The sequence below is a fragment of the Larimichthys crocea genome, chromosome XVII (assembly GCF_000972845.2).
Source record: "Larimichthys crocea isolate SSNF chromosome XVII, L_crocea_2.0, whole genome shotgun sequence".
NCBI classification, from domain to species: domain Eukaryota; kingdom Metazoa; phylum Chordata; class Actinopteri; family Sciaenidae; genus Larimichthys; species Larimichthys crocea.
This window is the reverse complement of record NC_040027.1, coordinates 8754557-8826645: the sequence shown is the minus strand read 5'-3', so window position 1 is coordinate 8826645 and position 72089 is coordinate 8754557. Positions and strand designations below refer to the sequence as shown.

At 41.4% G+C, this 72089-nt stretch overlaps 1 protein-coding gene across 3 annotated transcripts; it reads left to right on the top strand.

Annotated features, from left to right (window-relative positions):
- Window positions 1–17317: 17317 nt before the first annotated feature.
- LOC109140338 (BMP/retinoic acid-inducible neural-specific protein 3) lies at window positions 17318–62639 on the top strand. 3 transcript variants are annotated; one of them, XM_019266912.2, is made up of 8 exons: window positions 17318–18030; window positions 18328–18635; window positions 35187–35377; window positions 36931–37115; window positions 50943–51048; window positions 51474–51710; window positions 55340–55562; window positions 60738–62639. In XM_019266912.2, the coding sequence occupies exons 2-8, from the start codon at window positions 18382–18384 to the stop codon at window positions 61852–61854; spliced, it is 2313 nt and encodes a 770-aa protein (XP_019122457.1). In that variant the 5' UTR covers window positions 17318–18030; window positions 18328–18381; the 3' UTR covers window positions 61855–62639. The 3 variants fall into 3 exon arrangements, with proteins under 3 accessions (XP_019122457.1, XP_019122456.1, XP_019122458.1); XM_019266911.2 differs by having other exon boundaries at window positions 18325–18635; XM_019266913.2 differs by lacking the exons at window positions 17318–18030; window positions 18328–18635 and adding an exon at window positions 26953–27167 and having other exon boundaries at window positions 60738–62635.
- Window positions 62640–72089: the final 9450 nt, after the last annotated feature.

Sequence of the window (72089 nt, the reverse complement as noted above, 5' to 3'; positions counted from 1 at the left end):
AAGCCTCGGCCAGCAGACCATCACGAGATGGTCCTTTTAACCTCACCGTTGCTGAAGAGGCAACACCATGCTCATCAACGGCTACATAATTCATGTGGATTTTTTTCTGAAAGATAATCGTACGTGTGACTGGAAAAGAGCACAGAGGCAGAGTCGCTGTTGACCAGCGCAGAATGTGCCTCCGGCGTGAACAGCCACACTGTGGCAGACTTCGAATTCTTGTGTTTTGTTCTTGTGTAATTATTCTCACTGCCAGAGGGGCAGACTCAAATTATGCACTGCAGGTCTGAAGCAACAGTATTGGTTTTGATTTACATGTGTGTACACAGGTAAGGGGGGAAACAGCCCAAGGTGAGATCTGAATATAAAAGTCAACCAATGAGAACATCTGCACTGAATAGTGCAAGTAGCACAAAGATTACATACATAAATGTCAAATAATAATGATCCCAGTGTAGATCCCTGAGGTATGCCCTTTCATACAAGGACAAAGGGAGAGCGAGGGCAAACTGGACACATTGAGAGGGAGTTGGCAAACTACTTTACAGCTTGCATTGACAAGTTGCCATATTGCAGAAGTATTGGCAACTTGTTTAATTGTATCAAACACCGAGGACCTTTAAGCTTAGCTTGTACGCTTAAAAGTAGTCGACGCCTTTAGATATAAATCTGGAAGTAATACCGTTGACATCGTTTTCAGGCTAAACAACATAGCTACACACAAGTTACATGACCGCAATTAACTACAGTGGGTCCCTCCGGGGTAGAGATTTATGAGCAGGTGCATGTTTTTGTGTGTGTTTTTGTACGCGCGTATGTGTGTGATCTTGAAAGCGCTGCACTGGTGCAAAGCAGTGCGGTGTGTGTGATGCCATTATTTTCACGGAGGAGCTTCATTTGTTGCTCCTTCTCAAGTAATTAATTTATTCATGCCAGTTAAAAATAAAACCAGGAGAGGACCCTTGTGAGAATATTAAGGCGCAGGAAGGAGGTAAGAAGGGTGTCAAAACATCTGCTGGTCTCAGTGCCGAGCAGAAACCATGAACAATCTAAAAAAAAAAGTAAATGTTGCTTTACGGGCTCTCAGTGGGAATGTTACACTTTGTACTGTTTATCAGTCTATTTGGCAGCACAATGGCCAACACATTTTTTTCTTCTTCAGACATTTCCATGAAAGCCAAAGTGGAAAAAACATATTCATAATACAGTAATGAAAGAGAGATACGTGCCGTTTCTTCACACCCGGCCTCAGAGGACTTTTAGTAAATAAAGCTTAATGCATGGAAGGTGAGTGTGGTTAAAGACAAAATGTTCAAAGTGCAAGTTTTTTCAGCATTTTTTAACACGACTAATCACCCAGTGTAAGGTTACGGCCGGCGAGTGCTCTGTGGGTAATGATGCAGCGTAAAATTAAAAGGTGTGGAAAATATGACCTTCAGTCACGAGGTAAACAACCACCAATGACAACGAAAAACGAGAAGAAGAAAAAAAATCTATTTTTCTTTTCCTCTTAAAACGCCCTTTGCACTTACGATGCATCAACACGATACCATTTGCAATGATGAATACTTTAAATTAACCTTAAAATTGGATTCTATTGCCCCAAAATCACTTTAGGTGCATTCACACTTCACTACATCACAGCGTGAGTGTGTGTGTGTGTGGCCCGAGCCCAGCAAATGCCAAAAACATTTTTCTCACATGGAGCGGCTGTGGCTCAGGCGGTAAAGCAGGTCATCCAAATAGTTCAATACTCCAGCTCCAACCGTCTGTGCACCGACGTGTCTTTGGGCAAAACGCTTTCCACACTTCTTATGAGTTTCCTTTCCTTTTTTTTTATGTCTTTGTTCTGTGAGTTTTGACAGCTCCGGGTCCCTGCAGTCCCCCAACGGCCCCTCCGCCCCCGTGTCAGTCATTTTCCAACAACACCCTCAGATCACAACATTCCATTTATTCGGTAAGTGTTTGTGATCACATGTAATTTGGTTTTCTCCCCACTGTCCCAGTGTTGATGGCAGCTGATGAGGTCTTAGAGAGCCAAGCCTTTTATTCTCCCGAGAGCATGTCCCAAAACAGCATCTGGCCATGCCTCACAGCCAAACACACACACACACACACACACAGTCTGTCATACAAACAGCCACACACACGCTGAATATACTATATTTAACCTGTTCAGTCTCTATCACTGCTGCATTATCTCTAACCATTTGTCCATCTGTAGTCGTTCCATTAAATCTCACTGCAGTCTGTTGTCTGCTCTTTAAAGTCTCACTTCTGTGTAATTTCAGTACTGCGGAGACATATGGTCTCTGATAAAATGATGATATTATGTCGTTCCATATGAGAAGCACAATCAAAATCAGTGCCTAACTATCACTCGAGGAGGATTTTCTCTTTGTGTGCAACACACGATGTGAGAACGCCTGAATACATACAGTAAATCTATAAATGATGAACATTTTATGAGACGAGTTGTGAGCAGGACACAAAAAGATGCGATGATGCTTTTGCAATATTTACACTGCTTTAAGATGTAGAAGCTCGAGAACAAAATTCAATAATGCTCATGTCTCCATTCTGTAAAGATTCTGATACATTCCCAACCTCAGCCACTGTATTATCTCACACATAGCCTGCAGCAAATGACTGAGCAATGCCCACAATTTGTGGTAATAAAGGTAATAGTCTCAGGAATTTTAAATTCATTACTTCATTTATCTGGGGTGACTCAAATGTGGAATTAAAGTGAGAAAAGAGGAGAAGAGACGGTTAAATTTGCTGTAATAGAGATAAGTTATTAGTTCATCTAAAAAAAATTGTAAATCCTCTCACAAAAATGAAGTTTGCATGTCATTAAAACAGAATGAATTAGCTGGAGCAGCTTCTCTTTCTGCAAAAAAAACACTGGCGACCTATAACGAGGTCATTTCAGATCCAATGTGAGCAAACAATGACCATAAAATTCCTGCAAGTATTCAAAAGTCCAATATTTACCTCATTATCTCTGAGATTTTCTCCACTCACAATGCTATCATTGCCCTGCTGCAGGTGGAAAAAAAAATGCTGCTGCTGTCTCCATGCCTTCTTTATACTGCAAGCGCAGTCTGCCAAATAATAGCACAATATGTATTTTTGGTAACATGTAATAAAACCCTGAGACAAACGTTCCCTCTTTGGCATTTATTTTGGTGGCTACCAAGTGGGGCAAAACTTGATGCTGCTAAATTAAAAGGGAAAAGTAACAACCAAGAAAAAGATTTCAATTCTAAATAATTTAGTGCTTCTTATTTATTTGCATTATGGTACTTATAGGAATAGTAAAACCTTGACATGTGATCACATGGACTGCTGCTCGTCATGACACACCGAGCACATGTGGAGCAATATTAACAGTTACCTGGAGTTGTGCTTTTGAAGAATATAAGTCACGCTCTTTTTAGCTCTGTCTCCACCAACTCCTGAGGAAAAATATCTGGGTCTTTTAGCTGCCATATTCTCCACCAGCTAGTTTTGGCTGTTTGTGCAATTTGGTGCCAGGCGGCCTTTTTTCACTTTCAGCAACTGCCTGCTGCAGCTGGAAATGAGGACAATGAAAGCTGTAAGACTGAACTGAAACATCACAGGATGTGGGCTTTGGAAACAAAACAACACGCTGAAAGAGGCTACACGGGTTGGTGATGTCCTCCTGCAGGTCCTTTGTAATGACTGACCCCGCAGCAATCATAGAAGGTTATTTGTTAATCACAATTCTGACAGTTTATTATTCGCTGAAATCATTTGAAATACTCCAATTCCTCCAAATTCTCTGCTTGAGTGAGTTCAAATTAAATCTCTTTGAGTTTTTGAACAGACAAAACAAGGCGAGTCAGGAGGTTATGATTAGCATTTTCACTATTTTTCAAACCAAAACATTACAAGATGCGGGGCAGTAAAACCGAAAGCGTACGCTGAAAGAGGCGGCGATGCTTTGCAGGGCACGGACAGACTCACGGTGATTATTTCCTGTGTGTTAATCATAATGAGTCACCGCTAAATGTGTTAATTGCAGCGTTTAAAGGATTGGTTAATTACATTTATTGACAACACTTTATTATTCATTTAACTCAATTAACAAGCAAAACACTCTTCACCGTCTCTAGCTGCTTCAGGCAAATCTCTTTTTTTGGGATTGACAAAAGAAGCACCATGGGAGATTATGATTGGCATTTTCACTATTTTCTGATAAACTGCATCAATAATTGGCAGATGAATGTCAAAATAAGTGTTAGTTGCAGCTCTAGTTCAGTGGCTAAAAGTTTTACAATATGGATCAAGCATGGATGGTGTGAAGCAGAACGAGAAGTGAAACCGTCGGGAATAAATGATGAAGTAAATATTTCACTTTCAGCACCCGCAGCACGATCGTTGGGCTTTCTTTGTTTATGCTGTAGGAACTTTTGCATTTGAAACCTTCTGATATTAAAGCGGAAACAGACAACAGACCTCCAGCTTTTCCAAAATGGTATTGTTGTTGTTGTAGACCGGATCGCTTTCCTCAGAGCCTGGCGCCGTGAAGAAGTGATCAACACCACTTTGGAAATAAGAAAAGAAAGCATGTTCATTCAAGAAGTAAATTGAAATTGTCACAATATTTATATCGAATTTGGGCAAAAGAGGCAAAAGCTACTGCAATGATGTTCATTGCATAGTAATGACATGGTTTGAGTAATGTTGTTGCTTTGCACAGACAAGTAACTACAGCAGGGGTTGCTGTTCGGGTGGAGTAAGTGGAGTTCATTCATTTAGTTTAAATATATATCTCTTAAATCCAGCCTTAAAATTTCATCCTCGTTGGCTGACGATGCATAATGAGAGGAACACATTTAAACACAGATGCTGTCATTATTCTTTAAATCAGGGCCTATAATAACTTTTATTTACTTTACTTCTAACCAACTTTCACTTCAACTTATTAACCTATTTATATACTGGGTTATTATATTGAATAACTATATGTTTTTATGATCATTATTATTGGTTAATAAATGGCAAGAGCTGCGTCTTTGGACATGTCCAGTCATCCATCCAATTGGAGTGCAAATGCCTCTGTCTTTGTAGTTTCTCACATTCAACATTACTTTGGTGAAAATTGTCAATTATTATGACAAAAAAGTGGCGGACCCCCTGCAGTACCTCTGCAGACCCCCTAGGGGCCGTGTACCCCTGGTTGAAATGATTATTATTATTATTACCCCCTGCTTTAAATGATTATTATGGTAATAGTTAAAGCAAATAAGTCTTCTGTTTCCACTCGTACTACCAAGAGAGTCTGCTAAAAAAGAGCTGTCATTCTTATGGTGCACGTCGTCTCGACTGGCACAGGAGTGCAAAGAGACGGATCGTCCTAAGTCATTTATTTGCATACACTGACAGCAGTTACACTCACAATGGGTGAGCAACAGCAATCCAGTCAGGCTTGTGTACAATACGTGTGGACCGGAGCAGAGCTCCTGGGTATTTCAGCTGGACACTGCACAAGACTGGAGGCTGTTGGCCGAGGTCATTTATCAGCAGCCAGCCGCCACAGGCAGAGGCTGGGCACTTTCTATCCCTGACCTATGTTCTCTATAAACCCAGACAATGTCCTACTAACACTGAGCGTTTTTTTTTCTGGAAAAGTCTCTCTATCACTGGTGAATTGTTTGCTTTGCTTTCCCCGGAGGGAATGAATCGTCCTTGCATCCCCCTCCTCCCCCTCCTCCTCTGTGAATGCAGACCAGCATCAGGGGGGAATAACTCTGAAAAAGGTAAAAAAACAGAAGAGGGAGGGAAACATAATGCTAACAAGGTTTATACAATGGCTAGTGCCAGCGAAGCAATCTGCTTCGTCAGATAAGCTTTCTTACCATGTTTTATGAGACCCTTAACTACATTCAGCACGGCTGGACAAAAATGAAACTGGTTGCTAAGCTTAAAAAAAAGTGAATTATTGTATTAGAGGGATAGGTCTGTCTTTTTTTACGTTTATTTACTTTTATACAACACATTAATGGGACAATGCAGCCGATAAACGATAAACGGTAACAAATCAGCGTTCAATCAAGCGAACGTGGACGGGGAATCAGTGAAGTCGTTTGTGGTTAACTTGATTTTTCAGCGTTTCAGGACTGACTGTGATCACTTCTCTGTCTTTCTTTACCTTCACACCCAGAACACCTGTTAGAGGTGGAGGAGCCGCGTCTCGCTTTAAAGATCAAACACAACGCTTCGACACAGCAGCATTAAGAATCCGACAGATTGCATAAGAAAGCCTGATGAGTCAGTGCTGCATCTGACGACAGGATAAAGATTCTGTTGAGAACGTACCTCGGACTTTTCTACATCCCCGTCGAGTGGCATCAGTTCTCAGACGCACACTTTGACTCTGAATGAAGTTTTATGTAAGACGTGTTTGCTGACTCATTCTGTCGAGGTGCTGCCGTCTGATATTTATTTAGTTCAGTTCCCATGTTCTGCACAGAACTCTGTATTCTCAGCACCTTACACCGTCTCTATGCACATTGTTAGAGCGAGGCAACATCATTTCACCAATTTGGATGATTGTGCCGATACCTGCCTCACTGTTATATTCCGAATCACTGACAAGAAATCAAGAATGGAGTATAATTGCTATAAGCACAACATCTTGAAAGCCAGACGTGCTGGAGTTTGCCATCTGCTTGTTAGCCCACTGTTTTCCCCCTCAATAAAAATGAAATAATGTTACTCTTTACTATGCAACGCAGTATATATTTCAATCTCTGGAGTTAATGGTTTTTCAACTGGAGTGGCCACATTTGCAAACAACAATTTTGCTCCTGCAAATGAACTCAACTCCCTGATGAGGTGAAAAAGTCTAGCAGCCTTTAACAGTGGGGAGGAATGATTTCACGCGAGCTCCTTCTCAAAATCACACACACGGGCATGCACGTGCACGCGTAAACACACACTCTGTCGCTGGATTCTTGACTGAATATATGAATGTCAGAATCATTTAATAAGAGAGGCAACAACAGGGAGAGGCTGAGAATCTGGGGAGGCTGTATGAGGAGACGTATGAGCAGCTTCTCCCTCTGTGGACAGACTGACACATGATTCTCCCTCTCTCTCCATCTCTTCAAATATATTCTATTTGCATGAATAGGTGATGGTAATTCTATGGTAAGCGTATGTCACAACACAGCATATGAATAAACTGACAAATGTGAAGAACATACATGAGCTATTAGATTTTATTACATTCAGAACTTGATTGTCATTGCAAAGTGTGCACGGACAGTACTGATATATAGCCGTAATATATAGTTAAATAAGTATATGGTAAGATAAATACAGTATTAACACAATGTGAAATAAAAAAAACAATAATATATGCTGAGGTATGTACAGTTTTAGCAGTATGGACATGCAGCGGCTGCAGGCAGCGTATGCACATATAAAATATGTAGAGAATGTGTGAGAGTGAACGTCGTGCTAAAACTAAGACATGATGTGCATAATAAGCACCAAGAGGAAGACACACGAGTATTGTTTCATACTTTAAAAAGTTTATAGGGTTAATATTTAACATGTTTACTCCCTGAGCACCGAGCTCATGTATAAAGTCTTTGTTTGTAAGTAATGCTGCCCATATTACACATGAATATTATACGTATTCATCAACAGATGTAACACCTCCTGTGGGTAACCATGAGTGAAGACTGGTGTGTAAACAGACGTTTGTTTCTTCATAGGAAGAAATTAATTGGCTTAATAATGGAGTCAATTATGATTTCAGGAGGTACGGACAGAGGAAATGTTCTCATGTTCAGGTTCATGTTGAAGTTGCATTATAGTTTAGTTCTACATTACAATTATTTGCACAGTGAATTTAAACAAAGAAAGATATAATTCCACATCATGGCAACAATATTTATTTTCAGTCCAACTCTGGAGAGCTACATACAATAAACAATAATAAAATAAATAAAAATTAAAGCCAAAGCAAAGTCGGTTTGACAGTCAACTCAGAATTATAAATAAAAAGTACTTTCATAATAGTAATAATAAGTTATTGACTTGGCTGTGATCTTCTCACCTTTTTAAAATATATACCCTTGATTGACAAGTGAGTGCCATGGTTATATATTGCATACCCATATATATATATATATATATATGGGTATGCAGCTGCTGTTTCAGTGTTTTAATAAAATCACACGATTCTCTAACAGTGAAGGTGCGTATAGTTCGAGCTTTGAGCTTTGAACAGACAACACCATCAGCACTGACCTAGTTATTGTTAATGCAAATGTTAGCTCTGATTCACTAGCCATGCTAACATGAAAACCTGATGTTAGTCTTTCTGCTTCCTGACATGAACAAAACGTCCTGCTGGAGTTTCTGGAACAGTCTTATTTTTTTCTCTCTCTCCAGAGGGACGTGGTTTACTTTTGTGTCTCCCATGTGGCGAGCGTCTTTTTTTTTTTTTTTTTTACAAGTGGAGGCAAACAGCTCAGCCAATTACAATCAGTCGGGGACGAATGATTGTTTGATTTCAGGTGAGCAGCGCTTCAGATTTTACAACCTTTTTCCAGTTTTTCTTTTTTTTTTTAAATCCATATGTGCTGATTCTCCAGCAGGGCGCAGATTGGAGTTCCCTCAAAGCACAGCACAAGTCAAAGTCTTCATGATTAATATTAAACTATTTGATTTGATTCTGTAACTGTGTTTTAAGCTTGTTGAATGATCGCATGAGACTTCTCTTGGTGGGAAATGTCAAGTTTTCCTGAAGGCTTCACCGAATTTAGGAAAACATAATGATTTATTGATTATTATGTTTTATTCATAACACATGGACTGTTTCAGATTCACATACAGTAGGTGGAAAAATACTCTTTAGCACCTACAAAAGCTTCAGGACTCTGGAAGAAATATGATTATGTTTAAAAAAGACAACGATGGATAATATAATACTCTAGATATTACGAGTTAGAGAGAAATTAAAGAAGGTTGCAAAAGAAAAACTAATAATTTAAAGTGATTGATGATATTTCAGATAGTCCAAACATGTTTAATGCTACATGCTTTACTAAATAACTAAAGTATTATCTACGCAGGCAGAATCCTGGAGGGGATCATGCATTTGGTCATGTGTCCGTCCACAGCTAAGTGTACAAACTATTGGAACTATCAGCCTCGTATTTGTTTGTGCGCTCGTATGATGCGAAGGCTCAAGGACTTCTTGTGGCTGCAGTGATTGACAACCTAGTAAACAAGCCCACCTACAGTCGTCTGTTGGACACAGCTGGACCTTTTTAATTTTCGTCTCAAAAACATCCACAGAGAAGTTTGGTCTGAAGCTTTTACATTGAACTAGATGCAACACAAGCGGACAAATCCTCCCGTTTCTGTCTTCGCTGCCATCCTAACTGGAACAGTTGGTTCACCGAGAAAGTGAATACATTTTCACGTGACTACATCGTATACAACATCGATTCAAAGAGAGAATAACGGCAAATTTGTCGATTTCATTTATGTCACTCAAGCAAATATCCAACCTTAACCGTTCAGATTTTGCTGCGATATAATGGCGACAAATGGATGAAAACGATGCTGAAATAACTGGATCTTGACACCAGGTTGTAAAAACTGTTTTGTCTTGTGGGCAGACCTGACAAACAACCTTCAGAAGACTTGCTTTCTGAATTGAGTTTGTGTCGCAGGGCTTTGCAGAGTGTTTGGAGGAGCAGTCAGAGTGGAAGGACGGAGCTGCTGTTCACCAACAGCTGTCGAGTGCCGCGGAGTTTTGGATGAGAGACCCGGAGCTGAAGCTTCTTGAGGACGTACAGACCTGCAGTCACCCTGGATTCAGCTCATTCTTTTCTTTTCTAAAACTTTTGGGATTAAAACAGTGGATTTATCTTCACTGTCGCTTCTCAACCTGTCTGCAGCAGTGAGCAAGGAAGGTGCTGACCTCGGCCTGTAGCTGTCTGTGGGCACCCAGAGCTCTATGATACTGCTTCATATTTATACAGAGACCAGACAAAAAGAAGAATAAATGTTGGACTACCTGGTCAGGTTCTGAAAATATGTGTCTGTAATTTGATTCCAGCTCTACTCAGCTATAAATCAAGTTGGCAGAGGCCTGATCAATGCAGAAACAAGGATTTTAAAAGTATTTTTAACAGTTAGCATCATGATGCAGTTATTTCAGTATCCTTTTGATCCATTTATTGAAAAAAAGCTGAATAATTACTTGTATTACTTGTGAAAGTTACACAGGTAATCCCATGAGTAACGCCAGGCTTCTCATTTGATGGGAACACACCACAGAGGGAGCGTTCCTCTTTGGTTTTACAGACTACAAACCGCTGTTAAAGATACATGCCACTACCCGACACATGCCGCTGTCCTTCATCTCTCACTCTCTCTTTGATGCTTCACTCTCTTCCCATAAACCACCTTGTCCTTCAAGTCTTTCTTTTTTTTCTCCATCACTGAACTTTGTACAACCTATCAACACATGTTCGACAAATCCCTCACTGTTACGCGTCACATTGATCTGACAGCAGTGAGTGGAAGGGAGCTGGGAGGGGAGGAGATGGTACGGAGGGTTATTTTAATAATTATTTTATATGTGGTGTGTTACAACAGATTACAGTGTTTACAAGGACTGGATTTATTCGGTTAGGTGAACTCAGGACACTGTTGCATTCATCTTAAAGTGTTTTTGCATAGTCTCAAAAAGAAAACTTACTCCATATATAACTATTGAACATTTTGCAAGTCTTTGTGACAGTCGTGGTGGCATTGCAGTAGGTGCTTCGCCATCTGCTTCCTGGCAGAGATCTGCACTCCGCTGAGTGCACTCTTCTACTTTATTTTTTTTCCTTTCAGATAAATGCAGAATTTCTGTATTACCAACATCCCCTGCAGTCCAGATCTCACTAGCAAGCCAGATGTACAACCTGACAAGCTGCTGAAGATATTCATGAAGAGAGGACAGAGAAGCGAAACACTAGAGAGCTTTATGGCAGCCAGGGCTCAAGTATGGAAACACAGTGAAGAAAGAAAAAAAACAATACTGCTCTTTTGCTGTACATACTGCTGCAACAGAGTGAGGAATATATATTCTAACTAAGTAATCTTTGCCCTCTAATTTATTAAAGTCTTGAATTTCTTTCCAAATACATTAAATATGTTGGAAAATAGTTGCTGAAAACACGTGAAAAGACTTTTTAGTCCAGGATTTAGTGGGCGGTCCTTAAAGGGTGGCTCGATGACACGCTGAGGCCACCCTGAGCAGAGAGATAGAGATGAATTCATCTCAGCTCAGAGTGTTTCAAAGTCAGTCATGTCATTTTCTGAACTCATCTGACACGTTTGATTGTGGACTTGTTACCTCCTACCTTGTTTTTAAGTATTTATTGTTCTTGCGTTTAGACATGTAGTGTTCCTCTTGGCTTCTAACTTCAGTGGATGTAAACCTGCGGTAGTTTTATTAAGGGCTCTTATCCAAGAGTCCAACGACGTGCTTAAGTCCCGTGAATGTGGCCTCTCAGCAGTACAGGAATGTCACACATCCTGAATTGAAAGAAAAAAAAGTTGCACATTGTCGTTATACCTCTAAAAATATATTTGGCATTTTGTCGAAGCAGTGAACAACTGGCCATCTGGAAATTGGGCAAATGCCAGAAGGGCTGCCAGACGATGGGCCGCTTGAGCTGCTAAGGATGGGTCACCCAGTCTGCGAGCTGCTCGAGCAGCCGTTTATACCAAAACAAGAGCAAGGGAGATGTGTCATCGACCTGCTTTGATTATGCACAAGCCCACATCCTCCTACTAAAGATCCTTGATACCAGTTGAACTGTTTTGCAGCTTCTCGTTTGTCTTACAGCTGTGATATAAGAAGGTTTGGGTTTTAGCTGACCCACTATTCACATCCCCAGTTACAGAAACTGCACAGAACAAACCATTTGACCAAGGGTCAACGACGGAAGAATTACAGTGGCTTGAGCCGGTGTGTAGTTTGTCCATTCTAGCTCATTTTAAGGTGACAAAAACATAATGATTCCCATTTCCATATTCTGTACATAGAGCCCCATTGATTCTTACACACTGGACCTTTAAAAAACTGTTCACGTGCTGCAGTGCACTTCCAAGATGTCAAACTGGTTACAACTGATATGATGATTCCCAGCTTAGTACACTGCACCACCATTGTAGACTATTTTTTTCCACAAGGATGTCATGAAAGAACAAGATCTACAAAAATGGTGCCTGAGTCAGAAAGTCCAAGGCCGTTCATTTTTCATTCCCAGGAGTTGACAGAAAAAAGAGCATACATGATGCACATGTTCATAGGCTTAAGGACAATAACTAAAGAGGTCATAATGGGTCACACATATATGCATCAGTTTACATCAGGAAACAAGCTCGAACACAGTCGCACATATTTATATGCTGCACGATGTGTCTGCAGGGTGTCATCTGACTTCTGTTTTCTCTCTGAGCTGATGGCAGGTGAGGATGGAATCTGCAGATATTTGTGTTCATACAGCAGAACTTTCTCTTCACAACTTAATCTGTAGAATTTTCACACATTTCCTTAGAAATAATGACAACTCGAGAGTACATGCATGCACGCAGCGCGCAGGGCGTTGAGTACACCTACCAGGAGAGAGAGAAGACGTTGAAACAGTTTTTAGTTAATTTTAAATTTGACCTTTAAAATCATCAATCACAATTTTTAAAAAAGAAGCATGAATAACATGAAATGAAGCTGCAGCAAACAGCTACTGTAAAGCCTGGAACAGCCTTGCAGCGCTGATCTATCTCCTATTGACTGTGCACAATACAGTGATGTGTCTCAAACAGCTCGAGAACAACACCAAGACCTCACAGCGAACTAGGCAGTTAATTAGAAACAGGGTATTTATTGTACCCGGACAAAAGGAAACCTTGAATACTCGCACGATCCTGCTTGTATAACTGCACAGATAAAAGGAAAAGAAAGAAGAAGAGTGTAATGATGATACAGCAGGACACATGGACGAGATGCTCAGCAGTTTCTTACGTTGATTAATGGCGAGTTTGGTGACCCAAATGAGCAATAAGTAATGTGGGTTCTGATTAAAGCGTTGTCAGGCTGTTGGCTCTTTTAATCACTACATTATGTATGCCTCCGACCCCGCTGAGATATGCGCCGTGGACAACGTGAAGTGAGGATGATTCTTTATTTTTTCCACAATTGACCGATTTATTTAGAATTTCTACAGACATAGACGCAGTTAACCATTGTCCTGCGCCGCTTAGTGCCACTTATCCAAACAAAGAAGATGATGTGATGTTGTATCCATCCAAGCACCGTTTTCCAGCATCAACACACCAGCATGGACTACAGTGAAACGTGCATTTTATGTAGGATCTGTGTAGGTGTCACTCATTATTTTTCTCGTCCCATACCTCTCGAGGAGAAAGCGAGTAAAGCCAACAGTGCTGTGACAAAGCACTGACAAAGGCTGTCAGGTTTTCAGGCTAATTAAAACCTCAGCTTCACTCTGTTCCCTGATCACTCCTCACAAAGACCCTTGAGTGGCATCAATGAGCACGCTCAGGCTTAAGTGAATGTTTACCTCCCCTAATGACTATCTGTCTCGGCGCTGAGTAAATGCAACTGCCTCGGTCGTCTCTCCGCCGCTCGGGTTACACACACTCACGCAGAGAGATGAGACCTCGGCCCGTGGTCTGTGTACCAGCTGTTTGTTGACACAAGACCATTTGCAGGTTGTTATTGTTCTGCTGTGTGTAATGATTGCAGGACGGCGCGGTGGCTCAGCGGTGCGCGACGTTGCTTAACAATAAGAAGAATGGATTCCACGTCTCTGTTCTCACGACTCTGAGCCGCACGCCCGTTCTTTAAAAAATTCAAGTCAGGTGGATGGAAAAAATTGGAACTGTCGCCATGTGTGAATGTGAATGTTAATGTCTTTTTATCTGTTGTTCACCTTGTGATAGACCAATGACCTGCTCAGGGTGAATTTGTACCTGCTGTCCTAATGCATGCTGGGATATGGGTGACACAGCCCCGAAATGAAAAATCGGCGTCTTACCTGCGAGCCTTCGATGACGAGGGTAGATGGTGAAGGCCAGGTGCATGTTTCCTTTCTTTTTTTGATGTGAAGCTGTGACAGATGAGAGATGTGACAGAATACTATCAAAGAATTAGAAGTGCTGCATGGAAAACTACATTTATGCAGAACATAAAGATCCCTTAATGCATTTGTGGTGAAGCAAATATCTACTATCCACAATCTAATCTGGGATAGTTCAATGTATCACATTTAAGACGCTAGTTATCATTTGTGTATGTACACATATTCTGCAAAATATTAAATATCCATGGAGTGAAGTATTAATACAATCTCCATTTGCAGTAAGAAACGATGAAGATAAGATAATCTTATTGATCCCTCGCAGGAGAAATTCAACTTTCACAGGAACTCTCCAACACAGCAACAGAAAAATGGATGAAACTGTCCAAAGATTGCAGCGGGGATATGTTGGCAGTTTCACGATGTAAATAGATATAATTGCACAGGGAAGTAATTGCACAGCAAGTGTAAGTATAATTTAAAGGGGCGGTGTAACAAGCTGCAAACACAACCAGTGTTTAGCACATGGTACTCATACAGTACATACACACACTAACGTGTTCACAGGTTCAGTCAAACTTTAGTCTGATATCCACTCACCTTCTAGCTCGGGTCGAGGCGTCGGCACTAAAACCAAATCAATGAGCTGAACTGCAAAGATGTCGAATAATTCTCCACCTTTTTTCGTTTGTTTGTCTCCACGAGTGACCCCTGTCACATTACACACAGTCACTGTATTCATTGTTTATGTGAAATGATCTATAATGCCTCTTTAAATACAGTACTTCAGTGTATATTGCATGTTTGAGCTGTTCTATTATGCTGCATGTTACAATTTGAGCTGCTGCTTGTGTGAACCGACAGAATTCTTATCTGAGTGTGCAGCTTTGCAGAGCTTTATAGTTACAGCTTATTGTTTAGGCGTCCGACCCTGTTTCGGTTCACTCACGCTGCACTCGCAACATGTTTCCTGCAGAAGCAGAAACTCTCTGTACACTACCTGCCCAGCAACAAACAGCAGACAGACACAATTAGCGACTATCCAGTGGAGCATATAACAGCTAAAGAGCCGGCTATTTCCCAAAGGAGATGTTTACTGCCAGAAACAGAGCTAAAAGACTGTAAATATTTGACTTCATTCATTTGGTGGACGCTTGGACTTGTAAAAAGACGATTGTTAAAAGACGATATGTTAATGTTGTGTTCACAACTTGTTTCTGCTGCCCCCAAGTGGCCAAAAAACAAAACGTCTGTGTGCATTTTATCTATTTTCACTAATTTGGGCTGCAACTTATAGGAACAGACAGCAGAAAGCATGAAACAATCATTTCTATATTAAAGTTTTATATTGCCATTCCTCCTACGATACTATAAACGTACTACGAAAGTCATATTTCTTTATGATTTACAAATTTCATTGTAAATTTCAAATCATGTCTCTGACTTTCTGCTTCTACAATCTTTGGACACTGTGGCCTGACACAGCATAGCTGACCCTCTTGTTGCAGGTCACTGCTCAGCACTTTATCTGGAGCGATAATAAGCCCTTTGCTGTGACTTTCTCTTTGATTTTGGATTTTTCTTTTTCTCTTTTCATTGTGCGATGATGGTTTACATCTGGTCTGGCATAGACTTCCTCATGTTCCATCCATTGGTAATCAATTGCCTTTTCTGTCTCTCCTAAAAAAAAAAAAAAAAAAAGAAAGAAAGAAACAAGCAACGCTTGCTTCTGTGCGCGTAACAGTGCTAAATGTATCTATTCTCGTGCACAAACACACACACAAACTGAATGATTTATATGACAAATATGAGCTGCAGGAACTTGCTTCCACTCTGCTCATGCTGTATGTTTCCAGGCTCTGAAACCTGAAAACAGTGTTCTTAAAAAAAAAGAAATACCTAAAATGCAGTGTGAATCCATGAGCGTAATGAGCTGTGACACTCTCCACTAAAAATCATCTTTTATTCAAAACTTTCAACCAAAAAAAAAAAGTTTAACCTGGGCTTGCAGACTTGCAAACTTTAAATGGTCAGTTACACAACAAGAAACAAGTAGAGAAATCTTAATCCAAAAAAAAAGCACCAAGGAATGTCTGTGTCTGTTCTGTAGTAGTTGTGCTTCACAAGTCATCATGGCTGCAGGGTCACAAGAAAAGCCACCCAATCCCCCAGACACGATGATGAAACCGTGACAAATCAACTCATTCTCTCACTCCAGAATCTGCAAGTCGCTGTGCCACAGGATTTCAGCTTCTCTTTTGAGTTTGGGAACCAGTGAATCTCACGACTCAATGGTGTTCATTTCTCTAATCCAATCCCTGTATAAAACCTCCCTTTGAACGTCTACAGAAAAGCTGAGAGGCAGCACACACACACACATCCCCTCCCTCCGCTCGCCTGCCTCGCTGCCTCTCTGATCCACGCTCGGTGTCCGATGCACAAGCGAGAGAGCGAGTGCGCGGATCGAGCGGGTATAGAGCAGATCTAATTAAGTTTGCTGATGGTGAAAGTGATGATTATTCTGCAGGAAGAAAGGAGAGGGAGGAAGAGGGCAGAGGAAATAACGAGAATAACTGCAGGGGGCTGAAAACACCCTCTCCTCCGCCTCCTCCTCCTCCTCCTCCTCCTCATGATCGTCATCATCACCAGCAGCACAACCACCATTAAAGTCATTGTTCAAATAATTAAAACTTTTTTTCTTTTCTTCAGGAGTCATTGTCACTAAAATGATATCCATTATGACAATCAACATTTTAGTAGATTGACTCTCCATCTAGCAGAGCCGTGGAATATTAATTCCATTGTGATGACTATTTCTCTGCTTCTTTGTGTAACTCTGCTCTTTCCTTGTGCTTGTTATTAATTAGTGGATTTTTTTAAATCTATTATCAGAAGCACACACTCCCCTGAAGTGCGAGGCAGTGGATGTCAGGAGAGTCGACTTATTAAACTTGACATGTCCCTCTTTTTATCCGGATTCCCCACTGTTCCTTTTCTCTGCATCCTCCCTTTTAAGCTGTTACTGTTTCTGAAAATTAGGCATCTGACTCCAGCACATCAGCATCCTCTGACCATGCCTTAACCAACACCAACACCCCGCCTCCCCACCCTCCCCACAACAACACCTCCTACTCTCACTTCCTCCAGTTATGTCTCAGCCAACCGGGAGTGTGCTCGCTGCTGGAATAAATTAAATTGCGGCGGTGAGGTACGGGGGAGGGGAGAGGGCGCCGCGGATGCCATTCACACACTGCTCTCTGTGCGCCGGGAGTCCAGCATCAGCAGCTTTCCCGTGCGCCCTGCATGCGCCCCCTGAGCGCGTCGTTCCAATACAAAAGCCGAAAAATGAGTTAAAGGACAGCAGCAAAGCGACGCGTCTCTGATGCGGGTGGTCTTTTTTTTTCTGCATCCCCGCACATTTAAACCGAAAACCGAAAAAAACACACCAGTGTGTTGAAATAATTGGTCTACCTGGGAAGGTTTGACCCTGTGCGCTCTTGAAAGCGTCGTGTCCGCTGCGACTCCGCTCCGTTTGGATTGGACCTGTACAGTATAAACTGCTGCGCATCGTCTGAGGCTCTCCGCTGGAAATATGACACAGTGAAGAGAAACAAGTCAAGAAAAAAAAACAGGAGAGGAGAGGAGAGGAGAGGAGCGCGCTCCGTGGAGACTGGATGTCATCTTCTGTTTCCTTCAAGTTTCTCTGCCTCTAATTGTGCGTCTGTTTGCATTTGTGGCGATAATCCTCCCCAAAGTCCCTCTCCCGATGCCGCCCCGTGTGTGCGCCGAGCCGAACCCAACTTCACGGTCCTATCAGAGGATTTTGCGGAGACTAATTCGGACCAGTTACGGAGCACAGTACTTACAGAATAAGGTAAAAAACAACAACGGACTTTTACATAAAGCTTCCCTTTCATCCAAATTTAATTTAAAATACATTATGTTTTAATACTATTTGCTTCCTTATGTGCATTAGATGCACTGTAGATATTCAAACCTCTAAGAACAGTGGCCCCTTTTTCGACATTTCTGACCCAGCAGTGCTGGACAAACGCAGCTCCCTCTGGTCATCTTCATCCCACTCACGCCCCAAACCAGAATTACAACCTTCTTGTTCAGCTGTGTCTCCCCCTGCTTCAACTCCTCTCCCTCTCCTTTCTCGTTCCAGCAGGACTCATCCGGAGTGCAGAGAGAATGAAGAGTCACCGGGGCCGGGGGAAGCAGCATGAGTGGCCCGTGCATCTCCATTAGACTGACGGCCCTCATGTTTCTATGGAAGTGGTTAACATTAAGCCTGCTCCAGAGCTGGGTGTCAGTAGGGGCCTGGGCGGCGGACCCTGCCGGGGCTGGCTTCGGCGGCTCCACTGGGCCCCTGGGCTGGCTCCTGTCAGACAAGGGTCCCTTTCACCACTCGCAGGAGTTTGTTGATTTCACAGAGCGCTACCAGCAAGGATTCACCACCAAGTACAAGATATACAGGTGAGAGATGGTGGACGGTGGGGTCAAGGATGATGGTCTGAGTGGTCTGCAGTGTTTATGACATCTAAAGCCAAAATGGACTGAAAGTAGAGATGCTGTGCAATTATGTGAATTTACGGATGTAATTTAAACTCTGATTCTTGTGGCTCTGCTTGGAGAAAAAGAAAAAAGAAGTATTTTTACAGGATCTTTAGAAACGTCTGTGGGAGAGATCCCATAATACTTTTCTTCAGGCTGTAAAAGATGCAGATGTAGTAGGTGGCACCGTGGGATGAAGCATTCAGACGATTACTTAGTGGAGTTTTGCATACAAATGAAAAGCTCTGCATGCATTCTGCATTGATGCAAGCTTCCTTGGGTGCGACTGCCTGATTCGGCTTTTTGTGGGCGGCAGAGACGTACGGTTCGAGTACGATACAAGCCGTCAGAACGCTGCATATGAGTGGAAACTCAAAGTGGAAGATACCGCAGGAAGGTTTGAGCAAAGCAGCGGGACGTAACAGATATCTGACTGAGCCAGCTGATGTGTGACAGCGGGTAGACAGGACGGCTTCAGAAGTGTGCGGTGTGAGGTATAGTGGGTGTGTGCTCAGAAGCAGCAGGGTATTGTTTGAAGGCTCGATGCAGGACGACGTTTTTCTTTTAGTCTTAAGACGAGAGAGTGGAAGAACTGATGTAAACTGTCACATATGAAGTCACAGGACATTAGGAGGCTGTCAATCAGATATATTACATGAAATATACAACGTGTGTACTGTTGAAGTCATTTCACACGTTCCACAAGTTCACTAAACTGAATTATTCAGGCTTTGTACACAAGCAAACCATCGTGTAACAGCTGTAAAACTCATCTGTACATAGCAGGCTTTCTTCATTTGTTAATGTGTGTGTGTGTGTGTGTGTGTGTGTGTGTGTGTGTGTGTGTGTGTGATCATATTTCCCCCCTGAGTTTTATTCTCTTTGGGATGAAGCATTTACACTCAACACTGCAACTCAGGCTGATAAAATTCTTTTAGTCTGTGGTTCAGTGACACAGCGTGACACACACACAGTGTGTATAACTGTAGGGGTATTATCTTCTGTGTGTGTGTGTGTGTGTGTGTGTGTGAGATGTCTATAACATCTTATATAGACGGTTTTATTTTACAAATCGCCACGCAAAGTGGATTTTCTTGTACTTTCCTCTTTATCTTCAGGGGTGTTGAGGTCCTTTAGAGGTTAAGGACTTTCTCGGATCAAGGAGACATTTTATTTTATGAAAAGTTGATGAACGGTTTTCAGCCGACAACAATAAGAGTCTTTGCTGTCCGGCCAGGATTGAGTGTGCTGTGCTGACTGTCTGTATTAGTGGCTGTGTGTTGTTCCAGGTAAGTGTTTTGATGAGAGCGATGCTGTCGGCGTGTCCACGGCCCCTGCAGTGGAGGGGCTGGTGCCAGCTGAACAGAGGTTTGACTGACACTGGCATTTAGCAGCTGACAAGGGTGACAATGCCAGGCAAAGATAGGGAATGTAGCGCTGTTGGCTTCCCCACATCCATCACTCCCTCCCTCGCTGTCTCTCTGCTGGCTGGTCTTTCAGGACGTCTCTATAGCTCCCTTTCTCCCCCTTTCTTGTTTTTTTATGTCCTGGCGAGAAATAATTTGCATGCACGAGATTTTGCATTCACTAAAACTCACACAGACATCGTCTGACCATTTTAGATTTCCAAACCCATACTGTAACCTTCAGAGTGACTTCTATTGACCTCCATCAGAAATGCAAACCTGATAAGTCTATAAACCTCAGTTTTCCCCCTGAGCTCCTGTGGCCTTTTCAATTTCCCCCTGAAGAATAAAAGTACGCTGACTAATTAGAGCAAAAAAATTTAATAGGAAGTCGAATTTCACCACATTGAAAAGTGGAACAATGTCCCAGCATTGTCATTCGCTTTCCTCGTCTTGAAAAAACAAGTCTTTAAATATCTTGCACCCGGAGCACTGTCATCCATCGCCGAGCAGTCGAGGATGCCAGTTAGCTGGGAACTGAAGAGATCAGAAGTGCCTTCAAAATGCGCTTTTTGTGTGTGTGTGTGTTGTTCCAGAACAGACTCATGAATTTTGAAAGCCAGGCAAAGTAATCTTTGAGCGCTTCGCATTGATCAACAACGCTGTTCGGCTTCTCGCAGACACATAACGGTCCTTTATGGGTCAGTAAAAGTCTTGTTATTGCTTCTTCAATCGTCACCGCTGTGTGATGGAATCCTAAATCTGTGGACGGGGTAGCCAAATCGCCCAGAGTCTGAACAGTTTTCCCTCAGTGCCTGTGCAGATTGTCGGTCCTTGTAACTACAGGAAAGCAGTGAGACGCTATAAGAATGCAAGAGCATGCACGCAGAGGCAGAGACGGAGGAATAGCAAGGACTAATTACTTTTAATTAACCACCAGGTTAGAGGAAGTTTCAATAAAAACACTTAAATCCAACCTTCGTCTCTTCTGCCTTTATCTCCACGTGCATCTCACATTTTCTCCCTTTTCTCTACCTCCCTCCATCCTCCCCCTCTCTCCCTCCCTCCCTTGTCGAATGATCTCAAACCAATTGCTTTCCCTCGCTCATAAATATTCTCCAGAGCTCAGTTGGCCTTTCCCGTCAAGGGGCAGAGAGGAGAGGGGAGTCTGTGGATGAGGAGGAGGGAGGAGGAGGAAGAGGAGGAACCAGAGCTTTACCCCCCCCTGCTGGCCGGTCACTGCACCAGAGCAGCTTGTAACAATTTCTAATTATGCTAATAAATTAGAAATAAAAATAAAAATTTGAAGGGAGTGTTACTCAGGAGTTATAAAGTGTATAATTTTTTTACACTAACGATCTTTGCTCTTCTATCTGGACTGCATTAAAGGGCCGGATTAAAAACACCTGGAGAATTACAGCTTGCTGTCACGGCGGTTTAATGTAAGATGTGATTTTTTTACAAAACAGCAAATCCTCTGAATGAAAAAAGGTTTTCTCGTCTCAAGGTCTGATCAAATGCAATAATGGGAGCAATGAATTAATGGATTTCAGCTGTAAAAAAAAAAAAGAGAGGCATAGTGGCACTTAACAATATTACTTCCACTGTGATTGCAGAAAAATGCTGCTGTTATTTCAGCCATAATGGCAGTTTTAAAACATCTATCCATTCTTTCATTCTCTCCTGTCTCCTGGCGACGGTTTGCGAATCTCATAACAGCTTTCGGCGTTTGATTTAATATCGAAAAGCTGTCAGCTGCTCCTAGGTTTGCTTACCTACTAAATACACCTGTGTATGTAAATGAATCAGTTAACAGTGCATCTATTTTAGCTCGTCTTCTCGTTATCACTCATAGCACGAGTTCAATTAGAGATATCAGACGTGGAAATGGGTGTAAAACGAACAAAAGCATGTTTCCTTTAACAATCGAGAAGCTCGGGGTGTTGGGAACTCATTCCCGTGAACGTCAGGAGCTTCTTGCTCCACGATTTCTTGTGTGTAATCGAGCCATATTCACAGACAGTAGCATATTAGTCAAAAATGTCAGCTCCTCCTTTCTTCTTCTTCATGGGCCATAACTTTTATATCACGCCTCATCTCCCATGCTTTCTCCTCTCTTCTTCTCCTGTCAGCCCGCGGGGGGTTTCTACATTGACTTCATTTTGATGTAAGGAGTTGTCTCTTGTAATTATGGAGTGATTAGTGTTTCAATTACATGCAAACATGTTTGTGGAGAGGAGAGAATGCAGAAGCGTGACGCTACAATACCTGCCGCACAATGTAATCATGTCATTTAGATTTGGACGCAGCGGAGCCTATTGTGCTCGCTCGGTCTGGTGTTTGTGATTCCACCATTGTGTTTTGAACGCTTTAGATGGGATGGCACATTTAAAAGAGGTTATGAAATGGGATGGAATGAGTGGGCAGACAACTGCATGGATAGAGAAGAGAAGAGAAGAGAAGAGAAGAGAAGAGAAGAGAAGAGAAGAGAAGAGAAGAGAAGAGAAGATCACTTCAGTTAAAATATTATAGTTAACCGTGCTGTAAACATATAGTTACATATATATTGAAGAGGGAAATACAAAACACAAGTTCAGTTCTGGTAACAGCTAAAAGTTGCCCTTTAGATATAAATTTCTAGGTATTAAATCAAAGGGAGAGCTAGAGTTTGGGGGGAAATTTTCGAGTTCACTTTTATATTTCTGATTGGTGGTCAGCGCACCTTCAGGCACCATGTTAGACCATTTTTCTTTCCAAGAAAACTTCAAGGTTCAGTTTGCAGGATGTGGCAGAATCTTGCCATGTAGTTGCTGATTGGAATCACTTTGTTTCACCCTCTCCATCTTGGCGTAAACGAGACATGATAGAGCCTTTGGTTTCTTGGCCACTATCTGGAGCCAGTGTTTAATTCGTCCACTCTAGGCCAAACCATGGCAAACATGGTGGACTCCATGGATGAGGACCCTGAGTGTGTGTAGATATAAAAGGATTCCCCTTTTTCAGGTGACTATACACTAATGAAAACATAGTTAGAGTAACTTAGTTAGTTAAGGAAACTGAACTACTTGGTTACAGAAAGTTGAGGCTGTTCTCAACATCTTTAGGCACTTGTTCAAATGCTTAAAATGACCTAAACAATCCAATATGAATATTGACTGTTGCCTCTCAGTTGTTCTTCTCATTAATGAGGTCAGGGTCGATGCTCGGGTCAGCAAAACACGCGATTTTTACATCCAAGACTATTAATGTCAAAAGTCAACGTTGTTTTCTGTGCACCAGCACCATGATCTTCCCCTAACCTTATCCAAAAAGTGTTTGTGCCAAACCATAGCAAACACTTATATTAATCAGTGTGTAATGGTTTTGGAAAGCACTGTTAGACGGTGTCCTGCAGTTCTGGATGCCAGATCAATAAAACAATTTGGCAGACAATGACGAACAGACCATTTTATTGCTTAGTTTGAGGACTTTGGAAGAAGATTGCCTTAATAGTCTGTGTTGAGGGAACGAGTCGTGAACCGTGGTCTCTAAGTTTCTTCCTCAGAGGAAGCTGCTGCTTCCACCATTGCTACGAAGAGACTGTGAGATGTTTATTACAAACATAGGAGTGTACCAATAAAAAAAAATAAATCTAAAATATTATGCCTGGGTATGGTTATGTTATGATTATTAAATATTTGCATGATTGGATACTGTTGGTTCATTTCATGCTTCATTTACTGTTGGGGCTGTTTCTTTAAATGCAGACATCCATTCCAGCACTTCCTTTCTGTCTGATATGTAACCAAGTCAAATCTGACCTTGTTGCACACAGTTTAGAATGCAGTGGCATGCAGAGGCTGTTGATCCGGATTATAAATAGTCATTTGTAATCAATATATTATTTTCTTGAAATCATTATGGATTTCTTTTGCAAGCACGGACCCCGAGAGAGAGAGAGAGAGAGAGCAGGGGTGTATACCAGGATATGGTTTTTATCGAAATACAGTTTTCTCTCATACATGAATGCCTCAGCAGCTTGTTCAATGACAGAGCTGCTGTGGAGACAAGTATGTCGTCCTCCTGTTAGAGGGTGAATGTGTCTCCGGGACAAAAAGCAGAGCGGCCTCATCCTCTTGATCACCAGCAGCAATGGCAGTGACGAGGACTTCATCTAGCGCAGAGCTTATGGCTTCTGACAAGTGTGAGATGGGGGAGTTATCAGGGCCAGAGGTCCATGGAAGCAGCTTTTATGAAAAAGAGAGACTGAATGTTTGACTCTATTTTGTACGGATGGTCTGAGCTATAATCATTGGGATAGAGCCTGCTTCCCGGTTTCAGTACATATTGATTTGTGTCTGAAGGGTTATAGTTTGTCAAGGTTTTTATATCAAAATGCATCAGCAGTATCCGTTTATATTGTAGATGGCATCAGGAAGAAAGAAAAACATCCCATCCACCCATCAATTGATTAGCAAAATTCAAAACCGACGCCATGAGAAGTCAATGGCAGGCTGTCATTTCAGTGTACAGGAAGTAAGAAATCACCAATAAAAGCTCCTCAACAGCGGTTATTGTTTTGGACGTTGAAGATAAGGAGTCATCTCAACAACAAGATCATCCAACCTTACAAGAATTATTATTATTATAACAATTATTTACCGTCATCGCACTACAGGAATTTCAGTAACACCTTATAGTAAAGGTACACACGTTATCATCAATTCATGTGTGGAAAACTATAAATTCATTCATGTACTATCAGGAATGTGAAAGAAATAATAGTAGGGCTTTGTGAGGTGGGGAAAAGGTTCAGTGCACAGGTACCCAGGGGTACTGACCTGGTCTAGCTTTAACATGAATGAATAGCTTATTATTGACGGTTGCATAGCGGTGAATTCACACATATTAATCATTGCTGCATAAACATCCAACCATTATCTCTCAGTGGGGCTGGAGCCTTTCCCAGCTGACTCTGGGCGAGAGGCGGGTACACCCTGGACGAGTCGCCAGGACTCATCACAGGACACAAAGAGACAAACAAACATTCACACTCACATACACAGTCAGCAATTAACCTGTTAAGCACATGTCTCTGTGAAATTTAAATGAAATTTATTCAAGAAGGAATGTCAAAAGAGGGTCATGACCTACTACATGAATGAGTTAATGCTTTTTCATGCATGAATTTGTCACAATTCATGTACCCTTGCTATAAAGTGCTATGGGAATTTCTTGAACCCCCAACACAATTTTCAAGACTCCGAAGGTCAAACGTATGTTTTTATCACACAGTTCAGTTTAAGTACGGTCCATAAGCGCCGCAAACACGCAGTCTTACAATGTGTTTCCTTTGAGTGTCATTTCCAAATAAAATCCATCATTCCGTTATTAAAAATCCAACTAGCACGCCTTAATGATTGAGTACTGTAAATATGAATGTACAGTATGCTTCTGTTTGGTGATCACAACTTTAAGAAGCCCACGAGGACACGTCACGGACAGAAAGCCGTCCGTGTCCTCGGGGAGCAGCGTTATTTGACGTAGCTGGTGGCTCGTCTTCTGACTTCTGTTCCATTTGTTTGCGTTTGTGAGGTCGAGTGTGTGTGCACAGTGTGTGTTAACAGTATGCGCTCTCCCCGTTGTGTACACAATGTGATTCCAGGCATTCTTTGTTTTGTGTGCGCAGTGAAGTCTCTTGTCAACAGCGTTATGACAAATTGCAGTTACAAAAAGGGATCAGTGGTCTCATGTCAGCAAACCCTCCTGCAAATCACGCTGTCTCTGATTTGCCCTTGCTTTCCTGTTATCAGGAGGTGTGGTGATATTCATGGGAGCTACAAATCAATAACGCAATTGCTTTTTTTAACAAAACTCACCCTCCTACGACATTTTAGCCCTCACAGTGAGAGTTTCACAGAATTGGGTTTGGATGGCCTCACCAACACCGCAAAATAAGGCAAAATTACACGTTTGCCTTCTTTTCCGAAAGAAACCTAAATGTTAACGCTTTGCCAAAAGGCAAAAGAAAACAGAAAGGCATCCTCTGTTTTCTATAAAGAAGTCAAAACAGTTTAGTCAGAGACATTCATGTCCAAGAAGTGGCCATTTCAAGCAAGTAGTCATACCGTACACTGATTTGGTGGAAAATGCTCTGCTCTTTGAGGGACTTCTCAAAGTATCTGAGTAACAAACATGATGCCACACACACACACACACACCCAGTATCATGACAAGGCGTGTAATAGACCCGCTGATCCACTAGAGCGAGGGTACTCAACCTTATTATTGAAAGGTCTGCGTCTGATTTCATTCAAGGTCAGAGGTCTGGAACGATCGGCTATAACAAAATAGCATTTAATCAACTCACTTATAACTTTTTAATTAATGTCACATCAGACATGGCTCAGACAGTCCATATTAATTTCCCAGACATAAGTCCCACAATTATGTTTAGTCTGTATTTATTTAAACTTCATTTACACTGGTTGTAGTCATTGTGCACAAAGGGAAAACAAGACATGTTATTTAGGAACTCTCTGGTGCAACATAACTGCCTGACCTCAGGACATCACCATGACAACTAACCACATTTATCTGGGGACAAGATCAGTGTGAATTATCTCCAGCTACAATTGTTAATTCAACCTCAGTACCTCAAGATCGATTTGTTGTTGAGTCAACATACAGACCAGAATCCGGACTCTGAACCTGACAGTTTCGAACTGTATGCATGAGTTTTAGGAGCTAACCGTTCATACGCAGTCACACACCGATGGCACGGCCTTTGGTAGCAATTTGGGGTTCAGTATCTTGCCCACTTCGACATGCAGACTAGATCATTGCTAACTTTACTGAGAACATCTAAGGAGGAGCTCGGGAAAATGGAGGGAGCTGCAGCAGCAAACTGTTGGCATGAATGCGTCGGCAGAGTAATTAGGAAAAAGTGTCGGGTTATGAAGGCCACCGTGTACACCTGTATGACTATGATTGGATTTTCCTAGTCATCTGGTAGCCAAGGAGCTGATGAATGAGCTGAAACATGATCGAAGCAGCTGATGCCAATCAGGTAATTCAAGCGAGACTGCTTCGGTCTGAGCAGCCTGCAAAAACAGAGATGTGAATTTTTGTTTCCATCAAATGAGAATGTCCTCACTTGAGTTTTCCGGCCGAGGTGGCACTTCAAAACCTCACGGGGAGGTCACGGAGGTCGCCTGGGCATACAAAGTGCCTGACTGGAAGACTGTGGTGTACATCTTGTTTCCAGACAGTAAACCCTATCCTTTACAGAAATAGCTTGAAAATATGTTTATTCACTTTTTTCCCATGAGTTAGCAGAGAAGATCGATACCACTCTGACAATTGTACGCTAAATATATGGGTCCAGCCAGAAAACGATTAGTTTAACTTGGCATAAAGATTGGAAGTGGGGCGGGGCGGCTTGCATGGCTCTGTCCAAAAGGTTAAAAAATCCTGATCCGAGCTCTTCTACAGCTCACTAATTAAAGTGTTAAGTTCTCATTTGTTAAATTCGTATTGAAACCAGTGTAAAAGGGAGCTTTAATTTCATCGGGGGCTATGCCCTGGTCTCTTTTCTGGCCATTAGCAGGCATTCATTGTGAGATTGCCAGGCACCCAGGAGAGCCTTCAGAATAACGAGTAATAATGAGTGACTTTAGCCTTGTTTACTCCTTCGTCCATCTGCTGAGTATTATTTAGGAGCAGTACAAAATGCTCAGTCATATCCGTGAAATTATAGCGCCTCCATAAAGTGTATTTGACAGCTATTCTGTCACTGAACAAGATAATCAGGAAGTCGGACTCTCCTTCATCCTTCAAGGTTGTTTTTCTGTTGCACCATTTTGCTTCCCCGGTGCAGTTCTAATCCTAATCCTCTGCAGGAGGTTCAGACTGTCCGTGTCAACGGTCTCAGTTTTAGGTGGTAATCAAGTGTTTGATGCTGCTAAGTGTTACTCAAGTATACATTTCAAAGGCATGAAAGGCAAAAAATGAGCAGGAAACAGTGTGTTGTCTCGTATATGGGACCTCTCAGCAGGTTTAATGGGATTTTCACAAATTAATGGTCTGATGTTTGTTTGATGTTGGAAAACTGTTGGTGGCAATTTCGTGAAGCGTTCACAACCAGCAGCTATTAACTACATCATTACACTCTCTCTTCCCCCGCCTTGATCTCGCTTTCGTTCCGTTTGTCTCCGCAGTGGGTGGATAACTAAAAGACACAAGTCTCTCTCTCCGTTTTTTCTCTCCCTCCTTCTTACTCCCACTCTCTTCTGACTTGTCCAACTCTCTTCTTGTAAAAACTGGATCATCAGTAGCTCAATTAGCAAAGTTGACGCGAAGGTGCCTTTCAGGAAAACGCTCGGCATGCAGCTGGCATCTGTACGATATCTTTTGAAGTCGCTCGAATGAAAAGCCTCTTTGTTTGTGATTCTTAATTTCAAAACTAATTTATCTGGTGCTAATAGCACATGCATGTTGAGGAGGATCAATGTCACATCAGATTAAACCAAGAGAAGAAAAAAAAAAAGCTGCAACATTGGAAACACCAGAGCGGTCGCAGTTTGCTCACAAGGTCTTCCAAATAAATGTAATTTGGTTTATCTTACTGAATGAAGCATGAAGGACTTTTCTCCCATTTTGCACAATTCTCTTTGGGGAGGTCCTTGAAATAACTTTGAGTCTACATCAACCAACTGTTTTGCACAGCGGGTTATTTTGGTATCTGGGGTAACCCAGCTACAAAACACAACAATGTGTTCTGGCTCAGGTCTTTCCGATGATAAGTAAATGTTTGTCTCTTAAAGTAACGTGAATGTCTTGTTAGCTTACGATTTGGTCTCTCTCTTTAACATTGATTCACATCCATTTGGATAAATTACCAAATCATTAAATACAATGAACTTGTTCTTTTATTAGTTTTATTTTTGCTTTTTGTTTTTGCCCTGTTTTCCTACATCTAATTATTCCTCCAGGAGCTTTGATGAATTTAAAATGTGCATTTTTAGGTCAAAATGTGAAGCAGGAGTCTTCAACCTTTTACAGCCCAGGCACCCTTTAGACAAGAAATAATCATATAATAAAAACAGGGATGTAATTCATTTTTTTTAAATTCCTCTTTTAATTCTGGCTTATATATTTTTTATATTTACTTTATTCACCTATTTATATACTGGATTATTAGACCATATGTGTTCATGCATAATTATTACAGTTGTTATTGTTTTTGTTGTTGATCAGGCTTATATTTTCTATCATTATTATTATTATTATTATTGTTATTATTATTATTATTATTCAACAAAGAAACATTTAGCTTCATCATTGATATGATGACGTCCTCGGCAGAGGTGGTAGGAGTAGCTGTAGGATCTCGAGCTCGAGGCCTTGTTACTGTGACAGATTATCCGTTCTGCCTCTCTTCATATCAAACTAATATCTCACATTATTTAGTAACGTTATTGTTCGAGGCGTTTTAGCCAACACCTTTCCTCCCCTTTTTTTTTTTCTTTCCCTCCTATAGTTCAAGTTATGTTAGACTGCATTATGAGAATCAGTAGCCTATTATTGCATATTAATGCTTGCAGTCTACTTTATCATGGACCCCTGGTTGAAGACCCCTGATGCAAAGTATTGCAAAGCAGTCTTTTGGCTGGTTTTAGATTTTTCAGGTGAATCCTGTGTCTAGAAATTACATCTGCACACTTCTTATTTACATGTGCATTTGCAAATATGTTTGAAAAGAAATGTAATTATCTTCTGGCCTTTATTTGTATTTTATCAACATAATGTGAAAAAAAAGAATTATCTGCAAAACCACTGATAATATCCACTTTAATAATATCCACTAAAGCATGCATAAACTTTCTCCATGGTAATTTTTCTGTACTTAAAGCACTTGGTTGATTCTAGGAAAGAAATCTTTCACAAAACCTAACCAAAGATTTATTGCCTGAACATAACAAACGCAGGACTTCCGGTCATTTGGAAGAAAACCATGCCAGGGAACATGATCTAATCAGCAATTAGGTTTCATTGGCAAAACAAATTAGTGAGTTGTACAACAGAGTCTCTAGGAGAAAAACTTGTTTTTATGGCATCCTGTATGCAAGTCAGATGTGAAATGAAACATTTTTGAGACAATCCGTCAAACAAAGGAAGTCATTTAATTAACCTCTCTCCCCTCGTATCACTGATATGCCTCAAATCATGGACTAATTACTATATAATCGAAGGAAAAAAATGCCTGTATTGCATTTCCAGTGTGTAAATATTGTGCAGTAAATCACAGTTTGAACCCAGAGTTTTGATATGTGGAGCAATGATCTGGACCTAACTGCTGGAAAGTCATTATACAGTATGTGAGTAAAACAGCGAGGAAATGAGAGATGGAAGAAAACTGTCTTCACTGGTAATCAGCTCGCTGTTGGAAACGATGTATAAATGCAAATATTCAGAACACCTGCAAAGACGAGTTGTTACTTTCACTTTTATTCCCCACTTCTTTTTCTTTCTCTGACATTCAGATGTTCTCGTGACGAGTTGAAATGACAACAGAAGAACTGCAGAGCCGTTAAGCTTATTCATAGACTTGCACACGCAGTGACTTTATAAAGCATAAATTCTACTTCAGAAAAGCTAAAAAATGAACGTGCTTTTAGAAAATGTGTGCAAGATTTTGAGATGTGACATGCTGGAAATTTCATACGTCGTTATTCTGTGCAGATTCGCTTCCTGTAACAGGAGAGCTGTTCAGGTTAATAAAGGGGCAAACAACTGAATTAATGTGCAAATCGCTCTGAAAGGATTTCAAATTGACCCTGCATTAGTATAACCTAATTTAGCTCCATATTCTACCCAAAGTTTGAAAGACGTGGTGTGGCCCCCCTCCGTGGTTTCCAGTCATTTAACAGAATTATGAAACAGTCTTAACACAGCTTGTGGGCTTTTTTTTTTATTAACCAGAGGGTCAGGATTTCAGCCTGCAGCAGCCTTTATATAGACACTCCCTTAGGTATTTTTCACAAAGAATAATGACATTGAGGCTAATCTAAACAATAGTCTATGTGGGCCAGTGCCACTGTAATTGTTCATGTAATACAATATCATGCATAATTGCACACGATTACACAATGATTCTTTGACAGACGTCTCCTTGATGTGAAATGATTAAAATAAGAGTAAAGCTATTTTATTCTCTCAAAAGTTTCAACTAACTTACAAAACGCTCCTTTAAACCTCGAAGGCAGTTTTATATTTTCATGTGTTTTTAAAAACACACCATGTTGTGTCTGTGAAAACATTTTATTTTCATACAATTGTTTGCCCGTTAACCCGCCTCAGGAGATAACATCAGCCCCGCTCAGTCAAACACTGTACTGAATCTACATTGCTATGCTCAGTGGCGTGTTTCAACTGCATCAGCAGGTTATCTGCCAGGTTGGTTTTCCTGATTTGTTATGTTGGGCACCAAGCGCCCCCCCAGGCTCCCTGTACACTGTGATGGACAGATAGCAGCCTACGACTCTCCTGGTCTGATCTCAGGCCCCTGTAGCTGCTGCAGCTCTTCACCTCGCGGTACACAGCGCTCCCACTTGCTCAGAGGGGGGTGCGGCTGACAGGTAGATGTGCAGCGAGCCCCCTGCTGAACAGAGCTGCGGGTGAAATAAACCCGCCGCCTCTTATTGTGTGTGTGTGTGTCTCTGTGATAGGCTATTCCAGTCACTCAGCATCTCACTGAAAACAGTTAAGTGTAAAATAAACCTGAAGTCTTCCATGAAACGCAGGATCTTTTCGCGTTTATGTGTATGTGAGCCGTGTGCAAAAGGTGTCTGCGGGCTCTGTGTTCTCCAGCTTAGCTGTGGCAACGTTCATAAATGTCCATCAGCGAGAGACATTGCAAGGCACTGTGTGGATCAGAGCTAAGCTCTCCTTCCTCCTCTCTCTCTCTCTGCTTGCTCCCTTCTTCAGCCGGCCCCGGTGGACGGAGAGAAACACTAATGGCCGCTCGTTATAGAGAAACACTGACATGAAACAGGTCTTAATGAGCTGTTTTCTATTTTGTATTTCTCTCTTGGGGTCATTGTTATTGGTGGGAAATTGATTGGCAGCAGGCCCGCGGCCCCCGTGGGGGCTCTGCGATATTCTGGGCGATAGCAAAGTTGTTGCGGCAAGGGCAGCTTTGTTGAGATGCTTGCAGCTGCGGGGTGTGTGTGTGTGTTTGTGTGTGTGTGTGTGAATGCATTCGTGTTCGCATGAGGGAGTTGGTGTGTGTCTACAGGGTGTTGGACGGGTTTTATATATGTTAGAGAGAGAAAAAAGACACATCAGAACACCCAGTTTGCAAAGAGTCTTCCCAAGCTGTGGGAAAACTGTTTAAATTTTTAAAAGTTTAAGGGATTTCACGGCTCAGAATCCATAGAAGCATTTCAGGTGTCAGTTACAGTGCAGAAGCTGCAGTATCTCTTTGTGCAGTCCTGCAAAGCAGCTTGCATTGAGTTGAGATGCTACGAGACGTTGGTGATATAGATTGAGTAATTCCCATGTTGTGTATCGTCTTAACAATCTTTCATAAATCCTGTTTCCAGCAGCAGAAGGAAGCTGGCACGCAAAGTTCGCGGCTAGCTGTTTAGGGGAAGCCGAACACATCGCTGCTAGAAAAGCAAGATTTGGTTGGTGGAGACCAAACTGGAGCCAAAAAGGAGAGAAATTATGCCGTATACACATATATAGCTTTGTATAACAGGATGCAATTATACAATGTAAATAAATAACATTTACATAAGTAAATTGCACAAGAAAGATAAATTGCACATTGTGGTAAATATAATTAGCACAGGGGAAATTAATTGAACAGCGTAGTATGATTTAAGTAAGATGTAAATGAGTGCATGCATGTATCCAATGAAAAGGTGCTACAATATGTCATGCTGGTGTCAAAGAGACTGACAGCTGAAGGTCCTGCGGTACACAGTGGGTGTTACCGTGGGTAGAGAGGAATAAAACTCCCAAGTATTTCTTGACATCGGTCTCAGCACATTACTGTTAATGGCATTACGGTACGCTAAAATGTCAGAGGTGTGTGTTTTTGAGTTAATTTTCTCATTAGTGTCTAAAAATCGACTTTTTTTGATGGGATATGTCACACTTGGTGAACCTTTTTTAAGGCATGGAGTAGAAAACACGCTACAGAAAATAAGAGATGGAGTAAAACATGCAACAAGAGTTATACTCAAACCAGGAACATGAAAAATAATGGTCAATGTTCCACCAGGGTGTCACACACAGCCTCTAACCACAAACACAGGAGTTAGACATTTGTAGGAAATGGCTGAGTAAAGCTGACATCTAAACTACACAAGATACAGATGGAAAGCAGCTGCCAGTTGGTCAAATTAGTCTGCCTTGTTACTCCATCTTCCAGGCTGCATTTTCATCGAACCACGTCGAAAGAATAAAAACTTGTTCATCTCTGAACTGCTTCTGATGTCTTTGTCTCAGTAGCAGTGGAGATGGGATTTTATCCATCATCTCAGCCAATCTTTCAAAATGTTCGAATGTTCTCTATCATTACTGGTGTCATTCTTCTGAACAAGGATGGGAGATATAGTATTGAGGACAAAGAAGAGGCATGTGCAGGTATTTTCAGATGTAATTCTCCCCTAGGACACATTCAAACTCAATCGCATGTCCGATTTTATTTGTGTTTCGTTTTCCACTTGACAAGTCAACCACTTGACCAACAGTGATTGAAAGGTCTTCAATTTCTCCCCTACAAGGAGCCATGTTTTTGTACCAGCTGTATTTCAGTAGCACTAATCTATGCATCAAGCAGCAGCACTCAGTCTGCACTCGGTAGATAAAGGCAGCTGGCACGCTCCAAGGCCAGGCTGAATATCAAACGACTTTAGCTGAAGCCCGCTCCCCCCAAAAGAGGCCCCGAAAGCAGCAAGACTCCTCCGTGATTACAGCCCGTCGAGTTCCTCAAAAAGTGACTCGAGATGAGAAAAGATTGTGCTATTATTCAAAATCGGTGGTGAAACACAATGTTTTTCACTATGGTGCAAAGCAATTCTCCGAGCCGGAGGTGGAAACAGCACGGGACCATTTATCTTTTAAAAAGGGGCACACAGAGGGCGTAACTTTAAGTTGAACATTGGGGGGGTTAAGATGTCCGCCTGTGAAGCAGGTCTGAGGACATGCCCCATGAGGACATCTTTACCTATATATATATATACACAGTATATATATAAACATTTACATGTGGTACAGACATTTTTTATCATGCACTAAACACGGGTTCTCCTTCATCTCAAGCACATTTACTGCTCTCAGCTTGTGGTAAATGCATAAATGTCTTTGGTTTATATATTATTTATTAGGATTTACAGCTGATACCGCCGATAATAGTGATCATACACGGTCAGAGAACAATCATCGTCATATATATAGACGATCTTTGGCTGATAAAGTTATCGCACAAAGCTCTCCTATTGGCTTTTAGCCCATCATGTCCTATTGGACACACCGATGGGCTCAACGGAAAGCGTTAAGTGTTGCTAAATTATTATTATTATAATACTTAACAATCTTTATCAATAGTTGTGATATGATATTGGGTGGGTTATGGTGGCTGGTTTGGATTATTGGGGGGGTTGCAACCCACCCCATAAATTACGCCTATGGTGGCACAAGAGATCCAGTTAGAGGTCATGCAGACATCATATTTTAAACCCAGTAAGGAACAGATCTGAGTTTGAACCCCCCCTTGAAGGGCAAACTGTGTTCTTTCCACTTTAAAATCACAACAATGGACTGTGTTTACTCTCTTTTCAAGAAAACTCGATCGTTTTAGTCTGTGCATTGTTGTTGTCTAATGGAAATGTTTCAAAATGGCTCTGTCATTTTCTTTACAATGATAGAAATCCAAAGAGGGACCCCTATTGTGTGCGAGTTCAAATAATATGTGGCGTCTGTTGAACCCGCTCTCTCAAATGTCCCTGCATGTAGCATTCATGTGTTGTGTGTCCTTTGCTTCCACTGAGCGTGCGTTTTTTTTGTGACATTGCAGGGAGTTTGGCCGCTGGAAGGTGAACAGCTTGGCCCTGGAGAGACAAGAGAACAATGGCTTTTCTTTGCCGCTGGACCCCGAGTTCCTCCAGACCATTAGGCAGCTGGGCAGGAGGCCCAGCCTCGGCGCCATCACTGACAACATTATCAGAAAGTATGGAACCCACTTCCTGCTCTCTGCTACACTGGGAGGTAAATAAAGTAGATGTGCTGTGGTTTTCTTTGATTTTCGTTGACCTACCTGAACACGTGGGAGAACGGAGGTGTTAAAAGGTGAGGTTGCGTGCATCCAGGTGGCTTAGAACCAGGACAACATGTGGTCCTTTGCAACAACAGGGATACTTCCAGGAACCATTTCACGACCTCTGTCTAAATTTAGTAGTGAGTTGCTGTTTGTTTCAATCTAGTTAGAATTAGGTCTAGCGAGTCACTTACTAATTTGGAGAATCTGCATCAAAAAGGTGATGCTTTCCATAATTACTATAATTATCCATTATTTCTTCAGATGTGGTGGAAATCCCAAATAGGAAAGGGCTAAAGGGATTTCCAGTTCCTGTTCTGAATTTAGATCATTTGCTTAAAAATGCATATCAGTGTATAAAGTTCCCCCTCTTTCTTTGCTTGTCCATCATTGTTTCTGCAAACCGTTGGCTATCAAATGATGGTGAGTTGCCAAGAAAGAGTAAAGATCTAGCAATTAAACAAATGCGAAGCTCTAAAGCTTCTTGCACTGATACACAAATATTGTCTCAGCTGTGACTGACGGGCTTTTTGTGGTTGTTTAAGATTATATTCTCTAATTCATGCAAAAAAAGAAAATCAACATGGAATCTCTGTTTCCATAACAATGGATGTAAGTTAGCCAGAGTACCGTAACGCGCAGCAAAGCTCCATGGCTATCTGCTGCACAATCTCCTCCCCGTGCTCCTCTGCTGCTTCTTTTCATCTCGTATCTCTTGTGCATAAACTCTCAAAGCCACAGTGAATACTAACTGTTTTTTTCTAAATAGATTGGATCCAGAATCCGGTGCATGATGTGTTGCAAACAAAGAAGTACAACAGCTAAAGTGTAACCCACACTGTTGCCTTAAGGAGCATATTGGTGGACTCTTTTAACGTGCACATGTTTTAAAGTTGTTTTATCCAATGGTTAATTATAAATTATAATTAATCCCTGCCACCTCCTCAATGAAATAAAATCATAGATTGTGTTAGAATTGAGAAATGCATTTGTATTCACATGAAATAATCTCATCATATTTTTATCTCGGGTTGCTAAAAGGCTTTCAGGACTCACTAATATACAAAGTTACTTGTTACAATCGAGGATTTTCTTCTCACACTGCGGTGGAGATGTGTTAACCTGTCTATCCCCAGTGGTAATGTGCTGTATCGTAATGTTGGTTCTAATGTCTCTTCAAATTAAAACCACATTGCACATAAAACCCAATGCTGTTAGAAAGGATTTTTCCATTGATCTTCTCTCTCCCCACTGTTCATCAATACGCTATCCTGTGAAAGCTCGGGCTCTGTTAGTATTGAGAGGCTTAGGCTCTATAAAGCATCTCAAACTGTGCAATATACTGTAGCTGCAGACAGACACCTTCGTGTTTGTGTAATGATGAAAGGTGCGCGGGGCTTAATATTTACCTCTGCACCGCTAAGAACATTATGTGAGCGGATGTTCAGAAGGGGATTAGTCATTCATGAAGCGCGTGTGTGTGTCTGCGCGTGTGCATTCACAGGGGAAGAGTCATTAATGATCTTTGTGGACAAGCGGAAGTTGAGTCGGACGTCTGAAGTGACTGAATCCAATGGCACAGCTGTGACTCTGGAAGCTCTGCACCAGCTGGCTGCCTCCTACTTCATTGACAGGGAGAGCACCCTGCACAAGCTGCACCACATCCAGATCGCCTCCACTGCCATCAAGGTAAACGCTCGCCGCTCTTTAGGCTTTTGTCAATAACGACGAGAAAAAAAAAAAACACAGATTAAATCGCCCCTGTTGTTGGATTTATTTTTCTTCCTGTATGATTACAGCAATTTCATGAAGACTTCAGCTCGAATTAGATTTTGTTTCACCGGATAAACCTAATTATTGTATTTTGAAAACATGGCAAGTGGTCTTGATTGGCTCACTTACTAAAGAATTAATGAAACCATGGCCAGTATGGTGCAATTCGATGAAAAACCCTACAATCAGCCGGTTAACCTAATTTTAATGAGGAGAGCTGTTATTGAAGGGAACTCTGAGTCAATTTTTTCTCTCTCTCTGTAATCAGTATGAACCCTTTGCACATGCAAACATTGCAAGCATTGAGTTATTGAGTTACCGACCTATATGACACGAGTATATATAAATAAAGAATATGATGAGAGGATATTTCGAGATCCTTTTAATTAAATATTGGCTCATAACGGCTGCCTGTGAATTGAAATGATAAATCACCCACATAGTTTTGTTATTTTGAAGCTTTAATTGTTCGGAGAGAAGTTAAATCACGCTGTGCGGCAGATGTTTATGTGTTGTTGTTGTTGTTTTTTAGATATTAATGGTGCATCTTCTCCCCCTCTGGGCATAAGTATTGGAACAAATTAAGACACTCTACAGTGGTCAGTACATGCCAAGTACTTAGACACTTACTACCAATTACTGTATGCAGTTTACGAGCCATCAATAGGCCCTCAGTGGGATACTCTGGCCTGCTTCAAATGCATAAAATCATTATACTGCAGATGATTAAAGCATATTTTAAAGGACATAAAGCAACTTCAGTCTTTGGTTGACAAGATTAGAACCTCATTTACCCTCTATGTGGACTGATAAACTTCAACTATACCATTTTTAATTAATGAACCTTTTATAGTGAGTGCACTCGGAGACCTGTGCCAAAAACCCAGCAGGCTGCCGTTTCAGTTACTTAAAGAACAGAACACCTCCAAATAAATATTTCCACAGCGCTTCAAAAGATCCAGAGAACACCTTTTTTTTTAGAAATCTCTTCTTAGATTTATTTCATCTTAAATATATAAAAAGCTTTCCATGTGAAGCTAAGCTAAGTGGCTGCAGGTGGTAGATTCATATTTACAGTGCAGACATGAGAACAGCTTCAGACTTCTCATCTTACCCTTGAATTCCACCGTGCATGGCTATGGTCTGTGGTGTTGTGGCTGTGATGTTCTCCCTGTGGCTCGTTAAAGTTAGTTCATTAACATTAGGGGACGCTTGGTAAAAGTTATCAAGTGACGGTCATTATGGTCAAAAGAAAGCGTCGCTGCCTGCCAACTGTCGAAAACAAACCTCCCATGTTAAAAGTCCAATGTTTTGTTGACCCATCCATCCACCCTGACCTCCTTCCTCTGCGGACTGCTTCCGCCTTTGTTTTTGGACAGATGAGAGTCATAACTCATGCTGTGGCTGGAGGGCTTTGTCACTCGAATGTAAACACACCTCGTTTTGGGGCATCTCATCCCTGCAGATTTCCGGTGTGGTACAATCCTCCCTATCAGAGAAAACTCGTAATCTGAGCAGCTTCTGCTGTACGCTCTGATTTTGGTTGTTTTGACCAGCTCGGATCGGTTCTTCTTAGACTGTGTTTAGGTGTTTAGGAACTAAATGTATCAGCATTTGTTTGAGCTCCATTTATCGTGGCAAATGTTTTGTTTGCTTGCTCTGAAAGTTTCTGTTTCTGACTTCTGTGCACCTGGAAAACTCTCTAATGCTTTTTTACCACGCTGTCATCGCCAGTCTTAGCTGCAGCATAGTTGCAGTGTATTTAACAACATTTGTAATGTTTTAATGTTATTTTTATGTTTGTTTTCTTTGCATTTTGATATTTTATTGGATTGAATTACATGTTTACGTGGTGAAGTATTATAAACTTGCCAATAACTGGAAAACAATGAGTCACGTCAGTAAGGGCTCCAACACGTAGTACAACACTTAGTAATAGGGTTGCAAAATTTATGGAAATTAACAGAAATGTATAGGAATAAACTGGGAATTTACAAATTTGAAGGTTGGCCCTCAACAGCGAACTTAAATATAGTTAGGATAGGATTTTATGCTTAAATATCTGCCATTACTCATCACATGCACATAGCACACTGCTTACTGCAGGGCTATTGTGGCCACGCCCCCTCTACCTGCACAGGTGATCTCTGTACCTGGACCACACTTTAGAGCCCAGAGCACACACAGACTGTTGAAGACACACATGTGAGCTTGTGGACTACATAATACTGTTCAATAAAATACTGATAAAGATCTTTTTCTTTCGTTTACTGTTCAATAAAATACTGATAAAGATCTTTTTCTTTCGTTTATTAACAAACAAAACAATTAACTAACAAAATGTTTACATTTATGGTTGTATATGATACAGTTTGTTTACATTACCCCCAATTTCCAGTTAATAAATTCCCATAATTTCACAGAATTTCCGATTTGGAATATTTCCGAAATTCCCAAGCTTAACCATGGACAGGTTTGCATGCTAAGTCGATGAACTTCACATGTATTTTTAAGCCATTAGTGTCGACTCACTGCAGCTGATGAAGGGTGTGATGCATTTATTTATTTTGAATTTTTTTCACATATTCCAGCTCATATAGCTTTTACGCACACATATTATATTTTTACAAGCAGTTCTTGAGTAATTGAGTAAGTGTCTCTTTGACTAATCAGATTACTTGGTCAGAACAGCATTTTTCCTGTAGCTGGTTTATTGAAAACATATTTTTTTCCTCACGCTAACATCACGTTGTATTGCTTTGATGTGACATTGGAGTAAACATGTATGCACGCTGAATGAGTTCAACCACGAGAGCAGATGAAGCGAGCAGAAGGCTCATTGTTTATTTCCCTTCCCGTGCTCTTTCATGTGTGTATTCACAGGCTCGCGTACGGAACCCGTGTGCTATGCATATCAAGATATGCTTATGATGTAAACATCACCTTGCATCTTTTACTGCTTAATACCTTCAGGGTGTGTTCATTCATCACTCTGTCAGCTCTTATCAAGAAGAATGAATTGAATCGGCTGACTTTGCCCTTTGCGGCGCGCGCTGAATCCTCTATGCTTTCTAAAGAATCCGAATCCTCACGTGGCTTCAATGTGTTCACGCTCACTCGTGGCAAGCAGCAGATTAACGTCACGCGATGTGGCGGGTTTCAACAACCTGCAAAAACACCTGTCTGAGACACTGTCGGCTTGCACCTGACTGCAGTGTACCACACCTAAACAAATCTGATCTAATAAATCCATTTATTTCTTTAACATGTGTGTCATGTGGTAAAACCGATGCATTGTGTGAAAGAATACAATTTCTTTTTTTTACATATTTACATATTCCGTTTACATATTTATTCACTGCACTGACAACACGCGGTGCTGAGATGAGATGACGCAGGACAGGAGGAGGCCACAGTGACGATAAAATACCTTTTCAAACACGATAGTTGGATCTTGACCTTGGGAACAGTTTGCATCTCAGTCTTCATCAGCAGTCTGGCTCAGGTGTCGTCACGTGATTGCGAGGAAAGGTCACAGACTTTGTATATGTAAATGTATCCTTTAATTATATATATATATGTTTTAGTTTAGCATCATTCATCGCCGGCCCTGTTTTCAGCTGTCTGACCATTCATTCTTCAGATGGTTAAATTGGTTTTTGAATGGTTTATTTAACTTTACTTGACTGTTTTTATTCTCTGAAGAACTAAAATGACCAAATTTGGAGATACATGGTTTCCAAAGATCTCTAATATCCCAGAGCTGAGGTCGATGTACTCAAACAGTTTGTTTTCTCTGACAAACAGACCACAGCACATCGATATAAAAACATCATTGAGCATGTGGATGAGGAAGCTTTCAGACTGTATTGGTCTGGAAAGTGAAAGATATTGACCAGCATGTGAGCACAGGTCAGTGCTCATTTTATTAAACAATAACAAATATATAAGAGACCTTCTTTCCACATGTTTTAGTTGATGAGACAGGACTAAAATGCTCATGGTGGACTGTCCGACAACCGTCCCCCATTAAGTGCGAGAAAACAGAGGTTTAGCCTGGGTCAGGGCTTTTTCAAGATCTGCACCAACCCAACCCATTACGAGAGCCAATCCGCACTGTCAGACCCACAAAAAATATCCGTTAATCATCGACCCAAACCCAACCCGAGCCGCAAGCCGCCAACTTTCTGCATTATAGTAGCACAATTGTCAGCGCCGCGGCGCTCTCCAAGGGGCCGATCCTGCAGCGAGAAGCTGTCAGAGCGCTCGCACATCACTACAGCATCGTGAAGAATCTAGGTTAAATTAACAGATGATTTTTTTTTTTATTAAATGTGTTCTTTATTGTTGAAGCAAAACAAGCAACCCTTCATTAAAGACGCCGCACGCACAAACACTGAGGATGAAAAAGAGAAAACATGCTGACTAAAAGTTTTCACAGACTCAGGCAAACATTTTGAGCTGCTGTGGACAAGATAGATAGATAGATAGATAGATAGATAGATAGATAGATAGATAGATAGATAGATAGATAGATAGATAGATAGATAGATAGATAGATAAATAATTGAAATGTGTGTATAGTAATTTGATGGAGAAATTAAACCTTATTTTTTCAGAAAAAATAAGAATTAGACCTGCAAATAGTCAAAAAATAAATAAATAAAGTATATACAATTAAGTACAGCTGTAGACACTGAATGAAAATCACAGCTAGAAACTAAAACTATGAAGGATTCAGATTTTATATATATACATATATAAATAAATAAATCTAAAGTAGCTTCCAGAAAGTGTCAGATTTGTTGCTTCATCAAAGTCTACAAAACTTTCCTGTACAGCGTTGTACACTGTGATTAGTGATGTGATTTGTTGGACAGCGTTCTTGCATTGAGAAGAAAACAAACATTAAGCAGTCTCTAACAGACGGAGCTCGGCAGGAAAAGCAGAAGATTATCATCAGGGTCTATTTTCCTCATTCGGGCTGTAGCTGCAGCTACATCGCTTGGCCCTTTTTTTCCACTGAGCCGCAGCCCATTTTTCATCGACTTGTCCTTAGTGATGCCCCACTATACAGTCCATCAGAGATAAAACTGTACATTCTCTAAAGTGAATTGGCAAGAGGACGTTGAGCTGATTTGGCAGTCGCCACTGAACCAAAGTGCTGCTAAAAACCCCTCTGATTGAGATGAATCGGGAAAGAGCCCTCTGGGGGTACATTTGTTTGTGAGGCATTTTCAGGTGACTGATGTAAAATATTCACGGCGTCAGCAGGCCTTAATTCTAAACATGGGTTTTTACCTCACCCCAATGAAGACGGATGCCAAAACAAAGCTGCCTTTCAGGTCCCGTGGTTTTAAGAGATAACATGTTTTAAATGGTGGAAATGCCTGAAGGACTGAGCAAGAGCAGCACTGGAAAATAATCAAAGACTGAAAAAATGAGATAGAAATGTGCAGGAAAAATAAAAGTCTCTGCTGTTACATAGTGTGATGAATCAGCTTTTCCATTTCAGTAATTTCCTTTGAGAGCTTCCGTCATTTGTCAAACATTTTGTGGTGTGAGTTACGGTGTCATATGAGATGGAGCAGAAGAGATGAGACGGGGACAGACGGGCCTTATTTAGCAGGCCTTTTAGCCCGGGATCAAGGTGCAGGCAGGTACACAGGAAGCGCTGCATCCATCAATGGCTGCTTTGATTTGCAGCCCAGACTGCCTCGTATTGAAGATTCATTAAACGAAAAGTTTGGGGAGGAGAATATCACTGACGGAGGAGGAGAAGCGATAAGGAAGGTTTGACCCAATTTGCAGCGTCGAGCCTTGAGTGTTCAGTCAGTCATGCAGCATTACGCTTCATTTGTCGGGAGCAGAGACGAGAACACGAAACAAGTTCGACTCGAGCTCCAGAAATCAGATAATGGCTGCTGAGGAACGGTTGCAGGGAACACGGCTTCGTGAGTTTGGGGACAGTTTTGATGGTAGGATAAACAAAAGAGAAAAAAACGAAAGCACTCTGTCCTCTGTTATCACAGCGTGGATGAATAATTCATTCCAGGCAGTTTGGTTGTTTTTTCGGCGTCTTCATTATTCAGAAAGGAAAATAAATGCTCTACGTTTCGTCTTCAACTTCTTTAACCTTTAACAAGATCTATAGGTTTATTTCTTTGAGACGTTGCAGGTGACGACGACCTCTCAGAGATAATTGTATAAATGGACGAGGCCGGCTCCTGGCTTTAGGCTCATATCTGACTCCTGATGTCAAGATTGTTTAAGAATTTCTCTTTAATCTGCGGCTGCTTAAAAAGCCCGGAGAGCAAAACACGAAAAGACAGAATCAAAGTTGGTCTGTTGGCCTCTTTTCAAGTTCCTGGTACTTCCTATAAAAGAAAATAGCTTAGTTTCTCTTGAAGAGACTCAGTGAACATAACACCACAAACACTATTACATTTCACTTTCTTCTTACCAAAGGTTCCCCTCTGCTCCCCCGTGGCTTCAATGCCTTCTTTTCTGCTCAATAATCCCATTCCAATTCTATATTCTTCCTTTCCCCCTCTTTCTTTCTTTCTTACTTATAGTTTATAAGCTTATCCCTTCGCCAGCTGACATTAGAGTGTAAGCCAGAGCAACAAAGTGGTCTTAAAAACATGCATCGAAATCCTCAAGGACTGAATAAACAGGCGTAAACGCATCTCAGATGCAAATGTGGATTTTCACATCTTACTACGCCGCGGTGATTAAGCGGGCGACGGTTTCTTGAAGGTGCGGCGAATGAGGCAATTTTTGAAATGAGAGACGATTTTCATGAAACATTAATGCATCTTGCGCTTTTTATTTATTTATCTTTTTTTTCTTTCTTTCTTGCACGGAGCAGAAAGTGCAGCCCATTTAAAGTCCATTGTTACTCAATCTGACAACACGAGCTCGCTAAGTGACATTTTATGCTGCTTTTCTTTTTTTTCTAACGTGGAATTATTCATATGAGGGATTCGCGGCGGTGATGAATTTTCATCAGTGAAACGCTCTCACCTAACTGGTCTTACAATAATATTAAGGCCTTGCATTTTTTAAATAATGGATGTGCCTGCGCGGCCGTCTCTATCAGTGGACCATGTTAACAGGCTAAGTGCTGCGTTGCCCCCTGCCCAGGCCACACACACACACACACACACACACACACACACACACACACACACACACACACATCAGTAACACAGAGGCTATCATCCATCTAAATGCTGTAAGATAAGATTTAGATAACGCCGATGCTTTAATGGCCAACTCGTAGCACCGTTTTCCTTTTATCGCGTTCATTTAATTTAATTCATTAGCTCTGAATATTCACTTCCAGCCTCTCTGTGAAGTCATGACACGATGTGGCGACGTCCTGCTTAGACAGGAGAAAAGAATAACTCATTATCCTATGATGTGTTTTACATTTCCGATTGATGCATGAACAGTTATTTTCTGTATTTACTCTTCTATATGCTGCTTTAGTGACAGTGTTTCTCGTTCAGACTTGAAGTTGTTTCCACCTCTCGAGTGGAAAACCCCGGGCCGACATTAACTCCCCTCGCCGCTGCAGAAATCGAGCAGCTGTGCAGCGTTCAATCCAGCTACGACGCCAAATACCGACTCTGGCTCTCACCTGCTCCAAGAAGTTGAAACGACACGTCCTCAGCCATCGCACTCGTGTGCTCTGCTGGGCCGCCGGGAGTGGAACTGTGTCAACTTTCTGTGCAGCAGTGTTTCCCTGAGCGATGTGTCTGGCAGCAGGCAGAGCCGCATTTTCACAGACAGAGTGTAATACGAAGCTAAAAAGGATGCCTCCGGGGCTCACTTGGGAGTGTTTGCTTGCCACCGCTTGAATGTACAGACTGGTGACAATTAAAGGAACAACCCCGAATAAACCTGGAGGAAGAGAACAGCTGTAGATGCTTCGATACGGGAAAACTTACATGGCTTATGTGGTATTAGCCACTGATTCCAATCCGATAATCAGAACCCGTCATGGGTCTGTCACGGCTGCATTCGTAGCTCAGCGTTTCCTTTATTTCTGTGAATACAATGAAAAGTTGAGATTATTATTGAAGACATAAACTCACAGCTGAACACAAGCTGTATTCACAGAACCATCGTCCTGCATTACAACAAGATATAGTCAAAAGCAAGAAAGCATGAGGAAGAAAAAGAAGAAGCCTGTTGAGTATGCATGATTGGTAAAAATCAGTTTATATATCTATATAATATACTGTTGGACGTCTCTTCAGGAAAAAGGTTTGGAGCCGCTGATAGAATAATAACCTCCCTCGTGATGATCAAACACGTTAACTTTGTGTTGGTTCTTCAGTAATTTGGCAGCCGTCTGTAATTGACTCCCTCAGTTTAACTTTTTTTTCCTTCCTGGCTGTGGCACAGTATTTTATAGGCCTATATGTAGATTCCCACTTGTGAAGCTTAGCACTGATCCGAGCCATTTTCACGTGCCAGCTTTGGAGCTCGCTGCTTCAATGAGTCTTTGCACAATGGTGACTGGCGGGAGACAGATTCCTCAGCCTAATGGAAAACTGAACCGTTTTTGTACTTTTGGATTTTGTATGATTGGACTTTTTAATCTGAGCACTGATTTATTAAAAAATGATCCTTTTCCATTTGGTCACAGTACAGACTAATGTAATGAAAGGACATAGAATACACTGAGCATTTGATTTGTGATAAAAAAACGAACCTCTGTCACTTTGTGGACACATTTTCAGCGATATCAGCTCAATGAACACTTTAGAAAGCAAAATAATTTAGCTCTCTGACGCAAGTACCGTCGTGTTTAGAGGATGAATAAATTAAACACCCATCCCTGGAAGGGCTTTCATGAAAATAAGTGATTAAAACAGAAGTAGAAGGTAGAGCGAATACAGAAATATTCAGGATTCATTAATTCTAAAGGAGTATTTAGTTAGGAAGAAGCCATCAAAAGGCAAAAAGCCTGGGGGGCAAAGTGAAATTCATCGTGATAAGATAAACAAGTCACGTCCGCAGCATGTGTAAGCATCACAAACTGCTTATTCTAGGAAAGCCTTTAAGTGCAATTAAATGTTCCATTAAATGCAGCTGTTAGTTATTCCAATGCAGTCAGCACAATTATCTTGTAGTCAATTATGGCACATTAATAATTCCCCCACCAGCCGATCCATGTCATTTACATATCACATTTTTTTGGGATTCTCGTATGTTCTCTCGTTTCTAGCGAACGTTTGCCGGCTCGAGGTCTTGGAAGTGAAGGAAATATACAAACATTTTTCTTTTTTCTTTTTTCTTTTTTGGGGTCGATTTCTAATAGAGAGGGCTGACTGTGCACACATGCTCTGCTCCACTGGGTTCTTTCTGCAGATGGTCTCATTGCTATGCATAGAAAAGCCATCTTTAGATTTGCATTTGGTCAATTTTCCCCTTTAAGTTGGACATCTGTCTGTGTTGGAAATTAATCTGTGGATCCCCGCGGAGCCTGCTCCGATTTTAATTAATTGTGTTAATGTGTCAATAATAAAAAGAAGAAGAAAGAAAGTCAGTCGTTCCACCTCTTCCACACCCTCTCTACCTTTGTCTGACCGTCCTGAAATTAAAAATCTTAATGAAAGGACTATATTAAATCGCTGTTAATTAAGAAAAAAAGAGTTCAGGAGGCTAAACGAGACACGCGATGCATATTACACACACAGAACTCTGAGCTTTTAATCATCTTCATGTCTCTCTGTGTTCGGTTTCCTCGTTGACCTTGTAGTTGTCAAAAGAAGAAAAAAAAAATAATAACTTTTCTGCCCACAGCGGCAAAAGTCTTCCTCCTTGTTCCTCCTGGCTGGATACCACTGTTGCCTGTCATTAATCTAGCAAGGAGATGTTACTTTTATTGGACCTTTGGGAAAATATTAAAAGAAGACACCGTCATGGTGTTTGGCAATAATTCGCAAGTGACAGCGAAGGAGATGGATTTCCCTTCAGGTTGGCAGTTTATATTTGCTGCCCGTGGAGCCTGGATGTACGCGTGCTCTAAATCAGGCTTTTGTCAAGGATGATTGAGCTGAGATTGTGAACAATCTAAGCATGTGCTTAAAGGAGTGTTGTCTGGCATGTGTGTGTGTGTGTGTGTGTGTGTGTGTGTGTGTGTGTGTCTATTATCAGCACAAATCTGACAATACAATGTCTTTGAGCTTTGGATGTAGTTGCATGTTTCAGGACTTGCGGCAAAAACTTCAGATCTTTTTATGTCTGTCTTCTGTCTCGACTTAACTTTTGTTTCTCGCAGCAAGTTTCTTCTTTTCATTTCATTCACGCGGCGTCGTCATCTCTGTGACTTTACGCTCGGAGGGGGGATCTATTTTCTGCTGAATTAAGATGATTTTTCATACTAAGACCAGTTATTAGAGTCTGCACCTGACTGTTTTTGCAACTCTTTCTCACTCTTGTGATTTCATTTTCCTTGTGGGCACGTCGGCCTATACCATCAGTGTGATCAGCGATGCGTTCACCACTGTTTAAACCGGTTGGTGGTGCACAGTGCTGCCGTTGCCACATTGTGTCTGAAAGGACCATAAGTCTTGGTCTGAATATTGGGGCGCATCCACAAATGATGCTCGAGGGGTACCTACAGCGTCATTGTTTGAAGTGTAGTACCGGTGACTGTGAGCTTGGCACTTGGCAGTGAGTGCATGCTGCTTTTAGTAAAGTTATAAATAACCCAATTAAATTCATCAATCTCCGTCGACAGAGTGGAACGGTAGCGTGGAAGCAATCACTTGAATTTGCACGACGTGAAGCCCACACCGATTCACAACAACGTTTCAGAACAACAAGGTCCTTCGAGCGAACGCGCCGTGAAAACATGCTGCCCCTTTTCTAACCGGAGAAAAACACAATCTGCTTTAAAAGACACAAAGACCAACAGAGTTTTTACACACCTTGTCCAATGTCCAGGAGGAATTCAATCAGTGTAATCTGTCTGCAAAGCATGTTTGGACTCTGCGTCAAACCTCCTCCGTCTAATGCCGAGCTCTCTGATTCATTTAGACAGCAGAGTACAGGCCAGTGGCTGTTCTCCATCCGAATGGTTGCTTTCTTTTTCTTTAAATTGTATTCAGTCAACCCACATATTGAGTCATAACATTTAAATTTAGAATGAATGTAATTACTGATTTTTTGGAGTTTAGCCAGCAGAGAATCAGTGGTGAGTTTTAATAGATCGCCCGACTGGTAATACAAATAAACACATTGAGCTGGAGTGGAGCTGTGGATCAGTTATCTGCCTGAACGCCTTCAAAAGCTTCATTTGTCCCAGAAAATAATTTCCTCCTCGTGCACAGGAGCTTCTTTTTTATTACAAACAGGAGGACGGACTCGTTCATATGAGTAAATACAAGCAAGCAACAGATGCTGCACAAGAAGCATCATCTAGTCTTGTACACTCTGTTAGGTTTAAAATTCACTTCCATTACGAAAACAGCTTCTTTTTTTTCTAGGCCGGTGTTGTGATGATTTGGGCTTCTGCCACAGGCCAAGGTGAAAAGTGCAGGCTACAAATCACAGTCGCTGTTTTCATGAATTTACCGAGCAAATTGCAAAGTTAATTTCCCGGCACAGACACAAAGACGGAGCGATGTTTACCGCACAGGCTGTGTGTTCAGACACACATCGGCTTTTTTTTGACAATCCTTGTACACACAGCTCGCTGCTTAACTGTCCTCGGTATGTACACATATTTTTTTCTCCCTTCGAATAACTGCTCACTTCTCAAACCCGAGCAAGAGGAAGAGGCTGAACTCGGCTGTCTGTACCTGCGTCAGTCGGTGCGATGTTCTTCTTCCTCCACTCCTACATGTCTGACCTGCTCTGAGTCAATTAACCTGACTCAGAATAGGTAAAACTGAGTTGTCCTCTTGGTGCCCAGCTGGTGCTTCCAACACGCCCACTCATGACAGAGCGCTGAAGAGCAGATCTTCTTTTTTTTTTTTTTTTGTGGATCGAAGTTGTCTGATACGATTTGGAGACAAGTCGTTAAACCAGGAATCATTTCATCGCTAATTATGTACACATAGCGTTTGGGTGACAGATTGTCAGATATTCAGAAATGCCATAATGATGCATGAGTGTTGATTAATAAGGTGGCCATGTCTTCTATAGACTGGCTGGTGGATGACCCCCTCTCAGCGCCAAACCCGCCGATAACGCCTGCCAACTTGTTTGGCGCCTCATTTCCTGTCATTGAACCATTTCCTAGATTTGTACAAGTCTCCTCCTGGGACATAGAGAAACTCTCATGCTAACCAAATGTGTTTCCTCCTCTCAAGCTGCAGTAATTTAATATCCTCCAACCCCTGATTTCTCTTGTGGAGACTCAAGCAGCCACATCAATTTCCTCAGGGGAAAAGTTTTTGTGTTGAAATCCACCCTTCGCCATTCTCTCTCCGTCAAGGTGACTTGATTGGTTGTGATTAAAGTAATCACACCTACCAGCAGTAATAATCCCATTGTTGTCCCCATTGTTCAACTCCGCCACAGGTGCACCAAAATGACCAGAAAGCATTTGTACGCACATCATGCACATTTGACAGAGCTTTCTGCCGTGCGTCACTGATTTGAAAAATAGAGGCATGAATAAAAAGTCAAAAAAACGATTGTTAGAAAAGGTGTTGCAGCTTTGAGTCACCAGTTGCACTCTACAAACAGTTGTAGCCGCAATTTAGTTCAATTTTATGCAAGAAGCTACATGGTAATGATAGATAACAACAAGGGCCATTTGGCACGCGGGGACATTGTAATTCATTGTTTTTAGCAAAGCTAGTGCAATTAGCTGTCCTTTAGCGGTTGGTGAGGGTCAAAGAGCCAACCGATGCGAGGCTGGGTACACCTGAGACAGGTGGAGAACGTGCAAAGGTCCCAGCGAGCTGGTTTTAACAGAGAACCTTCATGCTGAGAGGTGTTAGTGCTAACTGTAGCCGTTAAAAAATGCAAAAAAACATTCTGATAGTGTGCAGCCAGAAAGAGAACATGCCAGATCAAGTCTACTTTAACCACTACTGGCAGAACACACCGGAAACTCTGACTGAATTTGCTGCAGTTAGAGTTTCATTGTGGGTAATGTAGGCAGGGGTTTAACAAGGAAGAGGAAAACATGGAGAGTGGTTCAGTAATGTCCATTGTGGGATGATGTTATCGGAGAGCAACGCTACATCGGTTGCTGTCTTTTAAGAGGAGCGGCTCTGCAGCCAATCCTCTCATCACATTCCAGCCCGTGTAGTCCTGTAACAATGTTGCAATTACACAAATCCTCAGGTGCATGTTTAATTGAATAGGACATGCTTACACTGGCATCACAATGGATTTTAGCATGTTACGGGTGTCGGCGGGCATTGTAATGGGTAAACACAATGCGGAGTTACAGTAGATTTGACAGAAGACTCATTACGCTTTTACTCCGGGGATCCTTATCGCAACTCAATTTCTCGACCACAGACTTACAAAGTCATTCCCCAAATATGATTTGCACAATGGAGGGGTCTAAATAATGCGTAATGTACTTTGTGTTTCTCAGAAGAGGAGATCGTGTCATTAATCTTATTCTGCATGACATTTAGTCATGTGCTCCCTTGTCAGTTATCCCCCTCCTCTCTCTCTCTCTCTCTGTATCTTTAATGCCATTAGTGGGTTTCTTTCTCAGTATGGATTATTGTTGTGTGCCTGTTTTTCTTTCTTTAGGTGACCGAAACAAGGACGGGCCCTCTTGGATGCAGTAACTATGACAACCTCGACTCTGTCAGCTCCGTTTTGGTTCAGAGCCCCGAAAACAAGATTCATTTGCAAGGTTGGCCATCCATAATTGAACTCCCCCAATTTCTGATGGAATTGTCACAGTGTCTGTTCTCTGGCGAGCTTATAACTGCAGCATGAGAGTGTCAGGATGAATTTAGCTTCAATCACTCTTTGGATTTTTATTTATTTTTTTTTTTTTGTTCATGCATGCTTGCAGAGTTCTGAAGTGAATCCCAGACAGTAATGATTCAGAACAAAAGTAGCACAACTGTGCAGTAAAAATAAAACTTAAAGTGAATCTCAGCATATTGCTTGTGACGCCAAGCATATGTCAGACAAACAAATAAAAAAAAAAGAGTTGCGGCCTTCAGTGATTTACAGATCTAGTGCACAGCAGCCATGCAGTAACAAAAGTACTCACAGCTCCCGCTTCATTCATCCGTATGTTTGTGTTCGTCTTTTTTCTTCTTGCTGCAGGTCTTCAGGCCATTCTGCCAGAATACCTGAGGGCCAGGTTTGTGCAGGCAGCTCTCAGCTACATTGGTTGTAATGAGGAAGGCCAGTTTGTGTGCCGGAACAATGACTGCTGGTGCCAGTGCGCCGAGGACTACCCACAGTGTAATTGCCCCGAGGTGGATCTGAGGGCTATGGAAGTCAGTTTGCTGAAAATCCGAGACACCTGGAACATGGCCAACCAAGAGTTTGAGGAGTCAGGTCAGTGTTTTCCCTTTTTATTTTTTCAATGAGTGTGACCCTCCCACTGACGGCAAATTAGACCCTATTGTTAGAGCAGCTGACGGGCAAAGAAAACGAGGGACAATTGCATCCAATCCATGTAATTGGAATTCATCAGTACACAGACGAGCAATTTTTAAAGCAGCATCTTGCAAAGAGATACGAAAAGAACAGAGAAGAACCTCCCATTCCCATTAACTGAGGAAAGTCCATCACATCCAAGTCATTTCAGAGGTCCCAGAGTTCGATGTGGTCTCGACAGCAGAATGTTTGTCCTTTCCATACATGTAAAACCCTTTGACATTTCTTTATGGTTGGCTGTTGCAGCTATTACTCAACACCTCAGTAAGGGTGAACAATATGGATAAACTAAAAAGTGGCATGGCAGACACCATCGTCATGTTAAATGATATTTTAAAGTTCAATGATGAATTAAGTACATTTCACTGTAATGTAATGTAATGCCTCTTAAGCTTTTAATGTGTCATCGAATGCACTCAGAGAAAGCCAAAGTCACTTCGTAGTCATGGTAGCAATGATAGAAATGTGGTTTATATTGTAAAAAGGTTGCAGTTTGATTAGAATTAGGCACCAAAACTACACAGTTTACACCACATTACATAATTAACCAAACATATATATGTTACTTAATTTATGTGCATATTTGTTTCTCTTGACGGGACAAACAGCACTCTGCTGGGTAGGAGTCTTGTGTTTGTTTCGTCCATGCATCCAGCACAACGTCCTCCAGACATGGACTTTCTTGATCTTTACACTATTTATCACTTTAAAAAAAATAAATGAAATAAATGTTTGTTGAGCAATCTACCAAATTTAAGGACCAGGTTGCAAACCGCTCGCCTGACCCTTTCCTTCCAAGCTTGAAGGAGAAACTATGGTGGCCATGAAAAAACACAAAAAGGCCCCAGAGTCAGTGTGTCCGTTCCGGTTTTAATATAGAAACATGCTGCTTCAACATGGACGAGGACCGACAGTGTCTGTAGATACAAAAGTCTCATTTTAAGGTAACGGAAACTTTCAGGTGATGTGCATATCCCCGTTCCTGATGCTTAATGTTACACACTGGACCTTTAAATGTTTGACAAATTAAAGTTCATCACATTGATGGAAAAAATCTTGTAAATCCAATACTGCTATAAAGCAGATCTGCTTATTGATCGGCAACATGTCCCTCGGTGGCCTAATGCAGCGAGAGATATTAAAGCCGTCGCTGACTCAGCCCAAACAACACTGAAAAAATCTCTAACGGTTGACAAACCTGTCACAGGTATGGACAGAGAGAGAACAGCGGCTTGACGCCATTCGAGAGCGTCTGCGTGCAGGAATTGCGTGTTGCAGATGTCCAACGTGAGAGAGGGGTATTTATAGTATTTACAGTATTTACAGTAATGTGACTGGGTCAACAGTGATTCAGTCAAATTAAGGTTTCTCAGTGCTGTGGGAGGAGCTGTCAGGAATAAACGGTTGCCGTGATCTGTTAGTGGCCTATGATGTAACCTGTGATGTAAAACTCCGTTAACCTCATTTATTATCAGGGTAACGGGAAAAAAACAGGCACATCAGCTATCAGCTAACCATTGTGTTAACAGTCTTCACTTTGTTCAAGGTCATTTCATCAATAACAGGCGTGCAGCATGGCACAGCCTTTGACTGGTAATACGAAAATTTCTCCCTGACAGCGAATCACGTATTTTACTGAGTGTTCCAACATGGCTCTGCTTCTGTGTCCCCATCATTACTGAAACTGCGAGCTGCATCCACAGGCTGTGAGGGCATCTAGCTGTTTCAGCCCTGCCTTAAGCTTTTCCTTTGAGTGTGTTATTACCGGCTACATGCTTCTGTACTAAGGGCAACTTGATTAGCACACAGCTGGCAATAACTTAAGCAGCAAGGTGCCCTGAGAATCCGCAGTCGCAGTGCTGTATTAAATAAAGAAAAATAAGTAAGTTCCCTTGAAATCCCCCAGGGGATCCACCTGTATATTGGATCTAATAGAGAACAACTAACATCAGCAGCAGCAGAGGAGCGAGATTATTAATCACCGCTGATTGTTAAATGAGGATTCCACAGTCAGCTGATGGCGGACATGATTTCCACTGAGTGTGGTACGCTTTAATAAAAACACGAGCAGGATCAGAATCTTAACTTTGAAAATAGCATCGTGAAACAGGTGCTGATCAAAATGTGTTTCAATATTTTGCAAAAATAATATTGCTCATCATCATCATGTATTAATTGCGACCTCATAATTTAGCATTTCAAAAAATATCCTCCCTCTGACAGCCATGTTGTTTTCAATAATGCCCGGAAAGTGTCCGTCCTTGTGCTCCTCCGAATCTTGACAGCTTCTTCTATTTTTAAAGTGCTGTTACCTTCCCCTGGTTTCACTGGATGACAAGATAATAATGGTGGGTAGACAGAGTGGGTTTCTGGGGATGAGGTTATCGTTGTCTTGGTGATGGAATAATGGTCTAGTTCAGCAGGAACTTGCATTTTCCACCATAACCCAAGAAACCTATGAACTAATATCTCCTCCATGAGCAGAGAGCAGCTGACGTACACGCGGCAAATTCACAGAGATCACGTACGATACGTTTCAAAGTCACCACACTGATGAGTCCATTTAAAAACACACGTATAGACCGCGCCTGATGATACTTCAATAACAAATAATTTGTCTTTTTCTTAATTTCTTATTGTTTCTTTAATTGCTCCTGGTTGAACTTTTTGGTACGCAGGTGATGTTTCGATTATGGAAATAATATATCAATAAATAAATGAGAAGATAGATAGATAGATAGATAGATAGATAGATAGATAGATAGATAGATAGATAGATAGATAGATAGATAGATGGATAGATGGATAGATGGATGGATGCATGCCATGATCAGTCAACAGGGATCATCTTTACCCAACATGTGAAATCAAATGAGCAAACATCGACGGATCTTCTCAGGAGGATCTCTCTCATTTCAAAAATGTAGGCCATGGAAAGCACCCCCAAATACCCTTTTATTATATTTTATTACAAGCTGTTTAATCAACTTATTAATTTCACAGGAACATGTAATACATCTTGCATAATCACTTGGGAAGCCATTGACACTTAATTGGTTTTCTAATCAGATGCTGCGTTATCAAGATAATGTTGACTAATTACAAACAGCGCAGTCGTTTTCTCATCAGTTGTTGCACTTGTATAGATTTTCCATTCAACCAATCATGGTTACGGCGATGATGTTGTTGTTACTGAATGCCTTGAAAATTTCATCTGTTCTGTGCATTGTGCAGCTCTGAGATTTTATCCACCAGAGCTCGTTGTCTATTTCTCACAGAGAGACTCGGACTAGTCGAGGAAAAGCTGTCGGCTGTTCGTTAATGGAATTTTAAAGAAAATCGGATCTCACACCTGCGTATTTAGCTCTGCCTTTCTCCATCAGCATATGCGTCAAACAACATCACATTCAGTTTCCTCTGCAGCCTCTGCAAACTGATTCTCTCATTTGGTCTGACTCGATTGAGAGTTAGTTTGGCCTGTGATAAAAAGAAAGGGTGTTGATCTCGCATCTGTCTCTGCCTTCCAGATGAGTTTCAGAACTTCGTCCGACGGCTTCCCACGTTCTACGCCCTGAACACGTCCGCCATTCAGTACTTCTGGAAGATGGAGCCGACGGTTCACCAGCGCTACAAACAGCTGGAGCTGAGCAACCAGCAGCTGCTGAGCAAAGCGCAGCGCATCGCCAACAAGCTCTTCACCCTCAGCAAGAGGTGTCGAACTCAGCCCAGAATTATTATGCTGAGGGAGAGGTGAGAAAGCGATAAGTATAACTGCTGACCTTTCTGTTGATGCGGACGTGTGTGTGTGTCTGTGTGTGTGTGTGTGCATACGTGTGAAAATGAGCAAAGATTTCCAGAGCCTGCAGCTACATCACAAGTTCTTTCAAGCAAGCTGTGAACGCCACTGCTCATTTATTTTCTTTAGCACACTCTGTGCGCAGCGCTTTGTTATCCCCCAAACTAGGCATTATGCTAATAACACACACACAATGTATTAGTGCTTTGATATTCGACTGAGGTCCTACTGAAGTGAGCTATAGTGTCACACCTGATGACTTGGCATCACTCCCAGCCCCGGCCTCCTTACATCCAGGAAATCAAAGCTATCCTCCTGTGAAATTAAACTGTGCAGTGTTTTAAGAGAATATGCTAAGTTTGGGAGATTTTCCTGTTGGTTAACTGGCCTGTGATGAAAGACAAAAAACTTCTCCTCAGTAGATCATCACCACCTTCAGCATCATCATCATCACCATCATCATCATCATCTATTTTTTGTGTTTGTCCTATCGTGTGCAGACTCTGACTTGATGCAAATCTTCATCCCCTGCATCGTGATTTTGTAGCTGCACCTACAGTCTCCCATTGCCCACCACCATCATTCATTCAAACACAACATTATTCAGAGCCTCAACAAGTTTTTTTAAGCAGATACCAAGATTTTGGCATGCAGCACAACAGGCAGTGAGCCACAGAGTTGGTGCACATTTTTTTATGGGATGCTTACTGAGGATTTACAGCAGTATTTAGGTGCCAAACAGGTTACATTATTCATTATTTACCTATAGTCAGAATGGAGAATCTACCTGCCAGTAAACTGGAAGAAAAACACCAACAACAACAACAACAAACCCCTGGAAAGTTTATTTTAAGACTGTTTAGAGGGAGCGGTTTCGAACGGTGAAATTTAAAGTCAGCAGGAGTAAAAAAAATCTGCTGCACTGTCGCCGGATGCACACGGAGTGATGACGATATTCAGACACAGTAAGGGAGAGAGAGAGAGAGAGGCAGAATGCAAATTAAAACATGCATTGCAAAATGACTTCAGTAAAGCTCTCCGCTCAACAACACAGTCACGAGAACAGAAATGTAACACCCTGTCATCTTTCACACGGCTGCACCTTTTTGTTTCCTGCAGGTTCTTTCTACCTGTCACTGCATTTACAGTACAGAGCAGGCTGTGATCTGGAGTTTTACCAATCTCCCATATTGATCATCGATTTCTCAACTCAATCAATGACATTTTTTTCTTTTAGTATAGCTTAAATAGTCTGCTGTTTGTCATTTTCTGAAGGGTGTGTCATCATTTGTCCCTTCTTAGTAATGTCATAAATGATGGCTCTTTTATTTTGAAGGCATAATGCCGTTCAACAGCAGCAGCAGCAGCAGCTCCCCAGACAAACGCAACACAAAGTCAAAACAGAGTGACATCAGATTCAACTTTCTGCAGCGGCGCTTTATGTAATCAGAGCTCGTTTACATGTGTAGTCTTTGTTAAGAGACAGCTCAATGACAAAAAAATAAAAATGCAGTGATGCAACGTTTGCGGCCATCGCGGCAATTTGCAACAGGCTTAGTAAATATCTCCCTTTTGTGTCTTAGGGCTCCACAGAAAAATGACAATGATGAAATTAAATGATGAAATAATAAGTGACTAAAGCACAATGTGCAGCAAATCTAGTATTCAGTATTTTTCAACCCCTGAGCCGGGCGGAGCGAATTTACGGAGAGCGGTAAATGCAGTGGGAGCGATCAAAGTAAATGCTTAAAGTGGATATTTTGGATCCTGCTGTGATATAACCTGCTGCTCTCAAGTGATCTGAAGAAGAGTCTGCTGCTTCATATTATCAGAACTGAGGGCGAAGATTGGTGAATTATGAGTTTGACTTTGTCCAGCTGCATTAAAATGCACAATTTCCTTCTGCTGAATAAAAAAAAGAAAAATTCCACAGTGCGGTGACCTTAGTGAGCCTTTATGAAAAATATTATTTGTCACTTAATGCCAGAAATCCATTTTGGAGCTTCTATTGTAACTTTCAAGTACAGTCTTTGACAGTAAGGACATCATGTTTTTCTGCACTGTGTGAATACAATGTATCAGAACAGCTGCACAAAACAACCAATGTGTTTTTTTTCAGTTCAGTTAATAAATGTTGCCTCTAATGGAAAAAAAAAAAAAAAAGTTTTGCTCACTAGTGAAAATGGAATCTGCGGCAGAAGGAGAAAGTTTGCGTGCGGCATTGATCTGTGTGAAATGAGCTGACAGACAACGAACAGATTGCAGAGTGAACACCCGGCTTCTCTCTGGCCCGCGCTGCACACTGCGTCTCCATGACAGTTTACATGTCCTGCTGACACAATGCGCTTTGTGAAGGCGGGACAGCTTCCTCTCCCTCGCTGTGCACAGCCTCCGCTCTGGAGGTGAGATATGCACAACTGACTCTGATGAGTTTCAGAGAAGCTGTGTACTGCTAAGACTGTTAACACGTTACATCGAGCGCCTTCTGACAAAATGTCACCAGATTTTTAAATTTGATGATTTGAGAAAATGTCTTTTTCTCCTGCTTCCTTTCTTTTTTTTTCTACCCCGTCCTCGTCACACTCTGCTGAACACAACAACAACTGTACACTCACTGTGATGTGGGAATATTGCATGAGCGAGACTCGCTGCTTCAAAGCTCTTGTGTTAAAACACTTTTATACCGCCTCTATTTCTTCTTCACATTTTGAAGGTGTACTTTTTTTTTTCTTATTTACTTTCCTCGGGTGGAATGAAAAGTATTCTGCTCTTTTTCACCCCCTGTGTTCACACTGCTAAACAAATGCAGCAAAATGTTTAAGTTTCGTGAAGTCTGACAACATAAAACCTTGAAAGGTCCACTGTGGTAGACGTAGTGGAATCTATCAGCGAGTTTGCAGCTTGCAAACAACTGAATACTGCCTCATCTCCGGTGAAACCAACAAAAATTGCAGTTTCCATTGTGTCCGTAGGTCTCCATATTAAAATCCCCAAACTTCACAGCAGAAATAAACATGTTTACAGCCTGGTGCAATGAATGACAGGTGGATGCCGGTCCAGGTGGCTTGTTTGAGCACCCAGGCGTCATTCAGCCCACCTCAGGTCCAACAACCATCCATTTTTTAGATTAGCTGGGCGGTGGCAGAGGCCAGAGACACAACACTGAGCGGTGACATCGCAGATACCACGTACATGTTTTATCCTCATCTCATCCTCGCCTTCTAAGCATGTTGGAGAAACTGCAATGGTGGCGACCTAGACCTACAGTTCAGTTTGTCGGTTCTGGGCTACTGTAGAAATAGTGGACCAACATGGCAGACTCATTTGCTGTGGGTAACAAAGACCCAACAGTTCTTATTTTCAGGTGATTACACACCAATGAAGACCCAACAGTTCTTATTTTCAGGTGATTACACACCAATGAAGACATAGTTATGAATATTATATGCCATTTTTGGCATATTATTCTTCTAATCTTCGCACTGGACCTTTAAACACAATATATCAACTGCACATTTTACGAATATCATCCCCAGTTCCAGTCTGAAAATGTGTCTTTCACATCAGATCAAACAAAGATCGTCCTTTTTAGAATACTCGACTTTTCCTGCACTGAATATGTCGTTTTCAGAGCATCCGTCTGATTCTGTTAAAGTGTTTCTTCAGTTACATTTATTGCAAATTACTTTCATCCGTCCTCCTTTGGCGTCAGCGCTCTGTACAATCACATGCATTCGACATTCATCACCGTGTCTCATCAAACGCTTGATGAACGAATCGTCAACAAACTGCCGTGGTATTTGTTCCCATTGTAGGAGAGAAACAAAAAAGGGAAATTGCCCCTCCGGAAAATGTACTGAGGTAGACACTTATTTTGAAATGCTGAAATATGCCTTATATTTGTTCTAAACCTAGTTTGTGAAGTTGTGGAAAGAAACTTTTTAATGGCTTTGATCTAATATTCATCATTAAAGTTACAATCCCCAGTGCCGCACACACGATGCAGCCCAGCTATTATTTAGCCAAACAACTGTTTGGACAAATGTTATTTTTCCCTCCTTCAAAAATATGCTTTTGAATGTAAATTACTTATACATGCACCATTATTTCCCCTAAATTAATTTAGCAGCTGCACACGGCCGCAAGAACAAAACTGCTAACTCCGCTGGAGAACAAAAGAGGATTCAGAAGTGTGACAGATGTGGAACAAAGAAAGTAAAAGACTGATTTACGACATTATATTCTCGTCATGCGCTCCATCTGCTCCTTTTTCCACAAACAATCTCAGGAATTTTGATTTACCATTAGTGTTTGTGTCAGAGAATAAATGAAACATTTGGCGATTGTTACTTATATAATCCGAGCTGCTTACATATGCATGAAAAATCCCTGTTTTAAAATCAGACGTTCTGCTATCACACTTGAGATATTACACAGTGTTCTAAAAGGCTGAGAGGAGAAAAATATTTTTATTCAGATATGTTTTATATGATGCATGGTTTGCAGAAGATAAAGCAATATATTTTTTAAACGTGTTTTCGTCTGAGCTCTTTTCACTGGATTAAAATGAGACTGTGCTGAAAAACAAACATTAGATATTTCCTGCACCAATCAATGTTGAACAATCAGAATCAGAGTGTGATTAAAGTTCAAGGTCAATCAACCGAATCAAACTAAAACTTCCATTAGCTTATTATTTCAGACTGATCGGATACACGGACTGGTTTTTATTTCTAGAATTATCGGATTCAAACATCCAGGGATCTGAATGAGCGTTCAAACGTGGGTGCTCAGCGGACATTGAATGTCTGGTGAATGTTCATCCTTACAGAAGAACCGCGGAGGACTGTTGACCTTCACCCGTACATCCCTCGCCCACACTGTCAGATCAGAGGAAGATTGTAAAACCTCAGCGATGTTTTCTTTGACACATATTATTGAAACATCTCATGCATCATATCACTTTGCTCAACCCACAACCAAGAGATCAAATGTGACCTTATATAATGGGAGGGTTATGTTGGTCGCTCTGAAATTGGTTTTAATTGTTCTGTATTCAACACTTTTAGGAAATGTTTCTCACTTCAGGTCCACAGTAAATCTTACATGCTTCTCTGTCTCTCTTGCAGACCCTTCAGCTACTGGCTGAACTACATCCTCTCGATCATGTACTGCAGTGAGAACAACCACATCGGCTCGTACCTGGAGGAGACCAGAAGCTGCTCCTGCCCCTACGAGCACCCGCCCTGCCAGGGTGTGATCCCCTGCACGGTGAGCGAGGGCACCTCCTGCGCCTCCTGCTCCTACGAGAACCGCTCCCGCTGTGCCACCTGCAACCAGGGTTACATGCTGAGCCAGGGCGTGTGCCGCAACGAGGTGCCCGACTCCACTGACCACTACATCGGCTTCGAGACGGACCTGCAGGACATGGAGCTGCGCTACCTTCTGCAGAAACGCGACAACCGCATCAGCATTCACGGCATCTTTGTCAGCAACGACGTCAGGCTGAACAACTGGTTCGACCCGTCGTGGAGGAAGAGGATGCTGCTGACGCTGAAGAGTAATAAATACAAGTCAAACCATGTCCACATGCTCCTGGGGATGTCTCTACAGATCTGCCTTACCAAGAACAGCACTCTGGACCCCATGCTGTCTGTCTATATCAATCCATTTGGGGGGAGCCACTCGGAGAGTTGGATCATGCCCATAGACCAGAATAACTACCCAGACTGGGAGAGGACTAAATTAGACATTCCCTATGACTGTTATAACTGGACTTTGACTTTGGGCAACAAGTGGAAAACATTTTTTGAGACAGTCCACTTTTACCTACGGAGCCGGATCAGAGGACCCTCAAGTAACGGGAACGGAACTGTATATTATGAACCCTTGGAGTACCTGGAACCGGGACGAAATCTAGGCTACATGAAGATCAACAGCATCCAGGTATATGGCTATAGTATGCACTTTGACCCGGAAGCGATCCAGGACTTGATTTTACAGCTAGACTACCCATATACTCAGGGATCGCAGGACTCGGCCCTGCTGCAGCTGCTCGAGATCCGGGATCGGGTCAACAGGCTTTCCCCGCCCGGAGCTCAGCCTCTGGACCTCTTCTCCTGTCTGCTGCGGCATCGGCTGAAACTGTCCACCACAGACGTTGCCAGGATCCAGGCAGCGCTGCAGACTTTCAGTGCCAAGCAGCCCAACTCGATGGAATACGAAACAACCAAATTGTGTAGCTAATAAGTGGGCGAGCGGCCAGGTGCACAGATGGCGGAGCAGTTATCACACAGGCCTGATGATGGTTAAGAGCAATTCTGGAGTCGTGCAAAGGGACATTTGGGGGACATTTCCATCGTCGTCATGGATCTCGAGAGTGCTTTTGAGATTCTCATGTCAGCTTTTCGTATAAATTTGTACAACATTGTAGAATTAAGAAGGATTTCATCAAACTTGCCTCATTCCTTTTTTTCCTCTTCTCCTCCTCTCCTGATGGAAATAACTTTAACAGTTAATAAGATAAAAATTTTAAACTCTTTACCACCACCGATATGTTGCCAGTGTGCTGACATTTGTAGGTTGCACAGATTTGAGTCACTCATACGTCAACAAAAGCTTTCGCTGATGCAGTATTACCCGAGCAATGTAATCATCTCACGAATATAAACATTTCACCACCAGCATGTGTTTCTGTTCGTACTTTTATCGTCACGTTTATTTTATGGGTGCAGAAAATAAACAGAAATGCTTGTTTTTACTATCATCCACATGATGGGCACTTCATTGTTTTTAGCTTTTTCCATTCACCAATAAACTCACCCGTTTTTAAAGTCTACTACACATTTTTTGTAAGAAAAGAAATCAAATAAACAAACAAAATGAATAAATAGATGCTGTATTACTTCAGATCTGCCGAGAAAAATGACACCACAATCACAATATATGTTACATGTGCTTTTATTTTTATAATGCTGTCGTTTGTGAAACAAAAGTTACAAAAACACTGTCTATAAAATGTATAATACAATTTGTTAATACACTAAATAAAATACATTTTTATGTGTGGTCTATAGATGGTGTGCTTTGCCTTCATGTGTTAATGAATAGACCTTTCCTCCCTCCTCTCCGGCCACATTTCAGCGTCCCCAGGCCTCAACGTTACCTTTTTTCCTTCCGTCCACCAGGCGCCCTTGGACTTTCTCTCCTTTCAGGACGTCTCACCTACTCATCTTCACACCTGCTCCCACTTCCCTCATCCACTCTGTAATTACCTGGCCTTGCCCGCCCACCACCTCACCTGCATCTCATGCCCTAATCAGCCACACACTACATGTACCAGCAGAGAGGCTTTGTTCCTTATTCATTTAAAGCTGTTATTATTGTGCAAGCATGATAGCAAGGCACACAAGTGCACAAATACAAATACAGGTGCAGAGGCAGAGCTCGTGCAGTCTAAAATGATTTAATAATGTGAAACACAAAGACTTAGAGGGTAGAGCAAGGTCTAAAGTCCAAATAAAAGCAAAGACAGCAAAAATACTAAACACTTAGACGGAGCTAAATGTTTCAGGCAGCAGCCGACACTGAAACAAAGAAAAAGGGACTAAAGACACAAGAAAAGGTGGGATAACAAGACACAAGTCAAAACTAATCAGGGCAGAACAGACGATCAAAAGTGGCGGGAAACACGAGCAAGGAAGGAAATAAAGTTAGGGACACGAGAAGAGAACTACAAAAAACATGACCAAGACCCTGGAACTTTACATTACATTCCAGCTTCTCTGAAGGTTTTTAAGACCTGCGCTCTCCTTGTTCCCACATGCTAAATATCTGCCATGAAAAAGCTCCAGGTCGTCTTCGTTATTTAAGTTTGTTTAATGTGTCTTGAGGATTGAGGAAGTTATCGGGTCCTGTAAAGAGCATCAACTCCTAAAAGTAACACTGTTCGCTTCAACTTAAACTACATTTTGAGGTAAATCATCATTTTCAGATCCAAATGATAAAATTATGTTAGATAAACATGTAGGCTGGTAAGAAACAACTGTTATATGTTGTAATTATCACATTTTACTTTGATACTCGAGATATAAATACCATCATTTTAAAAAAGAAGCAATACAAATTGAGGTTGGGATGAAAAAATACTGCAGACAAAAGTCTGACATGTGTCGTTCATGTTATTAATGACACCTGTGCTTTTTCTTCTATGACCAGTCACAATGTCAGCTGTGTCACACTTAAGTCATCAACACTGAAACAAACCTGCACCAGGTAGATTCTAAATACACAGGTTGAACTTTGGTCTCCCGGGTCAAAGTTCTGGTCTTTGTCCAACCTCCCCCGCTGTTGGAACTATGGAAACACAAAGCAAAGCAGAGAGCACAAAACACTGATAAAGGACGAGTTTAATTTTAGAGTTTACATCAATTAGTGACAGCTGATGACTTGCCCCCGGTTAAGTTTGTCATTTTAACAGGTTTGTACACTTTGCTATTAATAATAAGAAGCATGGGTTTACTGGCTCGTACGTTTTGTCAAAACGTGGTGCACAAAAATACTTTTTCACACTCACACTCCCCTTTTTTTTTATTCACACATGGAGTGAACGCTCACACCACCAGGATCAGGCTTTTTTTGGATACTGATAACTGGATCAGCCATGATCCTTTAGGATTGTCACGGGACAGGAGTTTCTGAAGGTTTGACACATCACATGACAGTTTCAGCCAATCAGTTTTGCATCTCTACAAGACAAGTTATTACATTAATAAAAAAATAAAAAGATTATCAGAACTTTAAAGCAGAAAAGTGTCACATCAGAGACATTAAGTGCAAAACTTCAGGCCGCTGCATTGAAATCCATTTCAGTGGTTGGTGAATATTCCACTTATTTACAATATTGCCTCTCTGAGTTAAACTTTGTAGCATACTTTCATCTGAAGGAACACTCCACAGAGAGGGGGGAAAAAGATTTCTTGGGTGAAACTTAAGTAATTTTCTTGGATAGCTTGGTAAGATGTCAGGGAACGGAACCAAAAGCTACCTGGTTTACAAAAACTGGTGGCTGTGATTTTATATATAATATCATGCCATATCTGGATCATTAAATTTATTCCTTTGGACATCAAAGATACGAGACCTCTAAGCGTTCTCTCTCTCGTTTATGGCACATTTTGAGTATTTGTGTGTCTGATTTTAAGATGCAACCGATCACGTCTTGCTGATTTTTAAGATATGCAGCATGGAAAACGATGCTCTGCAGTAACAGGAGGTGAATTTCTGGGTTTTTAAATCTGTTTTGGATTTGTGCTGATGGATGGCTGCTGGAGGCAGCAGGGAAGACTCAGCATCAAAGCCCATTATCTCAGGTGGTTCTTCCACCGGTTTGTAGTCTGTAATTTGCTGGGGTTTATGTCTCACTCCAAGCCGTGAAATAAAAGCATCACACTCCACGTCCTCCCCTCAAGTGCTTTGTGCTTTACACGTATGAAGCCCCAACTGCTCCACACGCAGCCATTCTCTCACTCCTCTCTGATGTTTTAACCATTTCTTATGATGAAAGCATTCAGTGTGGAAATGCAGGTTCAGAGACTCAAATTGCCCAGAGTATTCCCTCTCACGCGTTCAGACAGCAATGATGCTTTCTCCCAGAAATGTCAGAAAAATGCAAATCGCTCCTTGCTGCTATGTGGAATGTTCTTATTTCCAGTTTGTCATATACCGGCATCACACGCACCTGGCTTTCAACTTTACTCCAAGGCACCGGTATCAGGTAACACAGTATAAAGAGTGGCAAAGCCTGTGTAAGGAGGAGGTTCACATGCAAAACGGAAACACTGATTTGTTTTAATTTTAGGTTACATAATGTTACGTGACTTGCATAACTTAACGTACTTAGTATTCACTTAGTAAAACATTTTCTGTCACCTAAACCTGAGCAGCATCTCAAACAGACGCTAATGGATACCGTGTCAGTCTGTATGAAATGCTGAGGGATGTGACAAACAGGTAAGAAGATGGATTAAAACCAGAGACTCAAGCATGTATGAAGGTGCAGTACCAACAGGCATTCATAAGTTTAGAAAAAACATGACAAAAGTACTAAAACAGTGTTCAGAGATACTGTAACCAGCTGCCAACCATAGCAACAGAGACGGCAACCTGAAGTCAAAAGTAAATGTTACCATACTTAAAGTCAGAATAAACGTGTTGAGTTTGTCAGACTAAAGAAGAGTTTTATTAACCACCCAGCCAAATTTGAATGATTAAAAATAACAAGTTTATGAAATTAGGTGTAAAAATGGGCAGTACACTCAGCTCCAGGACTGTTCCCGACACACGTAAACTCAGATCTGACTACATGTATTCCCTGTCAGAGCGACATCTCCGTTGCACTGAAGGCTTTTATACCGTTGGTCACTGTGACGTCACGCGGTCTCCTTTTTAGGACCGCCCAAAAAATCCTGGACTGAAAACTGGTGAAAAACTGTTTGAACCTGTAACTCCACATTTCAGTAATGCATCGTTCAAAGTCTTTTCACGTGTTTTCAGCAACTATTTTCCAGCATGTTTACCATGCCTTTACACAGACTTTAAGTTGTATCAACTGCAGCCTAACCTTTTATTTTGAAAGGCGTACAACCAGGCATTGCATATTTATTATCGTTAACTAACTTAATGAGAACATGTTGAAAAACATGACACTGTCACATGTGCTCTATTACACACCGTGCTGTGTGAAAACATCCTTTTTTTTTATTTTTGCTGGTTAAATCAAATCAACATAAGCGTCGATGTTTCGTTCATTTCTTTTCTCATGTCTAAGCTTGAACCGCTGTAGCATACTAATACCGTAATTGCACCCTACCAGCAGGGAATTTTTCCCTCCCAACATTTAATGGAACAGAGCATAAGCTCCATCATGCACCAGAGTGTCTGGTGTTTTGCTTTTGTCATTATTTTTCTGCATAGTGATTTGGTTTTGAAATTATCCATGCATTACAACAATCAAAAGTGACGTCTGTGTGGAATGTTTTGCTCTGTGACTCTGTAACTCAGAGCAACCAAATGCTTTTATTTTTCTGGATTCACACCAAAAATGTGAGATTTTCATTTAACCACAGGTCCAAGTGGAAACAGGGAGGTAGACTTGAATCAGATTTCTTCATGCTTAGGCAACCATCATAATCCATCACTGAAAACAGAAGAAAAATAAAGGAGTCAAGACCAGAATAGACACCAGATCTTTAAAAATAGGGCATTGAACTCAGCGCAGGCAGTAACTAAAGTAAAGGAACTCTCTCAAGAGCATCTGTGGAGTCATTTATTAAGGTAATGTGTTTTGTGCCACAAAGAATTTAAAGATTTTCTTTGACTTTTTGCCGCCTTGGTAATTAGGACCCTCTCTGACATCTCATATCGATCAACAGATGCTCAGACAGGACCTCATTGATGACAGCTCTGTGATCTTTAAGTAAATGATGTGGTGGTTCTGTCTGCACCGAGGGGGCAAATCTTCAGCTTGTTATTAGCTTCACAGCCAAGACATACTGTTTCCTTTTTATATAACTGAGATTAACAGACACTTCCTACGAAGCAAATGTTTTAAGACTGCTTTAATATGTCAACATATCTGGTATATATTATTGTTACGATCAGCAAAAAGGGTATGAAGAAGTAACATAAAAACCAGATGTTAAGGTTAATGAACAAAGGAATTTTATTGAATAAAAGTTCAAATTGTTTTAACAGAAGGTGAGGCAAAAGGGAACAAACGAGTGCTGTTTAAAAGAACAAACAAATATTTAAAAAAAGAACTCTAAACAGAGCCTATAATATTCTAGATGGAGTTCAACAAAAACCTCACTAACTAAGCTCCTTGTATTGATAACAAAGCATCAGAAACAGCACCCCTAAACTAGTCAATCTAACAAATATATTCTCACGTGTAATCAGTGAGTACATAACTAAACTAATCCCTGCCCAGTCCCAGAAATACTTCTCACCAACCTCCACAACTTCCAGATACGTTTCTATGATCATGAGACGGGGCGAGCTCACAGAACACAAAACAAGCCACCACGATGGTGCAGCGCTCCGGGTTTAAATAGCCCTGATGTGGCTGATGAAGCCCTCCGATTGGTGGTGCGTGAGAAGAGGCTCCACCACTCCTGGCTCTGCACATCCCTGTGCCCGGGCCTCCAGCGTAACCCCGCCTTCCTCATGCTGGACCAATCCAATATTACCCCAGTCCTACATACTGGGATAGGACAGAACAGAACACACATATACCTAAACAGCCTGCACGGCAGTAGCCGTAACGAACATGTACCACTGACTGGGTTCAAAGTACATAATAAAACCTAATATCATCAATCAGGTGGAGAGAAAATAATTATATTCCAAAAACAATCCCATGTGTTGTATTCCCATGTGCAACTCCAGACCAGGTCAAATGTGATGTCCCCTTACAGCTCACTGTGGTGGCAGTTCATGGTGAAAGCATTACTGAAACCTTTTCTCTCCTTCCTTGTCTTGAATGGAGGAGTGTACTGTAAAAGCAAGATGAGATTCACCTTTTGGTGAACCTTCTTATTTCATAGACATTCAAAACACCTTCATGTGTGGAGTGTAAATGTTCATGCCATTTAGTTCTCTTTGCATGGGAAGTAAAAGACAAGAAATGAACAGGCCCCTCTTGTTAACTCAAAGGTTCCCTCTGGACGGGTTTTTTTTCCCCCCTCTGGTAACACCAAGGGCAAAGTTTGCATATTTACACTATGAACATGTCCCTATTAATATTTTGGAAGGACAGAATTGTTCCAGCCCATACTTGAGTGAACTGAGAAAGAGCTGTTTGCCTAACCCTGCTGAGAATTGTGCTACGATTTTATGTGAGCGCTCTAATTTTAATTAATGTAGCCTATTCTCTGATTATTAAAATGCCCAGTACCTAACAAGCCTTGTCTGCCTCATAGAAATGAAGTGCTACCATAGACGGTATGAAACATGGAATTCATATCTGACGTCACCCAAAGGTTTTTGAGGAGCGTTCTGGAGCTCAGTGTGTGTAGACCCAGCTAAACTAAACTGGGCAATGATCATCAGTGGACATTGGGTGGGCTGAATGACACCTGGTTGTTCAAACAAGCCACCGGTAACGACCCCCACCTGTCAATCAAAGCGTCCACGCTCTTAATCCTGCATAACTTTAATCCTTAATATAATGTGAACAGGTGAGTTGTATATAAATTCACCCTCAGTACAGTTGTCATGAACGGGGAAATTAGCTACAGAGACCAAAACTGTTTTTTGTACCAGGCTGTAAACATGTTTATTTCTGCTGTGAAACATGGGGACTTATGGAGACTGACTCACTTCTGGAGCCAGCCTCAGGTGGACGTTAGAGGAACTGCAGTTTTTGGCATTTCTGCATTGGCTTCACTTCACAGCCACAGTTTGCCACTTGGCATTTATGCATAAATCATCCGCCTACCACCCACATGAACAAATAATTTTAATTTCTTGGACCACACCCACATAGATGTTTCACTCCATCTCTAAGCCTGGAGGCGATTGCCTTTTTAAAATGACGTCACTCAGAATATATTTATTTTTTTGTATTGATGAGTGTTTAACTTTATTTAATGATTAGAGGCTTCTTTCATGTACTTGTGTCATTTTAAACATTCCCATGTGCACTGTAATGCCACTGTAGCAAATGCCATTAATATTTAAGCAGTAAAATCAAGAACTGTAATTAGAAACCTGACAGGACGGAGGACTGTAACGGAGCATAGAGTTTATCAGGAGGGTGGCAGCTTTACTCCAAACAATGTCACTGTATAAACCTGGACAGTGTGTGACCTTTTGTGGACGTGAAGAACAAAGAACATTAATTAACATGACTTGTTAGGATATCAGGAGATTTTAAATGGGGCCATTCAATGAAGTTAAGATTCATTTTATTATGAGAAAGAAAATGTTGCCTTTGTCTACCAATGTTGTACCAACCCACGCTCTTGAGCAGCACCATGGAGCTGTTAGGTCCCTGTGTTGTTCCTTTACTACACCTTCCAATGGTGTGACACTATTCTACTGATCCACAGGGGGCTGTGATGTGTGAAGAAATGCAGCAATGCACCAGTAAAGGAAAGGAAGAAGACTGGAAGCTGGTAAAGATGGATATAAAGAATGCTTGATTGAAAATACGTGAAATGTTTGTTCATAAGAACTCTCCATTGGGCACATTTAAAGCTGCAGTAAATGGGTTTTAAGCCACTTGGTGGAACAACATTGGAATTCATAGGGAATCGTGTTTCTGGCCACCTGGCTAAATAATATTCATATTCTTCCCTCACAGGATCTACATTGCAGATGAAGTCAATTAAAGCCAACAGCACAAAAACACTGAACCACGAATAAGAGATGAAAGTTTAATGAAATTACCAAAAACAACGCGACTCAAAGCAAGCTATTGAGTCATATTGCAAACAAGACGTTAACAGCTTTAATTAATGCAGTTTTTTTACTGACTGTCAATAGTTTCGATGATTTGGCATGAATTAAAGTCCAAATCCCTCAGTTTGTTAAACTCTGGAAGTGTAATGCACAAAATATCTTTATATCAGTCTAAACCTGCTTTTCTCTGGACCAGTCATAAGCTAATAACATAAAAAGATTTGTGAGACTTCAACATTTCTTGTAACTGAATTGTGGCCAAGGAAGTGTTTGCACTTTACAGCCGTGTCATTGGTTTTTCCCAACTCAGCTCAAACTCCATCTCTTCTCTTGACCTGGAGGTGACAACAGTCAGTATACAGTTTATATGGCCTATTGACGATTTGGGACTAGTACCTTGGGTCCTGAATCAGATGGCCTGTTTCAACATCAAGTGCAGTAAAGGGAAGTTATCGCACCCCAGACACAGTTACTTCCAATGACTCTGATACCATTCAAGACAGTGAAACAAAAAAGTCTAAATAACCATGTGCATTAGATAAAAATGCATTTCTCTAAACTAAACGGTTTTGTTATTGTTTATATGTAGAGATGCAGGATTCCACTTTATAGTCATCAACCCACAGCTGTTAGGTCAAAGTACTACATAGTAACTTTCACACTTTAATGTCACATTAAAGAGAAACACTAGCCTCAGCATAAGTAACGCTGAGCCAACAGTTCAATGCATGAATATAACTTACAATCCAAATGCTGAAAATGCAAAAACAAACTTGGATCCAAAAATAAATATATTCATGTTTTTGAACGCTCTCAAAAACTTTTGACCCTAAAGCTGAATTTCCTCTGAATATATCTGCTGCTGTCTGTCAACAACACAATCTAACCATCTTTTGGAACATGCATCATGCAAACAGTGGGTCATCTTTTTCTTTAAATGATGGGTTTACAACTCTCAAGTAGCAGCACTTCCCTCCTCGAGAGACAGATGTTCTGTGATTTTTGAGAGTCAAAATATTTCCGCAATCAGTATGTGTTGCTGTGCTTTTATTGTTCAGCGTCGTGTTGTTTTCTCCTCAGCTTTAGCCCTAGCTGCAGTTCCCCACAGAGCAATCTGCACGGCTCTTTGAAAATGTACTTCATAGTTCACCACACAAGCTGCAATCAGACACAATTCCCAAAGTGACCCCGAGAGTCGCAGCCCCCTTTCTCCAGCAGAAAGAAAACACTCATGCAAACTCATAATGCCTTAATAGTGGCACTAAAACAATGTTAAGGGATGAAAGTGAAAGAGCGCCATCTGCGCAGAATGTGGTGGGTGAAGGTGACAATATAATCATCATTTCAATGCCAGATCCTTAGAGAAAACATTCCCTCAGAAACTTAAAGTAGGCAGTGACACATGTCCTAGTCTGGCGGAGGCAGCCTGTGACTTTCAGAGGTACTCGAAATGAAAAGACGAGGGTTCATATCACAATAAACGTCTGAAACATGGAGGAGTTTTGAAGGTTATTGACATGCAAGTGGCCTACCTACAGTGTACTTGAGCTGAATATTTTGAGAACAAATGTTTAGGGGTATAAGTTATTTTTATGCACATTATGCTTCCTTGCCAGAGGGGGTAAGTGAATCTAATTTAGCGGCAATAAAACTAAATTAATGGACTACAAGCATCAGAGCACATAAAGAACTAATTCCATCTGAAAGTAACATTAACACAGAGAATATGTAATTGCGAGAGGGGTCTATAAAAATAGTGATTTGGTCGGCCAAATGCAAATGTGTCCCTCAATCAACTCTGCCAAGTTCTGTCCAGGCGTGACGTGCAAGCTCGATACGAGGCGAGCTCTTTTTCCTCAAATCATCAGATTTCAGGATCGCTCTGAAGTGAGTAAAAACCAAAGTAGTGGTAGTTACAGCGACGCTGTGTTTATCCCGTCATGTCAGTTGCCTTTTTTTTTAATGCTGCACTGAGGTGAAAGGTGTCGCTCACAGTGATGGACCCCCAGAGAGCTTTA

Excerpts from the sequence above, each read along its gene's own strand:
- LOC109140338 (XM_019266912.2), top strand. The coding sequence starts at position 18,382 with ATGAGTGGCCCGTGCATCTCCATTAGACTGACGGCCCTCATGTTTCTA. Across the intron at positions 35,378-36,930 it reads GCTCTCTGCTACACTGGGAG|GGGAAGAGTCATTAATGATC; the intron begins GTAAATAAAGTA and ends GTGCATTCACAG. Across the intron at positions 51,711-55,339 it reads CCAAGAGTTTGAGGAGTCAG|ATGAGTTTCAGAACTTCGTC; the intron begins GTCAGTGTTTTC and ends TCTGCCTTCCAG.